This window comes from Squalius cephalus, assembly GCF_949319135.1.
Source record: "Squalius cephalus genome assembly, chromosome: 1".
Lineage (NCBI taxonomy): Eukaryota > Metazoa > Chordata > Actinopteri > Cypriniformes > Leuciscidae > Squalius > Squalius cephalus.
In genome coordinates, this window is record NC_137122.1 from 36,388,129 (window position 1) to 36,444,273 (window position 56,145).

General features: G+C 38.7%; 1 protein-coding gene across 1 annotated transcript; it reads right to left on the reverse strand.

Moving 5' to 3' along the window:
- Window positions 1–8,661: 8,661 nt before the first annotated feature.
- On the reverse strand, window positions 8,662–42,572 carry cacng3b (calcium channel, voltage-dependent, gamma subunit 3b). The gene is made up of 4 exons (XM_079891428.1): window positions 41,492–42,572; window positions 19,766–19,849; window positions 12,141–12,281; window positions 8,662–11,363 (listed from the first exon to the last, which is right to left on the reverse strand). The coding sequence occupies exons 1-4, from the start codon at window positions 41,700–41,702 to the stop codon at window positions 10,870–10,872; spliced, it is 930 nt and encodes a 309-aa protein (XP_079747554.1). The 5' UTR covers window positions 41,703–42,572; the 3' UTR covers window positions 8,662–10,869.
- Between the last annotated feature and the right edge of the window lie 13,573 nt (window positions 42,573–56,145).

The following is a 56,145-nucleotide window of genomic DNA, read 5'->3' on the forward strand; positions in this document are numbered from 1 at the left end:
TGTGTCTTACATGAGTGTCTTTGTTCCTTGCGAAAAGGATTTTGCGAAAGCACACACTTTGCTAGGGCCAGATTTATGCATAGGCATGCACATGCTTATGCTTGCACGTCCAGGGAGACCCAATTACAATAAGTAGAAATAATATATATATTTTCATTTTTATTATTATTATTTCACTCTAATAGTAAAACACTGTAATGCAATTACTATATAAATGAACACAATTTTAAATATCGGGCAGAAACCTCGTATCTCCATATTTTGTCTTTTTTTTATTTTGATGCATCAGCCAATGTGTTATTACAGGAAATAAATAGAAACATAGTTGCTATAGCACCAACTGTAAAACATTAAAGGGGTCCTATGATGCTCTTTTAACAAGATGTCCCCAAGTATGTGAAGTTTTAGCTCAAAATACCCCAGATATTTTTTTATAGCATGTTAAAATTTTCACTTTTTGAGGGTGAGCAAAACGTGGCGCTTTTTTGTGTGTCCCTTTAAATGCAAATGAGCTGCTGCTCCAGGCATAGAGGGCGGAGCTTCAAGAGCTCCTGTGTGTTAGCAGCTCCGATTACCTCACACAGACACACACTGAACATTTCACAAACTTTTAGCCTTTTATGTTCAAACCAGAGTCGGAATCTCCCTTTGATCTGAACTTTGAGCGTCGTAACTTTGCAGATGCTGTTTATGCTCAAACAGCAACATTACACACTAACTAAAGTTAAAAAAGTGAAATCATAATCAACCACCCCTTTAAAAGAGGGGTAAGAAGCCCCCCTGGATTGACTTTTACAGAATGTAGCTATAAATGACTTTTGAAATAATAATTATTAATATTAATATATTAAAAGTTTCATTAATGTAAAATACTAAATAATCTATTCTATTTAAAATTTTGTTTTGATAATTTAGTTATATAATTATATAAGAATAATTGAATAACTGATGACAGGAAAAGCAGAATATAAAGCAGAAATAAAAGAGATTTATCTGCAAGGTAAAATTATTCTATGATTTATGTACAGGGATATGTTTATTTAAATATATAATTGGCCATATTTTAAAAAGATATAATATCAAAACTATGAATGGAAATTGAATGATTTCACTCAACCAAACTATGTCTTTAATGGAAGCAAAGATGCCTGTACATCTAATTATGTACATCTAATAAACATACATCTAATTCATGGAAATACTGAATAATAACCCCATTAAATACAATAATTATAAAATTTAAAATTAACAACACTAGTACTTGGGGCCTTCTGTGCCAATTCTGTGAATATCTTACAAATGTTGATATTCAGAAGAAATTACAAAAACAACAAAAAAAGACTTGGGGGGGGGGGGGGGGGGGGGCCCAAAGTTTCGTTTCCCTGTATCGCAATATGAGGTGAATCCGGCCCTGTACTTTGCCATTAGTCTTCAAACACGAGTGAGTTCTTGTCTCTTTGCGCGATAAATTTGACGGCGCAATTGTTGGCAACATGTGGGTGATTAATCTGAGAGCCGCATCTCGTCTGTTATTTTTTTATTATCCCTGTAAGTGTGCTGTCAGCACGCGCTACACCGCTCCTACGTCTATACGGTAAGCGGCTCTCGAGCAAGTGGCTCAGTCATTATCTGTTTACACCAATTGACTCTGCCATTTCCTCAGCCCCTTATCTCCCTCCATAGCAATTCAAGCCGAGTGTGAATAAAATTATTCTGGTAGTTATGAATAGCTGCTCTGAATGTTGCCTTCGTACTGGAGGAAGCCTATTTAAATGAAGTCGTGTTCAGCTGTTCCCCGCATTGCTGTCGCTGAAGAAAATGAATAAATAAAAGTCTAGAATTGAGAAAATAAAACATGAGGAACTGCAGTGTTACTCAACAAAAGGAGAAGAGTGAGAAGGATGTTCAGCACACCCACCGAAAGCGAAAATCGGGTGAAATGAAGAGTCACGGTAAAGTCAACAAAGAGTCAAAGCTTTAGCCATCGGCCATGATGAGATCAATCTGAAATAATGGGTTTCCTCCACAAAAAATCATTCCTAAGCTGTTTCCCATTTCCAGTTAAGACAGCATCACAGAGGGCGGCTTTTATTCATAGATTGACTGCTGTCACAATGAGGGAGTTCATTGGCCTCCGTCGGTGTGCACTGGCCTGTCTTACAGGAGGAAGTTGAAGATGTGATTGAGAAGGTCACACTAAATCTGATCCCTCCGCTCCTGTCTGGGTCTGTGTGGAATAGTCTGGGAGGATTTGAGCCCGGGCCGGGGCTCAATCCATGCACGTTAATATATTTGGGCAAGGTGGGAAGATAAGGCATATTTTATCGCTAGAAGTGGGTAATTTAAAAATGTTGACACTGCAGCTCAGATTAGAATCTTGCCAGGCTGGATGAGGCCTGCATTGTCTATGCTCTGCGATAAAAGGTGCTCTAATTTTTTGTATAATAAAGACTTCAAAAATAGATTTATGGGCAGACACCTAAATCAAAAAAAAAAAAAAAAAAAAAAAAAAAGTAAAAGTAAAGTGTTTACTGTGCATGGGTGTGACTATTAAGAATTCAGTTGTATTTACTGTATAGTGACTTACTGTCACAAAAAAAAAAAAAAAAAAAAAGGACCATCTGCCAACACTAACCTCACTTTCATGAGCCAGTTTTTAACCAGCTGGTCTTGAGGTCATCTTCGTGAATGAATGAATCAGGTCCCCTCAATATCACACAGGAGTTGTAGCAGAATTACCACAGATGTAGTTCACTATATATATAAAGTGTCTATGCTGAAAAGTTAGTTTTAAAGTTTTTGTTTTATTATCAATATAGGCACTATAACAATGAAAAATGTGATGATAGTCTTGTGATTCAATATATATAAACGTAGATTATTAAAATCTATGATAGAATGAAATAGAATTGGAATTATAATTATAATTCAAATAGAATAGGAATTATATATATATATATATATATATATATATATATATATATATATATATATATATATATATATATATATATAATTATGGTCACACTTTAGATTAGGGCCCAATTCTCACTATTAACTACAACGTTTGCCTCAATAAACTCCTAATTACTGCATATTAATAGTTAGTAAGGTATGTAGTCGTTAAGTTTAGGTATTGGGTTAATAGATGCCGAATATGGTCATGCAGAATAAGGCATTAATATGTGCTTAAGTACTAATAAACAGCCAATATCCTAGTAGTATTCATGCTAATAAGCAACTTATTAACAGTGAGAACTGGACCCTAAACATTATAAATAGGCCTATGGCTATAATTAAATATAGCCATATGCTTGGGTGGCTACTTACGTTTAAAAAAATATATATGTAGACATATTTAGATAATTCTTTGAACAAGATAATCGCTACATATTTATTATTTTTTAACTTTATTACTCTCTACAGCAGCTATTGTAATGTATCGTAGATGACTGCCTGTAATGCTTCACTTATAAACAACTTCAGACTTGTAGAGTTAGTGAGAGTTAAGATGGAGGAAGTGGAATTGACAGGCAGAGATTAAAACATTGCTATGGTGAGGATGGCTGACTATCTCCAGACTCAGGCAGAGAGGAGCCAATCTGCAGCCTGCACTTGCTCCTGTAGATAACTCACCCAGTGAATCATCAAAGCCTGTTTAGAAAGCACACATCCAAAATTCCCTTCATCCTTTTCAGTGCAGAAATGAGGTTTTCATAAATCCTCTTGTTTTAATTTTCATCCATCAGTCTTGCCGCTGCTTAACAGACATGCTCAGGAAGCAAAACAGCCGCTTTTTCAGACAACATGAAATGGTGTTTCTCAAAGTTTCCAAGCTGTTTTTTAATCAACATAGGCTCAGTGGGAAAAAGCGTGCCTCTACCTACATTGTTGCAATTCTAAAACCTATACATATAATTCACTGGTGTTTACAACTGAAATTACCACTAGTGGCAGTAAAACACTTTCACCTACCAATAAGAATGTTGTCTGTAATCCCAACTCCATTCCAATCCATTCTTACACTGATTTTTCTGCCAAAATCAGTGGAGAAAATTGTAAAAAGTCTGGCTGACTGTAAGAAATTTAAGCTGGAGAAAGCAATTGAAGGAATCTTGGAAGGTTTGCCATGCTAGTGCTAATGACGAGTGTATGTGAAGTCTATTGAAGTGTGTGTTTTTGGAGTCAGGAGCAAGGTCTCTGGCCAGCTGGCAGTGCAACTTCTTTTATTCATGTTCGAAAACAAAATTGTAATTACAGGGGCAGATTACTGATTAATAAAGACTTATTTTCGTGTGGTTCCTTGCACGTTACAATGTCAAAACACCTTTACCATAATGAATGATTTGTAACTAGATTTTGATGTTTGCATCACATAACCAGCTCCTTATGTACAGCATTTGTAATTTAATAAACTTGCTTGGTATATAGCTCACCTGGCACTGCATTGCGGAGCTGTCAGGTACGAGTAAACACAAGCTTGAAACACGAGTAATGATAAAATAGCTCAGACACTTGTAGAAGCAAGTTAACATGGCATGATTGCTTCAGCAAATATGTTTTTATCTCACACTTGCTTTTGTTGACACTATTGGTAAGGCTTAAGGTAGGATTTAGTCTAGGTGGTATGTTATTTCAAATTCAATACAGCACTCTTAAAAATAAAGGTTCTTTATTGGCATTGATGGTTCCATTAAGAACCTTATACATCCATGGAATCTTTCCATTGCACAAAAGGTTCTTTATAATGGAAAAGGGTTCTTTAGATTATTAAAATGTTCTTCACACTAAAAAAAAAAGGTTCTTTTAAGAACTGTTCACTGAAAGGTTCAATGGGGAACCAAAAATAGTTCTTCTATGGCATCAATGAGAAAACCCCCTTTTACGGAACCTTTGTTTTAAGAGTGAACATTAACCTTTTAGTGCCTCTCACCAGACATTTCATTTCCAGTCGTTGTGATACGTACAACAACCGACATTATAAAATGTCAGATTCATATTCATCTGTTTTGGATAAAACTGAATGCCTTTTTAACACCACTCACTGGACATTTCACTTTGAAAGTTTCAAAAAACACGCAAAAAGCAACATAATAATAATAATAATAATAATAATAATAATAATGCATTAGATTTATATAGCGCTTTTCTAGGTACTCAAAGTGCATACGGAAGGGGAAATCTCCTCAACCACCACCAATGTGCAGCATCCACCTGGATGATGCGACGGCAGCCATATTGCGCCAGAATGCCCACCACACACCAGCTTACTGGTGGAGAGGAGACAGTGATGAAGCCAATCAGTATATACAGTGCTATGCATAAGTTTAGACACCCATGCTAAAGTTGACTAAAAAGAGGAATAAAAAATCATCTTTTGGAAATTAAACTTAATGCCTTAATTTAAAAAATTAGGAAAAATCCAACCTTTAAGGACACCAATTTTCTTTGTGAATGAATAATGTATCGTAAATAAATAAATGTTCTTCCTTAAAATACAGGGTGCATAAGTTTGGACACCCCTATGTTAAATTCCCATAGAGGCAGGCAGATTTTTATTTTTAAAGGCCAGTTACTTCATGGATCCAGGATACTATGCATCCTGATAAAGTTCCCTTGGCCTTTGGAATTAAAATAGCCCCACATCATCACATAGCCTTCAGCATACCTAGAGATTGGCATGGAGTACTTTCCATAAGATCATCTCTCAATGCAAATCAAACCAGCTTTTAGGCTAACTGAAATAAAACCATGCCAATCTCTAGGTATGGTGAAGGCTATGTGATGATGTGGGGCTATTTTAATTCCAAAGGCCAAGGGAACTTTATCAGGATGCATAGTATCCTAAAAATTAATAAAAAAAAAATACTTAAAAATAAAAATCTGCCTGCCTCTATGGGAATTTAACATAGGGGTGTCCAAACTTATGCACCCTGTATTTTAAGGAAGAACATTTGTTTATTTACGATACATTATTCATTCACAAAGAAAATTGGTGTCTTTAAAGGTTGGATTTTTCCTAATTTTTTAAATTAAGGCATTAAGTTTAATTTCCAAAAGATGATTTTTTATTCCTCTTTTTAGTCAACTTTAGCATGGGTGTCTAAACTTATGCATAGCACTGTATATGGGGATGATTAGGAGGCCATGATGGACAGAGGGGTTAAACCCCTACTCTTTTTCCTGAGGAACATCCTGGGATTTTTAATGACCACAGAGAGTCAGGACCTCAGTTTAACGTCTCATCCGAAGGACGGTGCTCTTTGACAGTATAGTGTCCCCGTCACTTTACTGGGGTGTTAGGACCCACACAGACCACAGGGTGAGCGCCCTCTGCTGGCCTCACTAACACCTCTTCCAGCAGTAACCTAGTTTTCCCAGGAGGTCTCCCATCCAGGTACTGACCAGGCTCAGCCCTGCTTAGCATCAGTGGGCAACCAGTCTTGGGCTACAGGGTGATATGGCTGCTGGCTGTAACATAATGTTATTTTGCAAAAATGTCGCCACGGGCACGTATTTTCCAAGTGGTTGAGGGTTACTTGATAATGTAGATGGTGTCAGGTTAAAGGGCACAAAAGGGGGCAAACAGGTAGGGAGGGGAAAGGGAAGCACCGGCTGAAAAACATGACCTTTGTGTGATAGTTATCTACTGCTATGTTGGAGCAAGCTGGTGTGTGCCCATGAGGAATAGCAATGCTTTTGTTGGTAATCTTTGCACGATCAACCTGCCCTGTTCTGTGTCTATGACTCAGATCTCCCTGATCTCCAAAAGACACTCACTCAATACCGCCTGCATGGATGCCCTCACTCACCCCTGCAAGGGACCAACCTCAGGGTCGCAGACCCACAGGGTGAAGACCCCTCCCTATCCACCAAAACACAGCCTCTTGAGAGACTCGCCTCAGGTAATGTCAGTGACAAAAAAGCCCACCTGCATATTTGTATTCAGCCAGTCGCACACCTGAGATCTGCTGCACTTTTATTCGGCTCCGTGGGATGATTCTCGTCGCAGACGTGCAGCTGTCCACCTGTTTGGAGGTCCTATGTGCTCCAATTTCTCTGGGCCTTCAGTCTGACGGCTCAGCTCTCACTCACATTGGCCCAAATCAAGCAATGCTGCCCTATTGAAGATGAAGAGGTGCAGCCTGGAGCTCATACGCCACAGACAGGGCTCCTATTGATTTTATAGCACAAGCTGCTGGTAAGCTGTGCTCTCTCTGGCATACTAAATTCCCTTCCCTTCTAGGGGGGCTTGATGAACTGCCCAGATAGCTCTCACTCATTCCTCTTGTCAGAAGCACTTGAGCTAGATGAATGTCTTACCTGTGCGTCGTGTGCTGTGCATGCGAGTCACTTAAATGTTTCCCGGCAAAATCTTGAGGCTTTTTACCCCCGTCTATGATGATGAGTGGCTTTTTTTGAGAGAGTGTTTTAAATGCTTTTCTAGGCTTTGCTGTGGAGGATTTATCTTCGGATGTGTGAAGACACATACCTGTCACTGACCTCTCAATAAATGTAAATAGATAGGCTAATAGTTAAACATCATGGATACAATTGTTTAATAGGGTATATAATAGGGCACTGAATGGGTGTACCCTCATTGTGTTAAAGTCAACATGAAATTTTACATAATATGACTTATTTGTGATGTTTATTGAAAAATACCATGAAAAGTGATTCCTCAAGGCTCCAGACTGCAACTAAAATAGTCTCAAATGCGGCAAAAAAAGAGTGACAACCGATCGCCGAACCGACAGCCGGGAAAGCTTAATGTGCGTTCATATGCAGATTCGTCAGATATTATCTTGATAAGCCACCTTTCCACTTTCTCCAACATGCACATACGATTGTTACATTTCAAATATATCCACACAAAACAAATGACCAAAAATACATTTGAAAGAAAAGCATAGTAGGCTTTCTAGGGCTAATCAACTAAATTAATATTTACATAATTATTTATTAATGCCAGTTTTAGAGAAATTGTAGAGAAAATTCTAACCTCATGCTCACAGTTTCACAACTGGTCAGTCAGCTGCATACACAGTTCAACACACTAGAAGCTCAAAACAAACCTCCGAAAATTCAGTATACACATGTGAACACAGCCCCTGTATTACTCCACAATGGAAAAGGTGGAAAAGGCGACTTAGAGTCTGCGTCAAAGTTTCATTCACAGCACGAGCTGTGATGTTTGATTCATGAGAAAATTATTCATATAAACCAGTTAATTTGAATGAAAAGATTCACGAAACAGCCTTGAACTCACTACTTCACTGAACTGCGAGTCATTTTTCATTATAACTTTATTGCAACACAAGGTATTCTAAAAAAGGGTAGTTAGGTGCAATTGTAATTAGTATGGAGCCCTATTGCTGACATTAGCCGAAAAGGAAAACCAGTTAGACTTTTCATGAAAGTTTATGAATAAACATTTTTATTATATATATATATATATATATATATATATATATATATATATATATATATATATATATATATATATATATATAATGTATATATATGTTTATTATACATATATATGTATATATATTACTTAATTTGGAATAATGTGCACCGATTGTACCTGTAATGTGAATTAAGAAAGTAAATCGGGTCGATTTTGATTTCATGTTGACTTTAATATTTTTCCATCCCTGATTCTGAACCAAAACCCTGTTTGTGCATTATTTCAAATAAGACGGTCAGTTTGCACACGTTTTGTGAAGAAGACAAAGAGTGCATTGTTGGCATTCTTGAAACTGACTTTATTTTTCTAAATCTTTAAATATCTCTCCGACTATTATCTTTATTGATGTAAACTACTGTATTTAAAAGGTGTGCTTTTTTTTCTACAGCACGTATCGAGCTGAGACTGCTGTTTTCATTGAGAGGTCACGTACACAATGTTGCAGGCCTAAGTGGTGAGTGACAGGGCCTAAGACTCTATGGATGTGATTGGCTGAGCAATAACAGTCCTGGTAAAGAGGAGCTGATGCGATATTGTGATGGAGATGAAGGAGCAAGCGAGCGAAAGCGATGGGTGCTCGGAGTAGGCAGAAGAGACAGGCACTAGGTGCTCTGAGAGAGACTTGAAGGGTTAAACTGTTCAACTGTGCCGGACGCACTCTGGTGGACTCCTTCAAATATGAAACACTTAGTTTTGGACCCAGAACAGCACGATTTCACAACATAAAGTGGATCCAAACAAAAGGCAACATTTACAGTAATATTTCCAGTGAGGCGGCAGATCTTTAGCATGACTTCAGTAAGCTGAATGAAATAAAACTGGAGATGAGCGACTGGCTTGCATGAATCTGAAAGCTAAAGTACATGCACGTCAGCTTTTGGGGGTTCTGAAATGAGGTGAATTTCTGGAAAAACTACATTGTTATAGATGTTTCAAGATCTACTTCCATTTCTACCTAACTGACACATGGATTAATAATTGTGACCAATGCAAAGGAAAACTTATAGTATACATTATATCATCACGTCTGAATGTGTTTTTCTTTCAATTTAACAATTTTAAGGGCAGATTTGTTGTTTTCTCTGTTCGCTAAACTTCTTTAAAGCCCTTGTATGCTTGTTGTTTGAAAACCAAAAGCCCTTGGAGTTTAATATTAATCAGTATGATATTGATAACATTAACTAAGCAACTAAAGTACAGTATACATTTATATTTTGTAGTTAAGTTCAGTATAGCATTGATGTAGCATTAATGTAGATAGAATGAGCAGTATATATTTTCAAAGAGGTGTTGCATGTTCATAAGCATAGCGTTTGTTGTTTGGACTGGAACCTGAAAATCCCATCAGCCCATTTAGAGGCTTGTCTATTCATGATATGTGAAGGATCCAAGTACATAGGGCAGGTCCTTTTGACTCTTGATGCCCAGCTTTTGGTGAACAATATTTTCTCTAAAAATATTTCAACAATACACAATTAAGAAATCTACATTTGGCAGCCAACTGCTTTTCTTTCGCTAACAGATGAAGAAAACTCTACAGCAATAATGACCACAATATCCATATTAATAAGCACAAGGGCCTCCAATAAACCTGTTATCAAGGAAATCTCACAGAAAACCTTTCGCTATATATTATTATTATTTTTTAAATCTCAATGAAAACAATGTAATACCAAAAAACTTTGGTGGGCTAAAATATCATATTTAATAACACGCACTTTAACCCTGTTATAAAAGTTTATGCAGGGGAATCTGGGGTGTTTGAAATGGAAATATTGGGAGTAAACGTAAAAAAATAAAATAACTGCGTGAATGGCATGCAGAGCCCGGCCAAGTAGCCCGTGGGCAGTGTGTACTGTAGGTGGGATGAGTGGGGGTGATCAGCATTAGACAGTGGCACTAGTTGTGGGCTCAAGTTACGACCCGGGAGAGAAACCAACAATTGTATACAATCTTGTGATTGTGAGGCGGCACTCACAGCTATGGGCTACTGAGCTGTGCATAAGGCGAGTATCGGGACAGCCTTTCGGTTCATCAGTCAGAAGCGGAACAATCCTCCCCTCAGAGGGCGTCACAGTTTCGCTGGGCTACCTTTGTGCACTTTAGGAACTTCAATTCCAAAATGAATGACACTAAGGAGAGGACTAGCATTCTACTCGAGTAGCCCTTAGGGGAAGGGATGTGTGACTCAGGAGAAACAACAGAAACAGTGACTGAAAAATGAGGATTAAAAGGAAGCACCAATGATCTAACAATTACCATCTATATTATATATACTGTTATAGAAAGAGGGTTATAGCCCTGCAGGCCTCGAGTGAATTCTTCTTCCTGCTGGGGTCCAGCTCAAGTCTGTGGTTGTAACGTCTTGGCCATGGCACTTCCTCTGTGCTTATACTCTCTCAGACTGGAGTGGTCCTCCTGTTGGCAGCATCTTTGAAGTCCTTAGCGTTGGAGTTGTGAGCCTGCAAAAACTCCCTCTCGGAGTTGAGCAAGGCACCCATTGCCGCCTTGGAGGGATCCCTGGACAGGGTGTACATGGAGATGTCTGCCGCAGCGGGGCCCGTGTACCCGCTCTTGCCCATGGGCGAAGCGTCACGAGAGGCGGGCTCACTGGAGCGGCAGCTGGAACGCCGGCGGAAACGGTAGCGGTAGCTGGGGATGCGACTGAAGGCCGATTTTTTGATCAGCTCGGTGCGGGACTTGGCACGCAGCTTCCGGTGTTTCTCGATGAACATGTGCACGGCGAGCACGCCCACCATCTCGGCCATTATGAAGGACAGGGCGCCGAAGTAGAAAGACCAGCCGTACGAGTAGCTCTTCTTCGAGTCGCTCTGGCCCGGGTCACCTGAATTGGCAGATATGTACACGATAATGCCGATGATGTTACTTAGGCCTGCGTGAAGAGTAAAAGCAGAGGAGAGGGCGAGAGAGAGAAAGTTATGGCTCAGCACGCAGCTGTGGCTCATCATTCCGTATCATTACACAAGAATGCATCGCTTATCAGCCATGCGGAACAAAGAAAAAAAAAAGAACAATTGAAACATTTTAATTAGCTTTTTATCATCGCCATCACATTGAAGGATAAATAATTACCAGTTTGCAGTTGAATATTTAGATCATAGCCAATAGGATGAGGCGATTTGAAGCACATTGTTGTGTGCAAAGCAACGCTCAGTCATCGGCAGTGCGTTCGCTGCAATCATGAGGATTGATTCATCATAATTCAGTTCTAGCGGAGGGAGTTGGGCTCATTTGTGTGCTCATGAGGTCCTAATGGGGCCTTCTCTAAATATTTGACCAACATGCAGTTCTGTTTGAGGATCCCCGTCTGCCACCCCATTCCAGGCCAGAACTACAGCAGTGGGTCAATATGCTGGCCTGCTGTTTGTTTACACTGCTCTAGCCGGCCCATCCATTTCCTTTGTCAATAATCAGAGTTAATCTGGGAAGTCAACACGGATCTGCAGAGTCTATGGGGAGAACGACATCCTAACCTGTCTGTGAACTAATCTATTTTCAACATGCTGTATTCGGAACCCAACGATACTTTCTATAATGTGGGGAAGCCCTGGATTGGACAATTGACTGTGGTAAGAGTGAAATATGCTAAAGCTAAAACTATAAACAGGCTGAGAGCGCTCGCACTGATGCCGTGGGTTTAATCTCTTACCAGCAGAGACAAAGAAGATTCCAGCACTGAGGATGACATTGTGTCTGCTCCTGTAAAACTCACTGGCAGCCACACACAAACCTCCCATGAACAGAAGCCCAACGCTCATGATGGGGAAGATGCTGGACGCTCTCACCGCTCCTGAGGGATGATACAAGCAAACCCAACCAAATTAGTGTCACTGTAAAAAGTACAGACTGGGAGACTCACAATATTTTTGTGATCACACTTTTACAATACAGTTCACATGTCAGGAACTATATTTTATATTCAGCAGAAGGATGCCACTCAATTTGCTTAAAATTTTGTTTCTTTAACATTTTTATTAGATAATAATAAGTATTTTGAATAAAGCGCTAAAAAGTACTTAATTTTGCTGTATGGAAAAAAGCAACCTAGACATTCGGCTAAATAACTCCTTTAGAGTTCCACTGAAAAATCAAACATTTCAAACAACATGAAGGTGAAAAGATCATGACATTTTTGGTGAGCTATCCCTATAAGATTTACTGACATAATTACTTATTTTATGATACACATAGGTTGGTATGTTTTAGATTTATGGTATAAATCAGACTGTCTCCTCTGCTCTTCTCTCATAGATGTTAAGAGAATTAAAAAGCAATACAGAGGTATTTGGTCTAATAACCAAGCATTTGAAGGTTCCATCCCGAGTGAGCCATCTGATGGTGCTCTGCCAAAAGAATGTCTGTGTTCAGTTAAGTCGTCGCAGATTTGAGCACTGCAACACACAGCATCTGTCCAAAATGCCTCATACTTCCATCCAATTATTTGCGGACAGTTCTGTATCAGAAAATGCAGCACACATGGGGCTTCTCAGACTAGCTGAACTCCTCGCTCCTTTACTCTGCCTCAGATCAAGCTTGATCAGCCTCTTCAGAAACAGGATAAAAGCTAAAGGAGGGGCGTCTGAGAGTGTCAGGATCAATGTCAATAGCCTAGTTGACTGCCCTTATCAGTACTCTATTGCTATGCATACCGCAGCACTGCAGCATTTGCCCTTCTGAGCGCTTATCCTCTAAGAAATAAATATTTTGGAACAAGAGGGGCAATCATGTCTACAGATGAAATAACCAGTGAATGTGATAGGAAAATGCATTTGTTCAGCTTTTTCTGAAATTAGCTTTTACATTATCCTTTACTGCATACATGTAATAATTGACATTGATGTTTATATTTACAACGAAACACTGATAGCTATGTAAATCCACTCTTTATAAAAACAATGCAAATCAATGAACCATTCATGCAAAAACCTAAAGTTTGTATGCGCTGTAAAGAAGTGTTACACAGTCAGACTTGCATGCATGAAGGAAGCTGACAGAATGTGACAAAAGCACTTATACATTTAAAAAAAATATTAAAAAAAAATAATAATTTGGATATACTTATTTTTTATAAAGATATCTGAAACAATGTGGTGGACATTTTACGGCGCTATATGCCAAAATTACTATTTGTTTTAATGGCTCTTAAATGCTTTGACCGTTTTAATAGATAAATACATTAAAATAAATCAGGGAATAAATAGGTATAACAAGTCAAAATTATTAGGAAGGGAATCCATTGTAAAACAAATAAACATGTGGATGATCTGCTGTGGCGACCCCTAATGGGAGCAGCCAAAAGAGAGAGAATAAGTCCAAATTAATGACATAATTATGTTTTCTTGCAAAACCACTGAAGTCCCTCTGTGTGACTGTGTTGAATTTCTTTGAACTGCAGTTCACTTATTCCTTTTCCTATCACTCCAATTGAAATTTCAATTCAATATCATGTATGGTCTTTTCAGTTAAAGGAAGCCAATTCCTAAATGATGAATTCTGAAAAGTGGAGTAACGAGCAAAAATCTTTTACTTTTGCCATTTAGTCTATGATAAAAGAATACATGACTTTAAAAGTTGTTTGAGCATTAAACAGATGTGCATTCATTGATGATCAAATGGGGTCAGTTGTTTATGAAGGCAACTGCAGTATGGTTTCATTGTCTTTCTATAACAAATGTCACTCTCCTTCCCTCTTCTTCATTTCTCTCTTTCCTCAGTGGATCAGCAGTCTCCCATGGCACACCTCATTAATATATTGGTGCCCAGGGGAAGACAAAATACTCCTCCATCATCCAATTTTCCTGCCATCCTTGAAAAATGGATCAGTGGCCGAGCTGTGCTTAATTACAGCTGGAAACGGGAGATATTTATTGAAGAGGATTGTACAGAGCATTAGCATGCAACAAAAGGGATGACATCTGCGTCCTTGATGGGTCCATCGCCTCGCTGACAGGTAAGATCTACGTAGGGCAATACCTCTGTGGGATGACTTAAACATTTATTTGTGCTTGGCTGAGACTTCCAGTTTGAAAACTGGATGGATGGGCCTCTCTGGCTAACAAGCCGAGGTTATCAGCCTAGCAAATCCCCTGAAGTCTGTGCGGTGGGCATTTTGTACACAAAGATGTGCAGGGCAGAATGTGAAATGCCCATCTGAACCCGCATGCAGAGCATGTTAGGCCAGAGGACACGGCCCTCTGCTTCAAATGAATAACAGAGAAATTAGAACAATGCTCATAGGGAGAGACAGTCATCTCAAGGGTAACTAAAGTACACTATGAGAGAGACAGATAAAGATCGAGGGAATCAGAGGCAGAGAAATGAACCATTTTGACTGCATTTCCTTCATAATCAGCTCCACATTTTGCTCACAAATGTATATTTATAGTGCTCATGAATGTATTTCACTGCATTGTTTACTGTGAATGACATACCAATAGCAGGATAAACAGAGCAGCGAAAGGAGCTGTAAAGCAAAGCTTTAAACTATGCCTCTGGTCTCCTGTTTTCTCTCTATCATGCCTTTAAAGTCTGGGTAGGATGTCTGTATTTTTGGTCTGCACAAACAGTCATGCCGACACTGATCACGCTAGACTCATCTCCAGTGAAACTTCAGTCTAAGACGTCTAGTGTAAATAGTTATTGGCTGTGGTTTGTTGTTTACATGCAGTAAGATCTCACATCACATCAGTCTCGCCATAAATCTCCAGTGTGGAAGGCTGCTGTTGGACTCGTTATTAAAGGAACAGTTCACCCAAAAATGAAAAATTACATTGCTGCCATTATTTACTCACTCTCTTGCCATTCCAAACTCATATGCTTGTATTTTTCGTCGCACAGAACACAAAGAAGAATTTTATTTTGAAGAATTTTCACTCTCTACATGCAACAACAGCACATCGTTGCTGTCAGAAGGAAAAATGCATGTTATAGAATTTATTGTGAATGATTCATCTGTGTATATTTTTATTTTCTTTTTTGACCATATAATTTCAAATCGATTAATCACGATTAATTGCATAAACATAAAATTGTGTGTTAACACACATATATATATATATATATATATGAAGAGTTCAGATGCAAAAGCCTCTAAGTTCCATCTGAAATTTTCTTCTAGAATGATCATTTTTATCAAGCTTGTATATTTAAGTTCAATAATTTCACTTAAATGGCAATGCAAATTACCCATTAATTGTCATTTAAGTGAAATTACTTAAATTAAATATACAAGCTTTATAAAAATGATCATTCTAGAGGAAAATTTCAGATGGCACTTAGAGGCTTTTGCATCTGAACTCTTCATATATATATATATATATATATATACATACAGGTGCTGGTCATATAATTAGAATATCATCAAAAAGTTGATTTATTTCAGTTATTCCATTCAAAAAGTGAAACTTGTATATTATATAGACTCATTACATGCAAAGTGAGATATTTCAAGCCTTTATTTGTTATAATTTTGATGATTATGGCTTACAGCTTGTGAAAACCACAAAATCAAAATCACAGAAAATTAGAATATTACATGAAATCACACAGTAATTACACAGTAATCCTATGGTCATTGAACCAGGTTTTGGTTCTTTTGGCAGTGTGGGCAGGTGCAAATCCTGCTGGAAAATGAAGTCAGCATCTCCATAAAGCTAGTCTGCTGAAGGAAGCATGAAGTGCTCTGGAAATGTCCTGGTAGACGGCTGTGTTGAGTGGACAGCACAGTGGACCAACACCAGCCGATGACATGGCTCCCCAAACCAACACAGACTTTGGAAACTTCACACTGGACTTCAAGCATCTTGGATTGTGTGCCTCTCCATTCTTCCTCCAGACTCTGGGACCTTGGTTTCCAAATGAGATGCAAAATTTGCTCTCATCAGAAAAGAGGACTTTGGTCCACTGTGCTTTATTAAATCCAGAGTCAACGCAGGCGTCGACCAGGACATTTTCAGAGCACTTCATGCTTCCTTCATTCTCCAGCAGGATTTGCACCTGCCCACACTGCCAAAAGAACCAAAACCTGGTTCAATGACCATGGGATTACTGTGTAATTACTGTGTGATTTCATGTAATATTCTAATTTTCTGAGATTTTGATTTTGTGGTTTTCACAAGCTGTAAGCCATAATCATCAAAATTATAACAAATAAAGGCTTGAAATATCTTACTTTGCATGCAATGAGTCTATATAATATACAAGTTTCACTTTTTTAACGGAATTACTGAAATAAATCAACTTTTTGATGATATTCTAATTATATGACCAGCACCTGTATATATATAATATATATATATATATATATACAGTATATATAATATATGTCTCTGTGTGTGTGTGTGCACGCGTATCTCAGTATATACACTTACATATACTGTATATAAACACACACACACACACACACACACACACACACACACACACACACACGAACCCACAAATGGACCCACACAGGACCCACAAATGAACCATACTCAGACCACCTCTCTTTTGAGGTTCAATTGAGTCCCCCTTTAAATTCTGATTCAGTTTAACTGACCTAGGTTTGGTTCATATGTGCAAACACCCTTAGTCACCCTAAACCATGCCCCTCAACAATCAACTGCAAGCTCACCTTCATTTTTGAGTGCAAAGCCCACATCTCAAAATCCAAACAACAACTGATGCATAGATCCAAGTCCCCACCCTACATTTCTTCTTTTTCGATAATCTGTACATCATGATATGGAAGAAAAGATCTGACTGTCGCTACTTCCGTTTCATTGTGACTAGAAAGTATGAGAGGAACGTGACTACATTCTACTAACATATAGGAGGCTTATATGGTACTAGTACATGGCACATTTCATTAGAATGCATAACCCCTATAATTGCAAGGATGGTTATCACTTGCCCCCACTTGACTGGTATACTTGTCAAAAGTGTATATAATTTAAAAAATATATCATTATCATTAAATCATTATTATGCAAATAACATTATAATTTATAATTGCACCTCTAAATGCCTGTTAATGTAAAAGGTCTAATTATAGATGTCCAGGGTGTATTTATGGGTCATTAGCAGCACTGTGAGTATTCCCTCTCCCCACATATTTATTTAAATTACATCCTATTGATTTGCCTGCTTTTGATGAATGAACGTAACTGAGAAAACCACTGGTAATTTCACAATTTTTTTCCCCCTGCAATTTTATTAAAAAAACAGACATAAAATAAAATAAATAAATGTGGTTAGATGGTGGGGAACACATGAAAATAATTCATTTTAAAACAAATAAAAGTTAAATAAAAGACTTGTCCCGTTTGATGCTGCGCCATCAAGGTAGCAATAGTTTTCTCAGTAATGTTCATTCATGCGTAACGATTCTTGTTTTACTAAATGTAACGTAAATGTTTTACGTCTGTGTTTCACAGGAAAAATCCAGAATTCAGGTTTGGAACAACATGAGGGTGAGTAAATATTGAAAGATTTTTAATTTTTGGGTGAACTATCCTTTTAATGTGTCACTGTATGCACTGCAGCAGAGATTCATAATCACAGGAATCTGCTGGGCGCCTCATCATAAATTATGTTATTGACATATGCATTAAAACACGCAAGCAAAAACACACAACTGAGAGAACAAACATATTCCAAGAATATGTACGAATTTACATGGGGAGCCAGTTAAAGAAGATGTCACTTAAATAGTACAACCAAATGACCATGACAGTGTAAAGGCTTTGGGTAAGCATGATTTATCACTAAGCATAAACCATGACATGCTTGAATGCGTGCATCTACTTTGTTCGGCTTCAGTCACCAAGCAATTTCAAGACATGCTGCACCTAATCTATACAATGGTAAAAAGTGTGGAGGTCATTGCAAAAACTGAAGAAACCTAGCAGGACTAAACAAGAAAAATCCATCTCACCAATATGACCCTTCTCTATGCACATGATCAGTCTGGGTGATTGTGAGACAGTAAGATGTGTGAATAAGATGTGTGTTCGTGGACTTCTGAAAGTTCTCTCTCTGGGTTGGAGTTTTTATTCAAGTATAAATTCATATGTCATTTGACTTTTAAATGGTTTATGAGAACACCATTTATTCAGTGCACAACCAATACTACAATATTGCTATATGCTACAATATTATATCATTCAATATTTGTGGTCAGAAAGATTTTTTAATGTTTTTGAAAGAAGTCTCTTATGCTCACTAAGACTGCATTTATTCGGTCAAAACAACAGTAATATTGTGAAATAACTATTTTCTATTGTAATATATTTTAAAATGTAATTTATTAATTTTCAGCAGTCTTCAGTGTCACTTGATCCTTCAGAAATCATTCTAATGTGATGATTTGATGTAAGAAACATTTATTATTATACATTTTATTATCTTGTTTTTCAAGATTCTCTGATTTCAAAAGAACAGCATTTATTTAAAATAAAAATATTTGGTAGCATTATAAATGTCTTTACCGTCAATTTAATGCATCATTTTTTAATTCAAGTATTAATTAAAAATGAAATAAAATCACTAACCCCAAACATTTGAATAGTGTACATTGACACTTTTCAATAATACCAACATGAATAGTTTATTATAAATAACATTTACACATTTATATATAACTTAAAAAAGGATAACTCCAAAAATACAGTAACAATCATATTTTGTGGATCTTTTTTTTTTTTTTTTTTTTTTACATCTAACTGTTCAGCTATTATCAATATTATTACTATTATTATTATTATTAATAGAGACCTTCTCATAAAATGGTGTCAGGCATGAAGGTGCACCTCAAAGAACGCTTGTAATTTTTAGTTTGTTTTGATTCAGACGGGACCAACAGTGATGATGTCAGAGTGGGTGAGTTGTTTGTAATTAATTACTAGCATTTCGACCCATTAAAGCAATTTGTGGGCCATGATAGGTAGGCATTATCACACCCACTACACAATCAGCCAATCACAGTGGCATGGAGGCACTACGTCTCCTCAAATGACTTATCGCCAGTATTATACCATTCCCTGGCCCTCACATTTATGTCACAATAAGGTCTCAGTAAGACCCAAACATAGCTAAAAGAGAGGTTGCCTCCCAGTTTATCTGTTGGACAGTGTTACTTCATAAAAAAATAGTGATTTACACAGTATTTGAGGTCATATTTTGAAATATTTGTTTGTTTTGTAGTCGATTATTTTCTCATCTAATTTATTTTGAAGAGTTGTCTTGCCTCATCAGAGAAAACGCCCCTGATGTGTGGTGTTTTGACAGACTTACGTAGTAAATACTCTGCTGCATCCTGCTCATAATCTGCATCCTCCGGAAAGTGGTCAATCTTCTTACAGACACCTCGAAATGTTCCTGCAGCCATGAAGAACAGAGAGCAGAGGAGAGAGAGAGAGAGAGAGTAAAATACCATTAGTCTATTTTTTTTTGCATGCATGTGTTGGAGTGCATACAAATACACACAGCCCAGGAGTCCATTTTTTTGTGTAAATGTGTCTTGGTGTGTTTATTTTGCTGGATTTTCTTATGCATTTATCAGGTCAATGAGCACAGTCCTATAAGCTGCTTGCTATATGTATATGTGTGTGTATGTGCACGTATGCATGCCTTCTTGTGCATTCACTCACAACCCATTCACTCGGCTGTGCGCTCAAGATGACAAATGAACAAAAATAACGTTTCTGCCCTCGGGCGTAACATGTGACCAGCTAATGAAGAGGTTTATCGTACCAAATACATGTGCCCTATGTAGGGGGAAACCATTCTGACACACGCTGTCACATTCTCCTCTGCATTAAAGGAGGAGTACACAGCTCAAACACTCGGTTTGTGTTTGAAATGTTACCATTTTAAGCAATACTGATGCATCAACTTCTCTGTAGCTAATATCAATGCACAGTACTGTTAAAATTGACCAAAAATATTTTACACCTATTTTATGTTGAGATTAAAGGTTCCAGTTCCAGGGGGGTTCCAGAGATCACCAATGGTTTACATCATTTAAAATAAAACAAACCTCTTATTTTCCATTCAAATGCTTTTGATGTGCTCCTTGGACCGAATCAAAACCCATCTGAAAGTAGACTCAATTTGATCACAGCAAAAACACACTATAATAAAATAAATCAAAATAATCAACTGTCAGGAGTGTATTTCTATTAGTCTACAAATATCACCATTATCACCAAAATCTTTTCACTTGGAAATACATAAAATGACATATGACAAAACTATTGAATATTTATTATATTAATATAATGAATAAACAATAATTCATAAATAAAATATATAAAAATATCTCAAATATACAATTTTATTGAACCTGAAAATACCAAAAAAGTGCAAAAGTATCAGCTGGAACAACCAAATGTTAGGTATTTTTTAAAACTATTAAAATGGCATTGGCATCTCAGACCACAAACTAATCAGCCACTGAAAAACCCATATATACCATTTTGAATAAGAACATGTGTGTACGACTCTGAATTAATATCGAACATGCAGCACCCAAAGAATCTGTATATACCAACTTCATGCTTTTATTTTCCATGGGTCTGCATGTGTGTTTGTGTGTCAATGGAATGCTTTTAGCCATTTTGTTTGTTAAAGAGACAGAACAGGTCTCTGTGGTGCATGGTGAGGGCTTTCAATGACTCAGAGTGAATCAGGGCACTCGGGCTCCTTCAGAAATGCCCTCTGGCTCAGCCCGCAGCCCTCTCCCACCATCACTGTCTACAGGTGACCTGACAGACTGGCCATTCAAAGCCATTCAGCTCTATTCACTCCCTCGAACACACAGACACAGGCGCACAAACATCGCCTGCTCATAACACAGAGATGGAGGGGGAACAGAAAAAGAGTAGGCGATAAGGGCTCTGAGAGAGGGATGGTTATTGTCATGGTGACTGTGACTACGGTGACGTATTTATGCTTTAAGTGGGAAGGCCTTTAACATGATTTGAGTCCTCAGATATTAAATTATTTGAATTTTAATAAGATCGAAAATTGTGGTATAAAACACGTAAATGATCATTGATCAGTCATTGTCTTCACATAGAGCTTGCAACGTACAATGTTAAAGAATTACGAATAATTACAAAGTGGTTTTATATGGCACTTTATAAACACATACAAGGTTACAAACAACCTTGTATCACTATATGAGCAATTGTATATAATGGTAACAGTATATATTATTTTATACAATGTATTTTTTTTTTAATGTTGCCAGAAATTCATTAATACAATACTATATATTATAAAAAATAAAATATATGAAATGACAATATATAAAAACCTCCCCATTTCTATCACGTTACAGTACTACAAGGCATGAAGCAGAAAGAATACAAAGTTATTTTTAATAAATCAGGAGAATACGCAGGATAAATAACCAAGGCAAATACACATCTGACGACGAAAAACACTGAAAAGAGAAAACTCTTATATGAAAAAGGGCTTATTTGCACAGAACTAGATAAAAACTAGCTGGCAGAGGGAAACACCAATAAGGAGACGGGAATGAGGGAAGGAGCCATTGAGGAGATGATGGAGGGAGGAACCAGATAATGACCCGGAGCAACACCAGGAAGAAGGCCCATGGCGGAACCGATGTTGGGAGGAGCCAGAGTTCCGACCACCAGTGGTGGAGCCAGGATAGTTGGAGACCCAGACGGAGCCGAGAAGACACAGAGAGCAGGCGACACTTTAGGTCCTGGAGGCCAAGGAAGAGCGGCTGAGATGATGAGCGGCCAAGGTGGAGACAGGGTGTGGGAGAACTGAGGTGCAGCCAGTGGGACCGAGGACCAAGGCAGAGCCCGATGGAGCCGAAGGGGTGGAGGGATGAAGCACAGCTGAAGGCCCGGAGTCAAGGCGCAGGCAGAGCGACGACTGACCAAGGCAGAGCCGGATAGACGAGGGAGCCCAGTGGAGCTGTAAGGATGATGGTCCCAGGTGAAGCTGAGGGAGGGAGAAGCCAAGGTGGAGCCGACTGGTCAACGGGCTGAGGTGGAGATATGGGCTTGGCAGCCCAAGAAGGAGCCAGAAGATCCACTTGCCAAGGCAGAGCTGGAGACCAGAACACCAGAGACAGATCTGTGCAGCAGACTGGAGCAAACAGAGGTGGAGCCAAGGAACTGAAGGGAGCCAGTGGAGGCAGGGTTGAGGAACTGTCTGGCTTCCATAGAAGAGGGGGAAGAGGGAGGCTCGGTGGGACCATCACAAGGGAGATGGACCAGCGACGCAGGAGACTTAATGCCGGGCAGGTCCAGCGGAGACGCAGGAGACTTGAAGTTGGACGGGACCAGCGGAGATGCAGGATAATTGGAGCTGGGTGGTGAGACTTTGGGGAATAACCTCTTCCAATTCCACAAAATATTTCACAGAGGCCAGATGCAGCTCACCCTCAGCGGCTGGTGTGTGGGTGGGGCTTCCCTCCATGCCCTAATACTCTACAAGCATGACCACAGGGGCGAACGATGTTGCCGGCTCATGCAACTGGTCAGACTCTTCGTTGGACTTAGGCTTCGGGGCGATGAAAGGCTCAGGCGTCCGCTCTGGCGATGGCATCGTGGCAGGCTTGGGCTCTGCGTCTGCGGTTGGCTCTGGCGTTTCATCTGTGAATTACATTAAAGGCAGCAGGCTGGGCTCTGGACTTATGGGCAAAGACATCAACGATGGTTAGAAATGTTCCAGGCATCGAAGAATGGCTTCTTGCCATGTTAGGTCATCCAATTTTGGCAGCTCCATTTGGTTATAATAGTTTGCTCCCATCCAGTAAATCGTATAAAATAAAACACATAAAACCGGGCAGAATAATTCAACAAGGAAAGTCCTTCATGAGCGAGAGCAATGAATGGTGCTGCTTTATCCATTTTTTCGGTTCGTCGCTCTGTCACGTTATAGTACTACAAGGCACGAAGCAGAATTAATTGAAAGTTCTTTTAATAAATCATGAGAATACGCAGGAGAAATAACCAAGGCAAATACACATCTAACACTGACGACGACAAACACTAAACAGAGAAAACTAAGGGCTTATTTACACAGAATTGGATAATTAACAAAACTAGAAACAGGTGCGTAACTTAATCAGGAACCATGAAAACTAACAATGAACGAGAACACAGGCAAACAGGATCAGCGAAAAAACTAAACCAAAACAACCAACACAATGAAACAAAACATTACTAAACATAACCCTGGCAGTTTCTCAGTATCCATCCATCCAACTAATTTTCTATGATCCAGGCATTTCTTTGTGAGATTGACCCCTTAACATTACATGACAAAATGGTTTTAGCTGTCTAGGTGAGCCACATTCAAAGCCATTTTACAATAGCCTGTCTAAACACACATGCACACTTACACATTTACTTAGCTGCCTAAATGGATAGTGTTTGATCAGGAAGTCGGCCATTTTAAGTGCTGTCTCGATCGTAAAATCCTTCCAGTGGACTGAAACTTTAAAATAGTTGATGTGCCCCATTGAAAATATGATGGGGCCCATTAACTGTTTGGTTACTCATATTCTTCAAAATATATTTTTTTACTCAGCAGAAAAAAGAAATTAGCCTACTACAAATAGCTACTATAACCTTACCCTAACAGAACAGAACAGAAAACCTAAACAAATTTTTACAATAAAAAAACGTTTAAAATTTAAAATAAAATAAAAAACTTTATTTTTAAATAGTTTTTACAAATGAGGACATGACCAAAAATAGGTTTTTGTCAGATTTAGCTCTCGTCTGGGTACAAATGTGTCCCCAAAATTGTATTAATTAGGTGCAGACACACACATATAAACAGTAGTTTCTAGCACTCTGGCTATTGGAATGTCAACTGAAAGACAGTCATCTCATATCATATTTCAATAAATTACATGTCCACTGCCTGTGTCCACACTTATCTGTCTAGCGTAGTGTGAAGTACAATCAGGCGTCTCCATCCTCCAATGAGCTGCGATGGATTACAGCGGCGCTAAAAGCATCATAAGACCCAGCATCTGCTTTTACCTACAATCACTCAGATTTAGAGCCCCACTCTTTGTCTCCATTAAACATAACAAACCTGCAGAATGACTGCGTGTTTGTCACAACTTCAGTTGCAGACCTGTCAGAGAGGACGGGTGAATGCATTAGCAAGGAAGTATTTCATTAGCTTTTATCTCTGTGTTTACTATCATTACAAACAGCCTGTGAATAAATAAAAAGAACACTGATGCTATTAGCTGAAAGGGTCCCCTGGAAAAACGCCTGCAAGGAATCCTTTGTATTGGAATTAAAAGTCCTAATTTGGTTTCTATGCTGACAATGCAATGATTCAGAATAATCTGATTAGGAAATTCGAACATTGTTTCCATAACACACACACACACACGCACGCACACACACACACGCACGCACACACACACACACACACACACACACACACACACACACACACACACACACACACACACACACACACACACACACACAGATGAACTTTCCCCCTGCGTTGTTGTCTGCAGGTGGAAAGATTTGTCTTCATCACTACTTTGAGGTCTCATTGACCCTTTTGGACCCATGGACCCTCTTAAAACAATTAGTCACATCTGAGTCTCTGTTTCACACTTTAAGCTAATGGAGTGCTCCTGCTCAATAGAGACATTGAGAGAGAGAAGGGGGAAAGCAAGTAGTTTACAGTCAATATTGAGGTAAAATCACCAGAGACATGTTTTCAATTAAAGGCTACCCTTGTGCGGATTAGAAAACAACTCATCCAGTTGTGTTGATTCGAGCCTCTGGGTCTCCGCATCGGAGAGAAGTTGAAAAGAGCGGCGAGTCCTGTGGGTTGGGGGCTGTCGCCGCACTGACACACCTCCAGTTTGAATAATTCAACAGAGATCTCCTCAAAGGTGACAGCTTTGTTGAACGAGACCAGAAAGATTAAGGAACTGATGGAGACATTTTCCACCCAGCCCTCCCTTCTTCCCTTCCTCCTCTTGGATTGTGTAGCCAGTGCAGCTCTCTGGCCCATTCAGCGCACCTCTAAACAGATAAAGCGACACTTTTATAAAAGGAAAAAGAGAAAGGGGAATGAAAAGGGGCTTTTGTGTTGCTCTGCATCGCCGCTCTCGTCCGCTGGTCCTGTGTGGCCAGGGGTGGGTGGCTGTGGGCGCAGTGAAGAGCTCTGCCACTGGGAGCTCCTCTGATAGCATACGAGTCTGCCTCGCTCTGATTGACACACGGTTAGTCACACTTCAGAGAAATACATGCTCAGCTTAATTTGCCTATGCATTCACCCTCAGCTTAAAGGGAACTTACAGTCAAAGTGTAAAGACTTCATTTGTGCTGAACAGAGCAACTGAGCAGAAGTCAGCATTTCCATAAAATTTCCTGTCAAGCAAGATTTCATCCTGTTTCTGGAATATGATGGCCAAATACAGTGACGATTTTAGAGGCAATCTTAAAGCCTTTCTTTTTAGTGTGTTCTACATGCGAATAATATTAGAATTTTCTTATAAGACATTTTAGCTGTATAATGCTGTAGTGAGCTACCTACCTAGACAGCATTTCAAGCATTATACACTTTTAAAAATGCTGGGTTGTTTCAACCCATGTTTGGGTTAAATATGTACAAACCCAACCGTAGTTAGGACACTAAGGTGCCATTCAAACAGAACATTGGACTTTTGGATTACACTGTGCTGCTTTTCCATTGTTTTTCTATGTAAACATAGACATGTTTGACCGCTGCACTTGCGTCTAGCAAAAACGTGGCACTCAAGTTCAGCTCAAGAGTCTCATGTTTTTTCACATTTTGTGTGAATGGCCACTATAAGGCTGTCTCAAACGGTAGGCAGCAGGACCTAAAATTAACACTCGCCATGCGCCAAATGCCTGTAAAAATTGGCAATGGCGAGTATATGAAACTGTGTCAATCGCCAGTTGGCCAGTAATATTTTTATGAATTCTAACATCGCAATGTTGTGAGATCATGAACGTAAACAAATATGACCAAAGCTCGGGACAGTTGAAAGGCCAGCGCTGCATCGTCACAAGAGTTTAAGCCTTGCCAACTTAAATATTGTGCAAGAAGATGCGAAAGGGAACTCAATTCGTTATTAGCGTAATGTGTGGAAAGTTTTGTGCACACGCATCCGAAGCACACAACCAAAAAGCTGTGTCTCAGACAGCGTGCAAATAAGCTACTGAACTGAGCTCTCTTTCACGTCTTCTTGCGCTTGAACAGACAAATTCACAAAAAATTTGTAAAAAATGCCCATTTCTGCGAGTGTAAACAGTAAAGAAAGTTTTCAAAACAATAACTAGTTTTGAACAAATGCTATAGGACAGCATAGAAGTGCAATGCAGCAATAAAAAAGTAATAAAAAAAAAAATATCTAAGACAGCAGATGCGTTTAGATAATGCTTTATTTAAATACTTTACAATATGAATATATTTTTAAATGTTATTTTAAATATTATATTTAAAACAGACTACTTTACTAAATATTTGTATGTTGTGCGCTTTATGTTAATATTGTGAATAACAGACTGATTCAAACCATTAACCAGACTTATTAACTAAGAATCACCTTGTTCTTCGTTTCGGGAAGCAGGCTACACTGGTTACACAGTTTTTGGTTTTACGTTTTTGATTAACTAAAAAAGACAAACACATAAGAGCACTTTTCCAGGAATCAGACCACACTTTTATACTATATGTTTGTTTTTCAATTATCACCATTGGCTAGTTTTAGTTTTTCTGTTTGGTCAGTAAGTGTCAGAAGCGGAAGAGTTTTATTTTGACTCACTGAGAAGAACGCCAGTGTCTGAACGCAGATGCACAGTAGCTCCCATTCTCCATATTTATTAAAAATTATATGATAGAACTGTTAACCAAATAAAGTAAATGGTAGGCTATATAGAGAAGGATTATAGTGTTTAATAGTAGTAGAAAGGCAAATTCTCTTTTATATACCGTTGCCATTCAGCAAATACGCATTTCTATAATTCGAACAAGTCTTTGAATAGCTAATAAACATTTAATGTCTTGCAAACTTTGGCAAATCCAGCTGTTAGCTCTTGAGCATTTATCCTGCCACATTTTCCCCCCATATGATTCATAAAATATTATATTACATAAAATAAATATACAATTAATTGCACCAATTGTTATTTACCATCTTTAAAATGTCATATATATTGGTTGTATATTGATTGCTGTGGCATATATACTGGTCACGGTGCCAAGTAAGACATGTTCCTGGATCAACATATTTTGTTGATCCTGGAACAATATTCCCTATGAGTTACCCTTCAAATCAGAGGGAAATGATAGGTGAATAGCACTGGTGTAGAAGCACCTAACCTTGGTTATAAGCCTAAAGTTGACATAAACTGTTAACTTTCCCTCAAATCTGATTGGTTGATTGGAATGTTGTTCCAGGATCAACAAAGGTGTTGATCCAGGAACATGTTGTACGTGGTGAAATCACATTCACTGTCATGGTCTACCCTGCTCTCTAATTGTTGTTTTTGATGTTTTTGATTTTTTTCTGCACCACATTCAGTACACACTACACACATCAAATTAAATTCACAACCACTGAAAATAGGCACAGAATGAAAGATCAACTTTGGGATTTCAATTGGAAATCATTTAAATGAAGATCTGGATTATTGAGCTAGCGATGGCTTGTGCCAGTCAGAGAGTGACTGTAATCACTGCTCCAGAGACAGCACTGCTTCTTTCTGCTGCTTTTAATGACCTGTGTGCATTTAATTTTGCAGGTAGGGTCTGAAAATTAAGGCCCAGCTTGCAGACAGACTGATTGGCCTAATGGTTTTGACACGGTGAGTCATCCACATTTATTAGGCATGGTTTTAATGACCCTCCACAGGGCACAATATCTTTGCACAATAATATTCCTACCAACACGAGAAGCTCACTTACAAGCCCGCTAATTCAACTAAACACGACAAGGCAAGGAACGCTTTATTTGAGCTCTGAGATAAGCGAAGACATGGGGCGTCCATGTTAAATCATGTTCTTGGAGAATGGGGTAATAAATGTGCAATGTGGCCTGTCTAAGACAACTGGGATGGGACTGAAAGACTGTACAAGAGGTAATCTTCTTCCACTTGTGGCGTCGATTGCCCCGCTCGCCCGCACACTCGGCTGCAGTTAGCTGCTTATTACTGTTGTCTCAGCAGGGCCCAATAACTATTATTGTTTATTTAAGTCCGCTACTTCTGCTTTGGTCTTTTCCATTAAATTGAGTCTTTTCAAACGACAGCACACTTCAGAAGACGGGTAGAGGGGTTGTGCAGCAGCTGATACAGGCAGCCACTTTCTCTAGAACCACAGGGGCTCTTGAATGCCTCTCAGGGACTGTGAGTGATACTGAGGTGTTCAGGTTTACATCACTCCAGGACAATATCTCTTCCTTTCCTTCCAGAAGTGTCATGCCCATTCAAAGTAAGTGCCCCTTCAGAAGTGGATTAGCAATGCAATTTCCAAGACAAAATCATATCATATCATATAATATCATATCAGTATTTGTTTCTTTGATAATTAAAATAAATGAAGAAAAAATTATATTTGTCTACAATGCTATGCCAAAGAAATCACCCATTCATAATATACACAACTGTTAAAAATATATTTACAGAAATGCTCACCATTTATTTAATTAAAAAATGCGGTAAAACAATATTGTGAAAAGAAATATTGTGAAATGTTATTGCAATTTAAAAGTACTGTTTTAAATTTAAATATGTATATTAAAATGTAATTTATTCTTGTGCTGCAATTCTGAATTTACTCAAAAAATCATACAGGTTTGGAATGACATGGTAAGTAAATAATGACAGACTTTTCACTTTTACCATTAAGTTATTGTTCACCCCAAAAAAATAAAAAAAATAAAAATAATTTTTAACCTGTATTTTGAAAAATGTTCCAACTCATATAATGTTCATTCAATGAAATTCAGTTGGGTCCAAAACAATACTGGCACTCTTTCATTGTATTTTTTCAAAATGTTTTTGTGTGTGTGTTTGCGTCTCTCTGTGTGTGTGTGTGTGTGTGTGTGTGTGTATGTGTGTGTGTGTGTGTGTGTGTGTATGTGTGTGTGTGTGTGTGTGTGTGTTCCACATAATAAAGAAAGTCATACGTTTAGAAAGACATGACAGTAAGTACATGATGACATGCATTGCATTGCATTGCATACATGCATTTGTCATTGGGTGAATTATTCCTTTAATTATTTCTAAAACATAAAAAAACAAACTAAACCTGACTCAAATAGTTAAAAACAGACCCAAACCTGGCCTGAAATCTGCCAGTTTGTTGGGTAGCAGACTGCTAACTCACCCCAGAAAGGCCAAAGTGCTTTGACAGAGGAATGACAGTATTCATCTAAAGTGGGCTGCGCTCCCGATTTGTAATTCAATGAGACCATCTTGTCTTTTGGTTGCCAAAGACCAAGCTCATGAATATTTGGGCTTACTGTGCAAAACAAGACAGCAGAACCATGAAAGTGAACACATTTTGTGTGGGAGCTAATCCTAAAAGGCCGTATGTTCGGCCGATAAATGTTTGCCCTACACCATCGGAGCCTGATCCGAGGGATGAGAAGTGTTCTGCTGAAGTTTACAGGAAGTATGGGAAGGACTCAAACCCTTATGACAAAAAAGTTTATTCAAGTGTGCTATTAGTATACTTCTTTTAAACTAAAAATAAGATTTCAGTCTTTCAGTCTACTTTTTGTGTACTTCGCAGAAATATACTTAAAATTGCACTTAAGTATACTTGTACTTATACTGACAGAAAAGTCTAAGTATTTTTGGTCTATATACTTAATCTTTTGATCGAGATATACTTAAAAGTATAATTAGGTACTCAAAGTATACTTGGTTTGTAGTGTTTACTCTTTTTATTGAGTAGCCTACTAAATACTTTTTTCACAAAGTTTGACATACTGTCTTATAAATTTAAATTTGAGAATACTGATTTATAAAGAAAACAGATTTGTTCCTAATTCTGAATATCTACATTTTTGTGTAGACTACAGCCACTGGTAGTGTTCATAGGACCCTACCCTACTTATAGTGCCCTATTTTAACGATCTGAAACGCAAGTATCAAGCGTGAAACACAAGTAAGTTTGTGGGCGGGTCTTGGGCGCTGTTGCTATTATACCGGCGGGATAAATGACTCTTGCGCCCGACGCAAATCTAAAATGGGTTGGTCTGAAGTAGCTTCATTATTCATAGGTGTGGTTTGGGCGTAATGTGAAATAAACCAATCAGAGCAACATCTCACATTCCCTTTAAGAGCAGGCATGCTTGTTCCATGGCGGATTGCTATTATAACGGCGGATTTGCCAGGCGCACGCCAGGAGCGGTTCACAGCCGAGGAGACCGACGTTCTCGTCAGGGACGTAAAAGACAGAGAAGTGACGTTGTATGAGGATGGAGAAACCCACCCAAATTGGCTTCGGTTAAACAGGCGTATAATAATTTGGGTAAATGTGTAAGCTAGATGTATGCCTATTTTTTCACATCTTTATGGACACAACAATGATTTCCCTCGTGTGTTAATATTTTTCCATGTAATAATGTATGAGTTGCAAAAATGAAAACTGCTGCTTCTGTGTAGATGAGAGAATCAAAGTGTATGCGTGTTGTGCACACACTACATTGATTATGGCCAAGCATGCACCCTTAAAATAGCATCTGAATAACATGCGCAACGCGCCACTGACTTTAGACTAGGTTTTTCCTGGTCAGTGGCGGAATTGTTTTCTAAACCTGCAAAATAGCATCAGGGAACGTTTGCGCCGGAACACGCCTCCTCTTTGAGCTGAATCGCCCCCGGGAGCGCAAATGCATTTCCTAGTTTACCAACGTGCGTCTGTGGAGGGAAAAGTCCGCTGTGCATCGGGTGCAAAATAGGAATGATACATGCATCGGTGTACAAAGTCAATTGCGCTGGGTGCAAGATAGGGTCCATAATCTATTTACTCGTTCCCCGCTATTGACTGAATTTTCCGTCTATCCATGTTTTCACTGTTATACGGTAGGGGGCGCTATTATGCATCTTCTAAAATGGTACAGAATCTCCGCAACAAAAGAAGAAGCAGAAACATGTGATAGAAGATTGCTTATGAAAATGTAAAATAAAGCGATCATCAAACATTAAACATCTAAATAGGATACCTATTTAGGAACATAGCAGTATACTTAAAGTGCAAAAATAATATATAAATAGTAAACTATCATTATGACGTTATGTTCACTTAAGAAAACTTACAAGTATACTTGCAGCAGTATAAAACTACAAAACTAGTTTACCGAGAGAACACTTCAAAGTGTACTTTCATAAACTAAAAAATGTGCTACAAGTACTAGACTAGACTTGACTAGTAAACTATCAGTATACCTTTAAGTCCATTCATAGTATAGTTGCAACACAAACGAAAAACTTAATTGTGGACTCAAAGTTTAATACTGTTACACTTAAAGTAACAGTAGTAATAGTAAGTATACTCAGTATACTAATAAGTACACAGTAGTAAAAATTCTACTGTACTCAAAGTTTACTACTGTTACACTTAAATTAACAGTAGTAATAATAAGTATACTAATAAGTATACAGTAGTAAAAATAAGTTTACTTATTTTTTGTAAGGGAAGCCAGCTGGTACATACATGTGAATCCGACAGCAGCCAATTCAGATGCTGTGATTGCTGTGAAAGCACATTTTTTCTGACACACATCGAATGGTCTTCATCTCATGGCTATTATTCAGAGCCAATGTGCTTGATTTAGTTTTCCATGAAAAGGAAGAAGCTGCCTGTGCAAGCCAGCCAAAGGTTCCTGCCAGCCCATTCTCCACAGAGGGGTCTCCTCAGGCGCGGGCCAACATCGAGTTTAATGGACTTATTTGGCTTGTTCACTCTCTAGCAGCGCTGCCCGTATTCACGCAGAGGTGCAGTCGACACATACACATCAATATTCAGTTCTATCCCTCCCTGATCCCTTTGCTTTCTTATTATCCCTAATAAAATACGTAACATACAAAAGCTCGGGAATAGTGCTGGACATCTACATGCAATGTGCCAAAAACTGTTCCACATGAGTGGATGCAAGTGAGTAAACAACCGGGGCTTAAGGGAGATAACGGCACTTAATAACATAGGGGAGGAACACGGCTTTTTCAGCAGGCTTCCTAATCACAATACTCCAGGAGATCGCAGAAACACAAGACGGATAGCTCATAAAAACAGGGACACAGCCATAACTATTGTTCGGCGGTGAGCTTATGAACCCCCGCAGGTGGACATGCTGCAGATATTGAAGACACTTACTCATTGCCAAAGCCACAATAATTTTCTCGGTGACTTGTGCAGACAGGCCGGTGTGGTTGCTACTTTGAAGAGCTATAGCGAGACTATTGAGCTCTAAGTACATTAAGAGAAACACCCCAGAGGCCAACACAATCAATGTTTGCCCAAGGAGTGTGAAAGTCTGTGTTTGACACCGCATAGGATCTTTGGACTGCCGGACCTATTGTTGTTAGTGTCAGATAAAGCTAAGCATTTAGATATAACAATTGTGTGGGCATGCATACAGTCTTTTATGAGTGTTTCTTCAACTACTGGCACCTTTATGTCCCAAGGGTATTTTTTTTTTCATACTAGATCTTCAAACTAGAAACAGATTTTAACTTAACACATTTCGCATAAAAACTATCATGGAAACTTTTCACAAGTGCCTTTCATGTAGATTTTGTTATTTTACTTTTGTCGTAGACCTAGTGTTTCAATATCAATGTAGTCATGACACGGAAATAGCGGCAGATCTTTTCTTTCGTATTTTGATGTACATCTGAGTGAATTGGATTATCGAAAAAAAAAAAATTTATGGTGGGGACTTGGTTCTGTCCATTGGTTGTTGATTGGATGCCATCAGAACAGCTGAATGTGAGCTTGCAGTCGATTGTAAGATAGAGGCAGGGTTTAAGTAAATAATTTACACAATAAGTCCGGAGACATCACCAGAGAGAAGTCTACCGTTTTACCAGAAGATCAAGTTATAATTTTTTAAATAAAAACCACAGATGAATCGTTTGCAATAGGAACAATTGCATGCCTTTGATAGTGAAGTAAATACATTAGAGTGAAATTTGTGTGAAAAACAGGATTGCACCAATATGCAAGTTCTCAACAATAATACTGTGATAAGCCAATAATTATTATGTTATGACTCATAATCAATAAATGGCCAAAATTCAAACAATTAGTCTTAATAACCAAAAAATAAAACAAAACAAAACTAAACAAATTGTGAATTTAGACATCACATCATTACAATGTAGAGTATGAAAAATCTTTGCTAAAGATTATGTTTAACAGTGTTAAGTATTTTTAGAGATTAACTAAAAAATGATTTGTTGAAATTAATAAAAAAAAAAAATTATGGTAAGTGGTTGCACACAATTGATTTTAGCTACATTTCATAAGTTCAACTTAATGCATTTGTTTAAATGTAGCTAAATTTTTTTTTTATTATTATTAAATTCAACAAATCATTTTTTTCAGTGTACATGATGGCAAAGATAATCTAAATGTAAAAAAAAGATTAAAAGGACAAAAAAATGCAAGAACAAAAATATTAAATATTACAATATTTAGGGCCAGATTTACTAACAGCTTGCGCCAGTGCAAACCCTCTTTTAGTGTTTAAATACTACTGTCAGGATTTACTAAAGACACGCAGTGAAAAATTAGCACTGAAAAGGCGTGGACAGGGTTATTTTTGCGGCTAACCTAATTGCATATGCAATTGTAAGAGTTTCCCTTTCAGATGCAACATTTATGGGAGGAGAGTGTTAAATGAATCCTGCAAGGTGATTTACTAAGGTTTGCGCAAGTCAATTTACTGGTATTTGCGCCATTATTTACTGTCCAAAAAAGCATGTCTTAAACCAGACACTAATTTGCGCTGCTCTTGGTAGATTGCGTTGATCATTATGCAAATGATCCAGCCTCGTCTGTGTTCTTTAATGTACGCATCGTCAGTAAATCACTGCATAAATTTCCACTTCCATCAGCGCTTTTATGGGATTGCGCTCTCGTGCAAACTTGCCGTTTAGTAACTCTGGCCCAAAATATCCAAAATTGGCCGATACCAATAAATTACATAAAAAATCTCTAATATCAGCTGATAATTGATATGGAACCCATACAAGCATCTCTGAACTTCGCAAAAGTATTTATATACTTAGAACACAGTAACAATCATACAAGTAAGTGTTTGTGAGCAGCATATATTTATGTCTATCAAATTTATGAAAAATATTGATTAATGAATTTAAACACCTCACTTTGACATTCTCCTTTGTGAGTGATAACAAAGTTACAGAACTAGTGGCAGAGCAAATGGGCCACACACACAAAGATGGATTGCCAGCAACGCATTCTCAGAAGCCCTGTTATCACCTAAATCAACACTCATTGAAAAGTGTTTGCACACACAGATTTTTCAGGCCTGCTTTCTCCTGGCACCCTGTCCCTCTCATCAATATAATACAGTCTCTTACTTTATTCCGCGCTCCCCCTTTCACCGTAACCAATACGAAATCCATCCTAGCCTTGGCATTTCCATCTCAAGATAATGTGAGCCACTTAGTATCTCTGGCAGGTCTCTGTGAATATGTGTGCGTGTTTATGTACAGTATACAGTGGGCAAGTGTCCAAAAGAAAGTGGTTGGGGTCATAAGAGGACCTGGCGACATCCATAAAACTAAAAGTAAATGGCTTTCAAATAACAGCACATATATAAATATAATCTATCCTCCTTGATGCAAACCCAGTTATGTGTCACCAGTCTTTGATCAGTGTTCTGCTACCTTTGAGACTAAAGCATGACTGATTGTGCAGCTTTTGAAAGGGTAATTAAAGTTAACCCAAAACGCATTCTCACAAAATTTGACGCAGCCCCGTATGAATGCAGACCAGAGTGACGGGTTCACACCGCAGCCTCACTTCCTATAGCTCGGGCTCAGACCCACAGGAGTGGGGGCCGGCCGTGTTATCTCTGGTCGCTGAGCCTCTGAGATGGGGAGGAGACGCAGGGAGCTATTTTTGCAAGCTTAACCAATGCTGTTAGAGGATCTATCAAGAGTAATTTGCCTCACAAAGGTCATCGCAGCCAGGGGCAGAGGCAGCATCACAGGCAGGAGCCTGGAACAGCAGTGACTCACTATGGTCCACATTCTCCTGCCGGCTTCACAGGACGCCATGTACCCACCACATCAAATCAACACACTGTCACGGAGGGATAAAGTAGCATCAATACTGTATTGATTTTGCATGGCGTTAGATATTAATACATTGGTTGCTAAACGTTTCAGAAGCCCAGCCTATACAAAGTGCAAAAATTCTGTTCTTAAACATAATAGTCAAAGTGCATGGTGGGCACACTGTATTTTCAGCAATTCGTTCAATGCCGTACACTCCGAAAACAGAGTTTCCATCTGCCATAGACAATAGACTGGAATAGACATGGGGGTCTCATATCATGATTCATCAATAACTTTCACAGAAAAATATATTCTAAATTTACGAGAAAAAAAAATGTAGGAACAACTGAAACCACATGTATGCAAAAATCACTATAGAAATATTAAGTGTATATATACAAATACGTAGGTTGTGTGGAAAGCCCTTATATGGACATGGTTTGGGCATGTTTTATACACACAATGCAAATAACTTTGGGTACAATTTGCTTATTTAAATTCTTTAACATTAGAACAAGGTTAAGAACAAATTAATGTGCATACACACATGTTGTGAATTAGACAGAAACTTTTCTTCTACATAATCCACAGAATTATTAGTGTTCGAGACCCAGTGCTCTTTGGAATACTTAATTCTGATTGGTCATTCACAGCAGTCAGAGATTTCCTAATAGGCAACACTCTATATACTTTTATACGATTGTTTTGTGCATTGTAGTGAACTAAATCGAAAAGCTTAAAGATAATTTACAAGTAAAATTATAAGAAAAATTTCAACTCAAATCAATATTTAATGCCCACATATTTATTTATTGACGAGTGGCCATATTAATGTACAGCCAGTTGATCATTATTGCAAAAAAATAAACCCCGACTTGGGGCGGAGTGCATTATCGCTTACATACTTCACCAGAAAGTATAGGCTGCTTACTTGTTGTCATTTAAAATCAGGAATTTTCTTCACACGCATAAGTCTGTACACAAAGATATGTAGGAGCTCATGTTAGAGGCACTAAATGAAAATGGTGAAAGCATATCTGACTGTTATACTGACTGGGCTTTAACACAAAGAAACATTCATTATTAATTTCTTCTGCTCATTTAAATTGCCACCAAAAAAAAATTCTGCTAGCGTATAGATAAAAAGTGTATTTCCACAATGTACTGCAAAGTGCTGACAAGTTTCTTCCATTAGTAGAGCAATAATAAATGAAGTCCACTGTAGCCGTGTGTTTTAACCCAACCTTTTGTTCCCAGTCTAACAGCCCTCACTCGCACCTTTAGTGCACATTAAAAAGGCAAAAACACAGGGCCCCATGCCTGCGGAGTGTCCCGAGTGGCAGTGTAAGTGGTTATGAGGTACAGTGGTATGTTCACATCCCAACGAGCCAATCACATTGTCCGTTTGAGGATATGTACACTGGTGCGTGCGCATCTCCCCATGCATGTTTGACACATGTTTGAAATGCCGTGTGATGGCTGGGCAGCATATCATGCTTTCCGTATTTCCGTTTTTCCAAAGCCTTGGTGAACAAGGGGAGGAGGAGGAGGAGGCGGATGGGAAACAGGGTTGAGGATGGGGGAAGGTATGGAGATAGAGCAGTAGGCCTATATCGCAGACGGGAGCGGCTGGTTTCCAAGGAGATGTGTGTGCGTGATGAGAGTGTATGAGACAGGCTTTGCTTGGGTGCACATTTGGAAGGAAGAGTCCCTCTTCATCACTCCCTGCTTTGCCTCTCTCTCCCCCTTCCCTCCCCACCTCAGTTACCAGGTCATCATTTATCCTGAGCAAGGCCAAACTGTTCCCCTGAGATCCACCTGCACTTGAGGACGTACTGCATTAATCTTACACCTCCATTCAGCAAATGAACCCGTGTTGAATTCCACCGGAGCATTCCCTTATTATTACGTGCATAACCGCTAATGTGCCTCCCTATGATGACATGTGATGCAACAAGCCATACATTTAACCCTCATGTTCTGTTTGGCAGGCCTCAAGGCATTTTTAATAGCTTGAAAAATATACTTAATATATTTGAGCATCAGGTTGATACATCGTGACTTTTCCTATCTTATGAAAATTGATCATAAACACAGAAAAGCTTTCCTCAATGAAAATTGTTATATCACTCCTGTTTTGGTCTCACAGACATAAGATATAAACCATGATTAAATGTAATGGATTTTCTGAAACTGTACACATACAGTTGTGATTTGTTTTGTTTTTGATTTTTTTCTTACTAGAATTGCTGGAATTAATACTAGTCATATCTAATAATTGCATGACTAAACTGTACTACTGTACTTTAGTAAACAGACGGCTGGTTTTAAAATTATCTGCTGACTGGGTTATTGATTTGACTAGAGGAGCACATGAAAGTAATTCTGAAAGGTTCATTTTGAATTTTTAACATTTTGAAAGACTGCATTTATTTAATAAAAAAATCTGTAAAAAAATAGTTATATTGTGAAATATTATTACAATTTAAAATTATTTTTGAATATACTTTAAAATGTAATTTATTCCTGTGATGCAAAGCTGAATTTTCGGCATCATCATTACTCCAGTCCTCAGTGCCACATGATCCTTCAGAAATCATTATAATATGATGATTTGATGTTCAAGAAACATTTCTTCTTATTATCATCAATGTTGAAAACAGTTGTGCTGTTTAATATTTTTGTGAAAACCGTGATTCTCTTTTTTCAGGATTCTTTGATGAACAGAAAGTTCATTATAAATGTCTTTACTGTCACTTACGGTCAATTTAATGCATACTTGATTATAAATAATAAAAATAAAGAAACCTTACTGATCCAGAACATGTGAACCCATACAAAAAATAATAAGTATAATTTCCAAAGAACACAAGGGTTAATAAAGTCATGCCTTTTGGTAACCGTTTCAATAAAAATTGCAACAGTGTGCAGTGAATCACATCCTCACGCTGATTCATATTATTCATATGAATTCTAATAGTCTGATATGTTGTTTGCTTTAAATATATGACAGTACCTTCAGCCTTCGGCATTTAAACTGTAATTACGTGGTAGAAATCATGATCTTAAGTGAATTTTATGGCCCATCAAATTCAAGTCGCACTTCAGTTCACAGCTTTTCCAGGAAGTTTCGATCAGTACTTGCTGTTTTGGCGTCCTGCAGAGACAATCATTTACATATTGGCACACAGAGCTGTACTTGACGAACTCCTCCCAGATCGTTTAACACATCTGGCTGCTGGACATGTAAGGAGGCTGAAGAAAAAGATGACCTGACAGACTACTAAAAACACAAACAAACATCGACTTACACCCCCTTAACACTAATGTCTCAATCATAGCTATTCAACAAATGCACTTCCAATCCTACAGCTGTAGTACAGTCTTTTTCAAAGTTGAAACGTCTCTCTTGATGCTTTAGCCTAAAATTCTAAGCATCCAAACTATCATCATCAAAGGGATAGTTCACCCAAAAATTTAAGTTATGACATCATTTACTCGCCCGCATGTCATTTCAAACTTGTATGACTTTCTTGGTGGAACACAAAAGAAGATATTTTGAGAAATGCCCCAGTGTTTTTTGTCCAGTCAGTGAAAGTCCAAGGGGTCCAATGTTGTTTTAGACCACACTGACTTTCATTGCATGCTCAAAAACAAAGTTCTTCTACAAAATATCTTATTTTGTGTTCAGCTGAAGAACATCATGAGGGTGAATAAATGATGAGAGAACTTTACATTTTTGGTTGCACTATCACAAACACAAGACCAATAATCACAAAGAGGCCAAATCTTTTAAGAACAGTAAGTGAAGATAAATATTTAAAGTCATCTGAAATGACATTCACAACCCTTTTTATTTCAGAATTTAACACCTTTCTGAGGAAGAAATACTATTGGATTGTGAAAAGTGGGTGTTTAAATACCAGAAAGAATCGCTAAAATGTGTCTAAATACCTATTTTGCTATTGGTTAACATGATCAAATAGGCTGCCTGGTCTAGATGATGCTTCCAGAAAGAGTAAAAAAAAAAGATATTTTGAGTAAAGATTACAAAAAATCTATGAAATAATATCCACTGATGAATCATTCACAGTGAGACCAGAAATGTGCATTAAGAAAGTAAAAAGGGTCAATGGTGGTTCCATGATGATTGTGAACAACATCAACAGGCAAAGCAAAGCTGTCATGCATGGAGAAACATGCTGAAGTAAGTGGCTGTAGAGCCTACCCAACACTTGAAGGTTATATTCAGAGAGGCTGGTCATGTAGTCTTGTCCAGCAGAAAGCCTCATTATTACCTTCCTCAAAGATTTATGTCCAGACAAGCATAGACCATGACTCAGAGTGATAGGTTTCTACTTAGACGGATCAATCCCTCATTGATATTAAGCAAATAAATCATGAGAATCTTTTTGAGATTTAAAGTGGATCAAATATGGCTGTGGGTATCTGTGCACTGGGTGACAGTGACATACACTTCAATTAAATTAATACTGAAAAGTCAATCACTGGATTTGTGTAATCTGCCATGGTCACATCTATTGGATTGCGCCCATCCCTTTCAATTAAAGATGAGGATCTTCCCATCACACTGCAGTCATGTCACCTCTCTGAGTTCCCTGGGGCAGGAGATTAATCAAAGTTTGAAAAGACATTATGAAGTACATTATTTCGCTCCCAGTCAAGCAGTGTCAGGGCTGCCAAAAACTAAACTGCATGGAATTAGAATGAATCCATCCAGAGGACAAAGGCAAGGAAAGAGAGGGAAGATAAGGAGAAAAATTAGGAAAATAGAGGAAGAGGATAATCAAAAAGAACAAGTCATCATCATGTTTTAGGGGTATGTGATGTACATTTGAATTACAGGGTATGTTTTAAACTCCATTGGGTGTTTTGTTGAGCTCACTGTACTTATGTAAGGCTGTGGGCTTCTAGTTTGAATTGACTTTTATTTCCCCTCAAAAAGCCCTTTAAAGCTGCTTTGTGTGTGAGGTGGTACAACAGGCTGTTCACTATCATTCAGAGCACATTGATTGACAGAACGGTGTGGCTGATCACAGCTTCATGAGAGAATAAATATATTTGGTAATATTGGTAATAATCTTGCACTCAGGCAGACACCAACAGCAATTGCCAGGTATTCTGTGTCAACAGCTTGCAATACTGAGAGATTTATACTTTGTAGAATAAAGTGATTTTATTGAACTGCAATATAAAGTAATCAATATGACTGCCCATCTTATTTTGGATTGACAAGCGAGTAATTAGACAATTTAGCCCTGATCTATTGGTTATATGACAGCTGCAATCATCATGCTGCCTATTTAAAATACTCAATTTGTGACTGTGGGAAAATAGCATCAAAAAGCCTTCAATTCATTTAAACAGTTAGGATATTGTAGCAGTTGTAGTTAACAGCAGTTAACAGTTGTAAATATTGTAGTATAAAAGTAAATACTGGTGATAGATTGAGGTTAGTAGTGCTTCCAGTATGTCACATTAAATAAAACTCAGTTTAATCATCAGTGATAGAATGACCAGTGGTATATACTAGAAAAGCTATAGTCTATACTAGAATATTTAGATAGATAGATAGATAGATAGACAGATAGATAGATAGATAGATAGATAGATAGATAGATAGATAGATAGATAGATAGATAGCACATAAGTTGGACTTACACACAAAACGTCTTACCTTCCAGACAGCAGGTTCTCCAGAGCCCTGAATGGGTCATGACTTCCTCATTCTTCCTGCTCGTCTCGTTCTCGTTATTACTTTTGACCCGGCACACTCCTCGTGAGTACAGCCAATAGTCCGTTCCCACAGCGATAGTCATCAGGCTGAACGCGGCGAAAGCGCCCACTGTAGTGATGAGCATTTGGACTCCTCTGTCACACATCAACATTTTGCCTCATTTCAGGATGGGGGGTCAATACAAGGTTCTTAGCGTGTCTCGCAAAACCTCCTAGCCTGCCTGGTGTGCGGACTCCATGCTCCAATCGACTTCAGAAGCTCATACCATTATTATGTGTTGATTTCTGGGGTGTCGAGACTGTTGCAGTCGCTGTTGCTGCTTCTCAAGTTCAGTAGAAGCCTCACAGTGTTTCCATCGCTTAAACGGAGAGCTATTTGTTTCTCATTCTGGGTTGTGAAAAAAACAAACTGTTATCGAGGAACAGTCTCTCATCAGCACCACAGCATTTTGCAATTGAGGTACTAGGCTAAACGAATGACACGATGTTTCGCCTGTGACTTCATAAAAACATCGTTGTTTCCCGTAAACGCCAATAGATCTATGCACGGAGATTAAGTATCAAAAATACTGTCCCTTGTTAATCCAGCGGAAAATACCTTCGTTCAACGGATGCATCCGGTATTTTTCTCTAAAAGACAAGAGAAGAGTAAAATATCCCACTTCATGATCAGCTTGTCTCTCCAAAATGCCCCTTCAGATCTGGCGAATTAAAAAAAATACATTGGATTACACATGGAGCAGCATGTTATGAAGGCACCCTATCAATAAGTAGTCGTTTAAATGAACATAATCCCAGCACTTGTAATTGCTGTCAACGGTGATGCTGGTGCCCGCAAATGTGTTTTACAGCAATGACAGCTCCCACGTTCCTCCCGAATCCGCTGGTTTGAAACACCGCCCACAGAGGGAGCGCGCTGGCTGCTGCTGTCCGCGCTGAATGGACGAAGCCTCTCGTCTAATCTCAGAGTTTCTCCCCGCACAGCGCCCCTGGCTCAACCAATGTGCTACTTAAGGCCTTCATATGCAAAGATATGGGTAAGAAGCGATGCATGAAAAATCGGACCCTGGAGAACAGGAACGTCCTTAAAGAGCCACAGACATTTTCGATGATTTCCTCCATGGAGACCTTCATATGGGCAATTCTGTAGAATTTTATAGATCACTGGATAATTTGGATTCTTAGGGATATGATGACAGTACAATTAAAAGTTGCACGACTTCCATTGACCTTTTTTTGTTTGCTTTTTTTATTTAATTATTTTTGAATAGGGTTGGGTGTAAAAATAAAAAGGTTCTTTCAGATTATAATGATAGGTTCAGATTATTCTGAATTTGGAGCGCGAAACAGCGACGAGTTGACTTGAATTAAGGGGCGGTCACACTGCACTTTTCGTTCTATTGACTTCCATTCAAACGCATGCTAATGCCTAAACCGGAAACTGAAGCTCATGCGAAAAGTTTTGCATTTCGCTGCGTTCCAAAGTTCAAGTCTGGTGCACTCTTGGTGTTCACACCTCCGCACCAAGGTCCGAACCAAAGTTCATGTTTTGATACATTGTATACATTCTGTTAGTTTTGGTTTGGTTTCACATTGCAATTATGCGAGCACACCAAAGAACTTTACATGACGTATTTGCGTCCTGTCGTCATCATCTAAATGGGCTGCATCTTGACATTGATTGGTTTGAAAACGGACGTGCGTCTGACGTCAGCGTGTTGTCAATTCGGCGGGTAGCTTTGACAAGAATGAATGAACAGACGCATATCGTTGTCACTACTTTTATTATTATGGCATTACTCCCTGCAGTACCAACTATACTCGAGGCTAGTTCAAATTCGCCAATTATGAACGTCCTCGTTGTGCGAACATTTGATCGTCGCCAGCAGGACGCAAGAAAAAATGTGTGTGTGTGCGCATGCGCTGGAAGAAAGCTGTGGGCAGGACTGTCAGATCTGAACATAAATATTATTCAGTTGTTTAGGCTACGCGGGAACCACCGGAACTTCCTGTAAATGGTCTGAAAGTCCGAACCAAACAGAAAATGCTTTCACCCTAGAAACGAACCAAACCTTTGCTCAGTTGACTAACCAAGACTACTCTTCTCGTCGGACCAAATTTCGTCTGTTTGGTTCGGACCGTGGTCCGGGGGAGGTTTCACACCTGTAATTTTGATTCGGACCAAACTGAAAAGTCCGAAAGTCCGGACCAAACAAGGTAGGTGTGAAAGGGCCCTTAGCTGAGAATTCGCATCACATGAACACGTGTGACCAGTAGAAGATCGAAACGTCACGGCGCTACCTCTTGGCTGAATTCAAATAACGATATTTTTTTGTAGTAAAGTTGAGTAGATTGTATATTTTTACATTTTGAGTGTATTACTATTTGTTATATGTTGAATTCATGTTTATAAATAAGATGCTGCAGAGCGTGACGTCATATCAGGACTGTTGCAGTGTCCGAAGAAATTTCGCATGCTCAAGTCTAGTGTGACCGTGGCTTTATGTCATTTCTTTTTAGTGAATAACTAAACATAGCTTTACCAATGTGGACCGATTATCAAAAAATGTCTCCTATGTCTCTCACACAAGTGAGAAATCAAGATGGATAAAAACAAAACGTGAAATACAACGCCTAGAAATCCTGGAAAAGTATCCATGTACTTTCTTCAATAAGGTTATATCTCCAGACCGGAACTCCGTTTATCTGATGGCAGTCAGAATGACAGTTCCAGATATAAACACGATAACTTCTTGTTGCGACGAACACAACGTATTTATTCACCTCAGAAAAGAAAGTATACTGTAGTCTATTTCATGTCGCATTTTTATAAATCATGATTTCTCACAACTTGTTTACTTTTTTTGGAGCGAGTAGATGTGAACTGTCTGAAGACCAAAGTCAGGATTATCATTAAATAATACATTACGTTTTGGTTTGTTTTTCACCAAAACCCTATCATATACTCCCAGAACACTTGGAATATATGAGGCGTGTAGCATGGGATCATTCTGTGATACTGTTGCGTCTTTTTTAAAAAGCTTGATACTGGTCGCTATTCACTGCCATTATATGGATGAGCCCAAGCAGGACATTTTTATAAAAACTTCACCTTTTGTGTTCCTATAAAGGTAAAATGGCATTAGAACAGCAGAGTGAGTAAATTATGACTTAATTTTTATTTTAGGGTGAACTATCCCATTAATGACATAGTCTCTCTGATCACCAACATAATATCTGTCAATATAGTTGTAACGATCACCAGTGAGAGTGCCCGGGATAACCATCAGAGGGGTCCAACCCGGACAATCACCACACATCCACAAACTACATTTCCCATAATACTTTGGCCAGACTAATCAGCCATTATCACATTCACTTGTATGTCATTATCTTGTTTAGCTCACCCCATATAAATCTGGTTTTCAAATTCACTCCCTGTGAAGTCTTGTATGTTGTTGTGCCACATTTCTGAGCACTTCTCTGGTTCCATGTATTTCGGTTTTTGTATTCTCTGCCTGCCTTTGGATTACCCATTTGGCTTGTTCCCAACCTTGTGTGTTTTGTTTGTTTGGACTGCCTACCTGTGTTTTGATCTGTTGCCTGTACATTGGATTACGTGTCTGGATTGGCCCATTATTAAAACCTGCATTTGGATCTCAACCTTCTTGTCTCAGAGCAGTTCGTAACAGAACACTTCGCCATGCTCAGATCCAGCAGCAAGTTAAGACCCAGACCCACCGTTGATCCAGCATTTCAACTCATCCGTTTACAGCAAGGTAATAAGAGCACTCGAAGACCACACCCGAGACTTTCTGAATCTGGCTAGTCTCACAGACTTCCCTGATTTTGCACTCATTATTTTTTTTATTTTTTTTATGGACTAAATTAATTCTATCAAACAAGACTCATTCGTGATGGTCCTCGAGGTTCACTCATTGAATTTACGGATTATGCTCTGTTGTTGGCTGGTTCCTCCTTCACTGTTGAGGAGGACTCTTTCTCTAAACTTTCTTTTGGGCGGGGCACCATGCATCAAGCTCCGATGGCCACCGAGCTTGGCACACCACAGTCACCAGCATCTCCAGCCATAATGGTTGCTAGTCCTGTGTTTCTAGTGCCTTCCCGTCCTGAGGTTTCTACACCAGAGCATCTTCACGTCATGCCTGCCGAGCCCGAGCCTTCCAGAGTCAGCTCCGGATGATACAGTGCTGATCATCATGGCCACGGCATTTTGTGTGTGGGCAGCACACACATCAACTCCATCCTGTGACCCCCTCGGCCATGATGGCCGCCGCCGTTCCAGAGCCCTCGGACAAGATGGCCGCCTTTTGCGCCAGTGTCTTCGGACAAAATGGCTGCCTCTGCGCCTGACCAGGCGGCACCTGCCTGGTCCCCTGAAGCCTGGTTTTCACATTCACTCCCAAGTCTTGTATGTTGTTGCACTGCATTTCTGAGCACTTCTCTGGTTCCATGTATTTCGATTTTTGGACTCTCTGCCTGCCTTTAGATTACCCGTTTGGCTTGTTCCCAACCTTGTGCGTTTTGTTTGTTTGGACTGCCTACCTGTGTTTTGACCTGTTGCCTGTACATTGGATTATGTGTCTGGATTGCCCCATTATTAAAAGCTGCATTTGGATCGCAACCTTGTCTCAGAGCAGTTTGTAACAATAGTCTAGTAAATCAGCAAAATCACACATGCATCTTATTCAGGCTGTGATCATTATAAACATTTATACATGAATTGGAGCGACTCATTCCATCCAACACCTACTCAACAATGGTGAGAGTCTATCCTCCACTCCTTCATTATGGCAAATGTATACATGTCTGTCGTTCAGTCTCACTTTATTGCGATTTGCAGTGACCCACACTTGGAATAATACAGATTTCATTCATATTTTGGCTACTTTGGATGTTTCTCTGTACCTGTTGTCTTTAGCAATCAGGCTTGATGACGAACTGAAGTCTTCAAGATGATTGGCTTAAATGGTTACCTCCGACTATGATCAGATATGCATATATATGCAGAAGCAGGTGAATTTTGTTAGGCCTCCATTATGCCGTTTTGGCCACATAGGGTACTTAATTCTCAAATTGATTCCTCATTTCCTCGCTCCTACGTCCTCAAGCCTCAAGTTTGACCTGGAAACCGGTCAAACTCAGCCATCTTGAAGGACATCTCAATTCTCTAATTGCACCATGAGGAGTGAGGAAGCTTCCTGAGGAGTCATGATTGAGGATACAGAGATGTATCCTTCCCTCGCATCCTAAGGGGGTGGAGCTAAGATCCAAGAAAAGGAAGCAAATGAAGGAACAGAGGATGCACAAATAAGAAATTAGAAACACCCATTGTGGATGGAAAGTTTGCATTTTAGCACTTATGATTCCATCATGCTGAAGTCACTGTATTTTCTGAATGGGTTTTTTGTTTAATTCCTGAGATAAGGTCTTTGGTTAAAGCTCAACATACTTTCAAGTGTTTTTGTCTTTTACTCATCTTAAAAAAGGTGGTTGCTAACATGTGGATAAATTGGACTACAGACATTGTCAGAGATATTAATCGTCATCATTGAACAGTATAACTTGCCTGTTTACAGCCTTGATGTGTTTAGAATCGCGCCCTTGCAAACTATGTAGTCAAACTGTTTTTAAAATAAAAACTGAAAGAGTTGTCGGAAGCTTAGGGATGTCGTGTGTCATTTTAGCTTTTTACTTATGGTGGTTCTATTTAGGCTTTAAAATGCATAAAAGTTGTGTTCATTTCAAGATTATCATGATGAACAAATCACATAAGAATCAGGTTGCAGAGCTTATTTTCTGCAATAATTTAAAAGCCAATGGAAATAATCCTTTTGTGTTTTTCTTTAGGGAACCATGTTGTTGCTAACTTCCGAGTTAGCCTTCCAAAAAACATCATCACTGCAGTGCTCTAGTAGCCTTCAGCCTTGACCTATACTCCTACAAACTGACATCATGGCTAAACAAATTTAACTGCCCATTTTTAATGTTGCCATTTATTTTTACAATCTTACATAATGTGAGAAAAATATGTGATTAAGTACACTAGGTCAGGGTGCATTTGTTTTGCACATTATTCCAAATTGTGAAATGAGCAGATAAAAAAAAATTGCATGTCACACCTAATGTGACATGCGTTTCATCACACATCACCTCTTGCACTGTGTGAAGATCCTATTAAAGCTTGCCTCTCACTACAGCTCACAGTGTTATATGCTTTCTCACAAAACCTCCCTTCGTTTAGCATGTCATATCCATCTTCACAACTCCTAAATATAGCCTGGAAATTACATTTGTGTTTTACTTTATTGTTATTGTTCACTAGGTACCTACAATGCATGCATAGTATGTCACACTATCACACACTAGTGTGATTCCCGCCCTTTTCACCAAGACTGTGAACAAGTGGGAAGCACCTTTATCCCCCAAACCGCAATTCCTGCTTTCCTCCAACAGAGCCAGCATAAGCTTTGAGGATGAAGTTATCCTATGAATAATGCTTTATAATTCAAATGCTCAGCCACAAATCTCTAGAAGGATAATGACAGATGGTACAAATCGAAGGAATCATTGCCGTGATGCAAGACTTGGTTGCTTTCTCACTGACACAGCTTTGTGTGTATAGACTTATGAATTGTTCATATCTTATTTAAATTTATATGATCCTGAATTCAATTTGAGTGACATTCTAGTAAAAAAAAGAAAAGGTAATAGCCTAATTTTTAGGGCTTTATAATAAACAACCGAATGCCTGAACTTACCCATCCTAGAAGAACATTGCAATAACAAGACATCAAGCTTTTGAGATGAATCCATTTATTCACCATGTGCCATTTCCTGTGAAGTGATTACGATAACCCCTCTGTTCACATCCCTCTTTAACCTCTCATTCACAGTGGTTCCCCACAGAGGCACTGGGCTTGATTGATCTGGCACTGTATGAATGCCCGTGAATGAGCTCCAGATTGTCTTTAAATGGGGATGTGGGGTTTTATGTTAGAGGGACCAGTGCCATGAAGGTCAGTTCACATAGCTGTGTCATTTGCTGATGGAGCTGGAATGCAGTGAGATCACTCAGCTTTAAGGGTGACAGAGAAGCACAATGATTCTGTTTCTTCAGCAATAAAGCTAATGGCTGAAATAAAGAATTTTAGAAGAAACTGACTGCAGAGAAATTCAGTTTATTATGGTCAAACATCTATTTCCCCACATTCCGTCACAATTTGGCTTTTGACAGATTCCCTTATTTTAAATGTTGTATATTTTATTTTCCGGATACCTTGCACATTATGTTTTATTTGTAATGTTGATTACTCCCAACCAAGGTTCAAAATAAAAAGCTATAAATAGATGTTAACATCAATAATAATAACAGTAATTCTGTCATATGACAATTCTCATTGTGTTTGACATGGTAATGGATATGACAATATTGATATGTTTGGTCTTGGTGGAATAGATCTGCTGCGCTGCTGCTGGTTTTTGCTGCTGCAGAGCAAGTACGGGACTTGCTACTGCCAATACTGCACATACATGACACGCTGCTGTGAGCAAGTAAGACATGCTGCTGCTGTGCAATATAGCATACGTGAATTACCCGTAGCAGATCTATACAGGTGGAGCTGGGAAGGTGGAGGGTTTCTGAAAGTGCACTGCAAACTAGTGATGGGTCGTTCGCGAATGAACCGGATCCAAGAGCTGGCTCTTGTAGGTGAACGTCGGGAGCTGGCTCGCATATCTGAAGAGCCGACTCTATTTTTAAAAATATAGCCTATAGAAATTAAACCATTATGTAGGCTAATTGTATTTAAAATAATAGACTAATTCAAAGACCAACAAAAAAATAATTATATAGGCCTAAAGGCGCACACACATTTGTTTCGACTATCTCAACTCACACACACACACTAGAGATGCGGATAAACCGCGGATCGGGCAGATGACGTGACGAAAAATTCTATTTTAATTCAATTCGGGCGGGTGGCGCGTGGCGGTTGAACCAGTCAAATTAAAAAAGTTTGCCACTAAGCAAACCTGCAAGCTATGAGCCCAGCTGTCAGTACTATTGGAGGAGGCCTAAACGTCTCGTAGATGAGACTGCCTGGGTTATTTTGTTTGGATATTAGTTATATTTTAAAACAGCCAATCGTAGCCACTCGTGGAATAGGTATTTAAAAGAGAGAAAGATTATGGTCTATGACTCAGAAATTACATCGGGCAATTGCAGCGCAAAATGTTCAGAAGAACGCAAGAGCTAAACTTCTACAAGCTCAATAACATCCACATAAAAAAAAAAAAAAAAAAGAAGGTAAGAAAAATAGTCAGTCATAACTTTGCCAATTAATTAGATGTGCAAGGCAAGCAGACACGTTTTTGGGTTGTTATGGACAATTAAAAATGTGAATACTCACGTTGCACAGTTGTGCGGTTGACTTTCAGCGAGTTAACATATATTTTTTAAAGAGCCGTTTGTGGGTCAAAAGAGCCGGCTCTTTTCAGTGAGCTGAGTCAAACGAGCCGGCTCACGAAAAAGAGCCGGAATGCCCATCACTACTGCAAACTGCTACAACAAGCGCTAACCAAGTATTTGAAAGCTAAGCAGCGAGCTCATTGGCTACTGATACGGCTGGAACCAATCAGCTGTGCCCTATAGAGAATGGTGTGATTGCAAACCGATTGAGTTAAGGACCTATCAGCCTGCACCATCTAGAGTTTCATGACAGAACTTTGAATTAATTATAAATCTATTGTGATTGTGTTCCTGACAGTATAGACACACTCTTGCAGTGTGGTATTAATAATCCTTCCTCCCTTGTTCCTGAGGATGCAATCATAATTCTGCTCTTGGTTTGAGGAATAGCAGCTCTCTTTGCAGATATTTGTCACATTCCCCATTATATCAGCATTTCATTACCATTCATTATAAGTCTCCTTTCAACCCTTTCTTATGGGATTGCAAACTAAACGCATTTTAATTTGCTATGGCAGACCCAAATGCCTTTGAATGTCAAAGACTTCAGCTTCAGCATGCATACTAAGTCGCGTCTAACAGTAATCACACTCGGCTAACACGATGGCGAGTCCCAGTGCAAGGCACTGTCACTGTGGACAAAACATCCAATCTGGACGGCAAGGACAACAAGAATTTCCATACTGTCAGAACAGGTGGCAACAACACCTGCTTCCAAACTTTTTAGTCATTTGTCACATTTAGCGGCTGCGTAGAAATAAGTTCTGATGTATTCAAAGGCAGGTTGTACTATAGGGAAATAATAAAGAACGAACAAGAGACAAGCCCATGCAGCAGTCCATGTCGTACAGGCAAACGCAGAAAGGAAAGAGTACGACGACTTCCCCATTAGACCTTGCCTATGATCTTGGGCATTGTTCCACAGCGTCTAATGCCATTAGACAGGAAAAGAAAACCTTACAAACAGTTAAGCTGACAGAATCTGAATGAAAGTGAATGAATAAAAGATAAATATCCGCATGAACGGATAGACACAGAGGGCAAAGCCGGCAGCCCCTCTCATCATAAAGTCTGTGTTGGAGAGGCAGCCCTTGCTGACTGTCTTATCTTATTGAGAGTCTCATTAGCATAGAAATTACTTCAGGCAGAGGCAAAGAAGCAGGACCCAGCACAGGTAACTCTCAACTCTCTCTTTCCATTAGTATGGAGAGAAACAGAAGATGTGAGGAGAGGAAAAGTTGAGTAAAAAGACAAAAATGAAGACTGGCTGAGGGCAACGAGAGGGAGCGGAGGGAAGGGGAAAAGGAACAGAAAAGCGGAATACAATGTCATTTGGATAACCAAGCGATACCGGCTCTCTTTTGATGTTTTTTTTTCATGGGTGCATAAAGACTCCAGCCAGCAACTAGCTCTATGTGAGTAGTTCTACAGAAAGACAAAAGCCATTTTGTCCACGGAAATGCAAAGTCAGCACAAAATTGTTGCGCACAACAACTTTGATACGTTTTAATTTGTGGATAACTAGAAAACGACTTTTGTGGATAAAAATGCACTCCGTTTGTCACTAAATGCAGTTCGTTTAAGACATGCTTAATCTTTAAATGACATACATTTTGTCCATTAAACAGATTTTTGGGATTTGGAGCACAACATTTTGTCCACAAAAGCTTTTTTGTTTATTGCATTTAGTGATTTTGCATGTCACAAAATTAATTTAATCCTTGATTTTGCCCATTTGGTGATTGACATATATATTGTGTGATCTGGAACAACCTATTTCACGTGCATTTTCTTAAATGAAGTTTACATTTACATGTATGCATTTTGACGATGCTTTTAGGCATAGTTGTTTAGTTGATATATATTTTCTATCAGTTCTTACATTCCCTCGACATCGAACCCATGACTGTGGCATTGCTTGCACCATGCTCTACTGTATGTATTGAAAAATAAAAGTTTTTGGACTGCTGAATTTTGCTTTTGCAACTTGCTTTTGTTTTCTGAGTACAGAACTGCATTTTGTCATGAAATACTGCTTTTCGTGTCACACAATCCATTCAGCTGATGAAATTAGTCATATTACACTTGGTGCCCTATTCATCTTAGGCTGATTTAGGTTAGGAAGGCCTTTTTAGTCTAGAGCTTATGGAGACTCCAAACTCTTACCAGGTAGGCCAGTCCATAGCCGATGTGACAGAGCAATGACAAAGCACGATTTCATGCAATGCTCTACAGAGGCACTTTGAAGATCTCCACAGAGAACTGCACTACCCATGCCAATTAGAACCCCAAAATGGACTCTGTAATGAACATAAACAAACCAGTTTAAAAAAGTGCTTTTAATGTGTAATGTGATAATTAATAAGGAAAGACAAAAACCTGCTTTGTATTTATCTTGGTAATTATTTTTAGAACCCTGGGGGAAGGTGCCTGTGTCAGAATCCTTCATTAATTCCGCACTGTGGCTTGTAAAGTAGTTTTAGTCACTGCAGAGTGAACATGATAAATAAAGCCACAGGTAGCAGTGAGGTAAAGCCCTGCGGATGAGTCTGCGCTTGCTGAAAGCTCCAGAATGCAGCCTCTGCTCACCCACACAATCAAAGACCTTCAGAATCGTTTCAGTCTGCGAGCCAACATGTCGAGCTGCGAGAACAATTGGGGCCGCGGACAAATGTTCTACAAAATGTGCTACATCGTGTGAACAATTTATGTAAGATGTTAAACAGAGCTTCAGCTGAGAATGCTTATAACCTTCATTAAGGTCAAACATCCACAAAACGGAGCTAAATTTGCATTTACATCAAGAAATGCAGCATTGCCATGTAGCATTAGGTGAACAGGCTGCCTCAGCCTTGGGTGGGCCTAGCCGAGGCACTGAGCCCACTGCAGTTATGGATATCAGCCATGGAGTCTGTCATCATCTGTGAAGTGCATTGACCCCGGACTAAACACACATGCTCCAGTATTGCTCAAATTTATCCTTGTCAAGTGCAATGGATGATGTTTCTGAACAGCCTCTGGTGCAGCGGAGCATCACATGCCAGACCACAGGAGGACTGCACCACTGTTCATTATAACTGAAAGAGTAGGGGGAAGAAAAGGCATTGTGTTAAAGTGAAACTCAAGTTTTTAATGTTGTTTATATGTCTGCGTGGTGTTTTCAATACGCTTTAAGGCAAACCATGTGCAAATTCATCAGCCAGCACCATTGCTGAGTTTCCCAAAGACACGGTTTGAAATCGCCCTTGTTCTCTACATCACAAACATATTGTAACCAATCCTGTCAACGTGTGGGACGGGGTTTTGCATATCGTCATTACTATGCTGCGAGGCAGGGCAGTCTCAAGAGAGGTTATCCCGGTATATTTTTCTGTTGATATGAAAAATCGTGTACATTTAGAAATATAGCGGGTGAATTATGTATATGATGTATATTACAATGTTATGATGAACTATGCCTTTTTCCACTGACGTTCTATGATGTTCAAAGCATTTCTAAGGATGCTGATCTTTAGAAGGCAGCTGTCTGACTCTGAGATAGCGCAAAGGAACGGGAACATGGTTTGTGTAACATCAGCAACACATTATTAGCTGTTTGATAACGTAGTCAAGCCAAAGGCTAATCATATCAACTACCGTAATGTGTCCGTCGTTGTAAAGAGCGATGCATAAAACGCATTACCATTCTGATACATCGACTTCGATGACCCTGTATAATTCACTCTTTCACTTCTTCTTCTGAATCAGTTTCTGGTTCAAACATATATGGCTGAATTAAACTAGTATTTCCACTTGCCATCATGTAGCATTTACTGCAGTAAAGTTAACCGAGAGGATCAGGTATTCTGAGCTGGTGTGAGTGAGTGGAGGAGGGGCTAATATGCATATTTATATATATCTGCGTATACTAAATGAAGCAAGGGTTAGGGTTTTAAGGGATAAAATTATTGACTACGGGACCCAGGACCCAACCACAATAATTAAGCATGCAGCAACAGATTATTTAGCCCAACATTTTTGTTCAGGCCTCATTCCTTAACCCTCAACGAGCAAAACACAGACGATCCTGATGTACTTTTAAGTGTATATTCTTTATATTTAAGTAAAAAAAAGAACAACATGTTAAATGTTAAAGCCACTGGAAAAAACAACAACAAAACACAATGTTTATGTATATTTTATTTTGACTTTGAGAAACTGAGCTAGCATGCTGGAACTTCATGTCAAAGCAGCCCTTTGACACTATTTTCATTGGGCATTGATGATAATTTGGAATCTGATTTACTGAATGACATCTGTTGTGTGAATAACATTCAAGACTCCATGAAATTACAACTTTCTGTCTTGTATTCATTAACGTATTAAAAAAGTAATATAAAGAAATTGTGGATTAACTTGCACGGATTAATTGTTTACCACAAGACTAATGTGCACTAACAAAGTAGCCTAAATAAAATCAATTTTGATTTCATGCAGACTTTAATAATAATAATTAATTCATAAATAATACGTTTTTTGTTTGTTTGTTTGTTTTTATCATCGTTAGGACACATTTCTCGATATTAAGGTCACTTGTTCAAAAGTGACTCTTCACACAGCGAGCTTCACACAGCGAGCACAACAGCAGTATGTGGGCTAAACTATAGATTATTTATCATTGCTTTGGCACAAAATGCATTCAATGACTTCTTTCAAATTACATAAATTATTTTCTCACTTAAACACAAACACCACCATAACTCTATACACCTACAGGCCAGTTTGCATATGTTAACATACTCTTTTCAAAATGGTTTAACTTAAGTTAAACATAACACACAAATGAATAAGACAGGAATTTGCACCATTTCTACAGTAATACCAAAATATATTCTCAATATAAAAATAAAACACCATCAAAACAATTAGAAGTAGCTGAACAATGAGCCGGCGTTCTGACGTAGGACCTAGAAGCGCTGCACTGTTTACACTACGTGATCAGCGTATAGCAGACTGACATGGAGGAGAAGAGATTGTTGAAAAAAGTAGTTACTTAAGTACAAAAAGTATTCTTGTCGCTTCCTAACATTAAGGTTGAACCACTGTATTCACATGGACAATTTTCACTCTGCCACAGGTCAATCTGTGATGTTTAGATCCTCTATCAATAATACATTTATTTATTTATAATGTGCTTTTCTAAACCCAAAGCGCTACAAAGAATAGCAAATAAAACAAATAAAATGCAGAATTACAAAAATAATACAATACAAAGAAACAATAAATCATAAAATAATCATTGCAATACAACTAAATAGCACAATAGAATACTAATCATGACAACCTATGTAATAAATTTAAAAAAGATGAGTTTTTAGCAATTTCTTGAAACTGGCTAATGTGGGAGCATCTCTAACAGTAAGAGGAAGTGCATTCCATAACCTGGGTGCAGCGACAGAGAAATCTCTCTCCCCCATAGATTTGAATCTACTGGGAGGCTGCTGAAGAGTGAGAGAATCAGCAGACCGAAGGGAACGAGAAGGCGTGTACAGGGTGACTAAGTTACAGATATAAAAAGGGGCTATTCCTTGCATAGCTTTGTGTGTTAGTGTAAGAGTTTTAAAAACAATATGTGACTGAACAGGTAGCCAATGCAAACTATAAAGCTGCCTGTGACGTGCTGACGTGATGGAGTATGTGTAAGAATACGTGCTGTTGAATTCTGGATATTCTGCAGCCGTTTGATTGATTTAGCAGGTAAACCAAACAATAGCATTACAATAATCAATCCTGGAAGTAACAAATGCATGGATAAGCCTTTCAGCATCAGGCAGAGTGAGGTAAGGCCTTATTCTAACAATGTTTCTGAGATGATGGAACGCAGGTTTTGTGATACTCTTAATATGTGAGTCTAATAATCACACCAAGGTTACAAGCTTAAGTAGATGGGAATACGACACTATCATCCATAATCAAATTAAAATGACTACTTTTGTGAAAAGCCGCTGGTGTGCCAATAACCTCTGTCTTGGAACAATTCAATGTAAAAAAATGATGGTGCATCCACATTTTTATTTCCTGAACACACTCCGAGAGAATCGCAGAGGTGACAGTAAGATCAGATT

Bases quoted from the DNA above. Each gene is read 5' to 3' on its own strand.
- cacng3b (XM_079891428.1), bottom strand. From the start codon at position 41,702: ATGTTGATGTGTGACAGAGGAGTCCAAATGCTCATCACTACAGTGGGC. The intron at 12,282-19,765 runs GTAAGTCTGTCA...ATCATCCCTCAG, and splicing joins TGCAGCAGAGTATTTACTAC to GAGCGGTGAGAGCGTCCAGC. The intron at 11,364-12,140 runs GTAAGAGATTAA...CTCTTCACGCAG, and splicing joins AATCTTCTTTGTCTCTGCTG to GCCTAAGTAACATCATCGGC.